Genomic DNA, 68,597 nt, shown 5'->3' with positions numbered 1-68,597 from the left:
CACATCAGAAGAGCAGCTTTAAAGGGAGAGAACCAGGTCAGCAGAGCTGCTCTAGAGCCTAAGAACCAGGTCAGCACAGCTGCTCTAGAGCCAGTGAACCAGGTCAGCAGATCTGCTTTAGAGCCAGAGAACTAGGTCAGAAGAGCTGCTTTAGAGTCAGAGAACCAGGTCAGCAGAGCTCCTCTAGAGCCTGAGAACCAGGTCATTGGAGCTGCTGTAGAGCCAGAGAACCAGGTCAGTAGTGCTGCTCTAGAGCCAGAGAACCAGGTCAGTAGAGCTGCTCTAGAGCCTAAGAACCAGGTCATCAGAGCTGCTCTAGAGCCAGAGAACCAGGTCAGCAGAGCTGCTCTAGAGCCAGAGAACCAGGTCAGCAGAGCTCCTCTAGAGCCTGAGAACCAGGTCATTGGAGCTGCTGTAGAGCCAGAGAACCAGGTCAGTAGTGCTGCTCTAGAGCCAGAGAACCAGGTCAGTAGAGCTGCTCTAGAGCCTAAGAACCAGGTCATCAGAGCTGCTCTAGAGCCAGAGAGCCAGGTCAGCAGAGCTGCTCTAGAGCCAGAGAACCAGGTCAGCAGAGCTGCTGTAGAGCCAGAGAAACCAGGTCAGCATAGCTGCTTCAGAGGGAGAGAACCAGGTCAGCAGAGCTGCTCTAGAGCCTAAGAACCAGGCCAGCACAGCTGCTCTAGAGCCAGAGAACCAGGTCATCAGAGCTGCTGTAGAGCCAGAGAACCAGGTCAGCAGAGCTGCTGTAGAGCCAGAGAAACCACGTCAGATGAGCAGGTTTAGAGGGAGACAACCAGGTCAGCAGAGATGCTTTAGAGGGAGGGAACCAGGTCAGCAGAGCTGCTTTAGAGCCAGAGAACCAGGTCAGCAGAGCTGCTCTAGAGCCAGAGAACCAGGTAAGCAGAGCTGCTGTAGAGCCAGAGAAACCAGGTCAGCAGAGCTGCTGTAGAGCCTAAGATCCAGGTCAGCACAGCTGCTATAGAGCCAGAGAGCCAGGTCAGCAGAGCTGCTTTAGAGCCTAAGAACCAGGTCAGCAGAGCTGCTCTAGAGCTTAAGAACCAGGTCAGCAGATCTGCTCTAGAGCCAGAGAACCAGGTCAGCAGAGAAGCTTTAGAGCCAGAGAACAATGTCAATAGAGCTGTTTTAGAGCCTAAGAACCAAGTCAGCACAGCTGCTCTTGAGCCAGATAACCAGGTCAGCAGAGCTGCTTTTGAGGCAGAGAACCAGGTCATCAGAGCTGCTTTAGAGCCTAAGAACCACGTCAGCAGAGCTGCTTTAGAGCCTAAGAACCAGGTCAGCACAGCTGCTCTAGACCCAGTGAACCAGGTCAGCTGAGCTGCTGTAGAGCCAGAGAAACCAGGTCAGCAGAGCTGCTTTAGAGGGAGAGAACCAGGTCAGCAGAGCTGCTTTAGAGCCAGAGAACCAGGTCAGCAGAGCTGCTCTAGAGCCAGAGAACCAGGTCAGCAGAGCTGCTGTAGAGCCACAGAAACCAGGTCAGCAGAGCTGCTTTAGAGGGAGAGAACCAGGTCAGCAGAGCTGCTTTAGAGCCTAAGAAGCAGGTCAGTAGAGCTGCTCTAGAGCCTAAGAACCAGGTCAGCAGACCAGCTCTAGAGCCAGAGAACCAGGTCAGCAGAGCTGCTTTAGAGCCAGAGAACAATGTCAGAAGATCTGTTTTAGATCCAGAGAACCAGGTCAGCCGAGCTGCTGTAGAGCCAGAGGAACCAGGTCAGCAGAGCTGCTTTAGAGGGAGAGAACCAGGTCAGGAGAGCTACTTCAGTGGGAGAGAACCAGGTCAGCAGAGCTGCTCTAGAGCCTAAGAACCAGGTTAGCACAGCTGCTCTAGAGCCAGAGAACCAGGTCATCAGAGCTGCTGTAGAGCCAGAGAACCAGGTCAGCAGAGCTGCTGTAGAGCCAGAGAAACCACATCAGAAGAGCAGCTTTAGAGGGAGAGAACCAGGTCAGCAGAGCTGCTCTAGAGCCTATGAACCAGGTCAGCACAGCTGCTCTAGAGCCAGTGAACCAGGTCAGCAGATCTGCTTCAGAGCCAGAGAACTAGGTCAGAAGAGCTGCTTTAGAGCCAGAGAACCAGGTCAGCACAGCTCCTCTAGAGCCTGAGAACCAGGTCATTAGAGCTGCTGTAGAGCCAGAGAAAGCAGGTCAGCCAAGCTGCTGTAGAGCCAGAGAAACCAGGTCAGCAGAGCTGCTCTAGAGGGAGAGAACCAGGTCAGCAGAGCTGCTCTAGAGCCTAAGAACCAGGTCAATAGAGCTACTCTAGAGCCAGAGAACCAGGGCAGCAGACCTCCTCTAGAACCAGAGAACCAGGTCAGCAGAGCTGCTGTAGAGCCAGAGAAACCAGGTCAGCAGTGCTGCTGTAGAGGGAGAGAACCAGGTCAGCAGAGCTGCTTTAGAGCCTAAGAACCAGGTCAGCACAGCTGCTCTAGACCCAGTGAACCAGGTCAGCTGAGCTGCTGTAGAGCCAGAGAAACCAGGTCAGCAGAGATGCTTTAGAGGGAGAGAACCAGGTCAGCAGAGCTGCTTTAGAGCCAGAGAACCAGGTCAGCAGAGCTGCTCTAGAGCCAGAGAACAAGGTCAGCAGAGCTGCTGTAGAGCCAGAGAAACCAGGTCAGCAGAGCTGCTTTAGAGGGAGAGAACCAGGTCAGCAGAGCTGCTCTAGAGCCTAAGATCCAGGTCAGCACAGCTGCTATAGAGCCAGAGAGCCAGGTCAGCAGAGCTGCTTTAGAGCCTAAGAACCAGGTCAGAAGAGCTGCTCTAGAGTCTAAGAACCAGGTCGGCAGATCTGCTCTAGAGCCAGAGAACCAGGTCAGCAGAGCTGCTTTAGAGCCAGAGAACAATGTCAATAGAGCTGTTTTAGAGCCTAAGAACCAAGTCAGCACAGCTGCTCTTGAGCCAGATAACCAGGTCAGCAGAGCTGCTTTTGAGGCAGAGAACCAGGTCATCAGAGCTGCTTTAGAGCCTAAGAACCAGGTCAGCAGAGCTGCTCTAGACCCAGTGAACCAGGTGAGCTGAGCTGCTGTAGAGCCAGAGAAACCAGGTCAGCAGAGCTGCTTTAGAGGGAGAGAACCAGGTCAGCAGAGCTGCTTTAGAGCCAGAGAACCAGGTCAGCAGAGCTGCTCTAGAGCTAGAGAACCAGGTCAGCAGAGCTGCTGTAGAGCCAGAGAAACCAGGTCAGCAGAGTTGCTTTAGAGGGAAAGAACCAGGTCAGCAGAGCTGCTCTAGAGCCTAAGAACCAGGTCAGCACAGCTGCTATAGAGCCAGAGAGCCAGGTCAGCAGAGCTGCTTTAGAGCCTAAGAACCAGGTCAGCAGAGCTGCTCTAGAGCCTAAGAACCAGGTCAGCAGATCTGCTCTAGAGCCAGAGAACCAGGTCAGCAGAGCTGCTTTAGAGCCAGAGAACAATGTCAGAAGAGCTGTTTTAGAGCCTAAGAACCAAATCAGCACAGCTGCTCTTGAGCCAGATAACCAGGTCAGCAGAGCTGCTTTTGAGGCAGAGAACCAGGTCATCAGAGCTGCTTTAGAGCCTAAGAACCAGGTCAGCAGAGCTGCTCTAGAGACTAAGAACAAGGTCAGCAGATCTGCTCTAGAGCTAGAGAACCAGGTCAGCAGAGCTGTTGTAGAGCCAGAGAACCAGGCCAGCAGAGCTGATCTAGAACCTGAGAACCAGGTCAGCAGAGCTGCTCTAGAAGCAGAGAACCAGGTCAGCAGAGCTGATTTAGAGCTAGAGAACCAGGGCAGCAGAGCTGCTCTCGAACCAGAGAACCAGGTCAGCAGAGCTGATTTAGAGCCATAGAACCAGGTCAGCAGAGCTGCTTTAGAGCCAGAGAACCAGGTCAGCCGAGCTGCTGTAGAGCCAGAGAAAACAGGTCAGCAGAGCTGCTTTAGAGGGAGAGAACCAGGTCAGGAGAGCTGCTTCAGAGGGAGAGAACCAGGTCAGCAGAGCTGCTCTAGAGCCTAAGAACCAGGTTTGCACAGCTGCTCTAGAGCCAGAGAGCCAGGTCATCAGAGCTGCTGTAGAGCCAGAGAACCAGGTCAGCAGAGCTGCTGTAGAGCCAGAGAAACCACATCAGAAGAGCAGCTTTAGAGGGAGAGAACCAGGTCAGCAGAGCTGCTCTAGAGCCTAAGAACCAGGTCAGCACAGCTGCTCTAGAGCCAGTGAACCAGGTCAGCAGATCTGCTTTGGAGCCAGAGAACTAGGTCAGAAGATCTGCTTTAGAGCCAGAGAACCAGGTCAGCAGAGCTCCTCTAGAGCCAGAGAACCAGGTCATTAGAGCTGCTGTAGAGCCAGAGAACCAGGTCAGCAGAGCTGCCGTAGAGCCAGAGAAAGCAGGTCAGCAGAGCTGCTTTAGAGCCAGAGAACCAGGTCAGTAGAGCTGCTCTAGAGCCTGAGAACCAGGTCATCAGAGCTGCTCTAGAGCCAGAGAACCAGGTCAGCGGAGCTGCTGTAGAGCCAGAGAAACCAGGTCAGCAGAGCTGCTCTAGAGGGAGAGACCCAGGTCAGCAGAGCTGCTCTAGAGCCTAAGAACCAGGTCAGCACAGCTGCTCTAGAGCCAGAGAACGAGGTTAGCAGATCTGCTTTAGAGCCAGAGAACTAGGTCAGCAGAGCTGCTTTTGAGCCAGTGAACCAGGTCAGCACAGCTGCTCTAGAGCCTGACAACCAGGTCATTAGAGCTGCTGTAGAGCCAGAGAACCAGGTCAGCAGAGCTGCTTTAGAGCCAGAGAACCAGGTCAGTAGAGCTGCTCTAGAGCCTAAGAACCAGGTCAGCGAAGCTGCTCTAGAGCCAGAGAACCAGGTCAGCCGAGCTACTGTAGAGCCAGAGAAACCAGGTTAGCAGAGCTGCTCTAGAGCCAGAGAACCAGGTCAGCCGAGCTGCTGTAGAGCCAGAGAAACCACATCAGATGAGCAGCTTTAGTGGGAGACAACCAGGTCAGCAGAGCTGCTCTAGAACCTAAGAACCAGGTCAGCACAGCTGCTCTTGAGCCAGATAACCAGGTCAGCAGAGCTGCTTTTGAGGCAGAGAACCAGGTCATCAGATTTGCTTTAGAGCCTAAGAACTAGGTCAGCAGAGCTGCTCTAGAGACTAAGAACAAGGTCAGCAGATCTGCTCTGGAGCTAGAGAACCAGGTCAGCAGAGCTGTTTTAGAGCCAGAGAACCAGGCAAGCAGAGCTGATCTAGAACCTGAGAACCAGGTCAGCAGAGCTGCTCTAGAGGCAGAGAACCAGGTCAGCAGAGCTGCTTTAGAGCTAGAGAACCAAGGCAGCAGAACTGCTCTCGAACCAGAGAACCAGGTCAGCAGAGCTGATTTAGAGCCATAGAACCAGGTCAGCAGAGCTGCTTTAGAGCCAGAGAACCAGGTCAGCCGAGCTGCTGTAGAGCCAGAGAAACCAGATCAGCAGAGCTGCTTTAGAGGGAGAGACCAGGTCAGCAGAGCTGCTCTAGAGCCTAAGAACCAGGTTAGCACAGCTGCTCTAGAGCCAGAGAACCAGGTCATAAGAGCTGCTGTACAGCCAGAGAACCAGGTCAGCAGAGCTGCTGTAGAGCCAGAGAAACCACATCAGAAGAGCAGCTTTAAAGGGAGAGAACCAGGTCAGCAGAGCTGCTCTAGAGCCTAAGAACCAGGTCAGCACAGCTGCTCTAAAGCCAGTGAACCAGGTCAGCAGATCTGCTTTAGAGCCAGAGAACTAGGTCAGAAGAGCTGCTTTAGAGTCAGAGAACCAGGTCAGCAGAGCTCCTCTAGAGCCTGAGAACCAGGTCATTGGAGCTGCTGTAGAGCCAGAGAACCAGGTCAGTAGTGCTGCTCTAGAGCCAGAGAACCAGGTCAGTAGAGCTGCTCTAGAGCCTAAGAACCAGGTCATCAGAGCTGCTCTAGAGCCAGAGAACCAGGTCAGCAGAGCTGCTCTAGAGCCAGAGAACCAGGTCAGCAGAGCTCCTCTAGAGCCTGAGAACCAGGTCATTGGAGCTGCTGTAGAGCCAGAGAACCAGGTCAGTAGTGCTGCTCTAGAGCCAGAGAACCAGGTCAGTAGAGCTGCTCTAGAGCCTAAGAACCAGGTCATCAGAGCTGCTCTAGAGCCAGAGAGCCAGGTCAGCAGAGCTGCTCTAGAGCCAGAGAACCAGGTCAGCAGAGCTGCTGTAGAGCCAGAGAAACCAGGTCAGCATAGCTGCTTCAGAGGGAGAGAACCAGGTCAGCAGAGCTGCTCTAGAGCCTAAGAACCAGGCCAGCACAGCTGCTCTAGAGCCAGAGAACCAGGTCATCAGAGCTGCTGTAGAGCCAGAGAACCAGGTCAGCAGAGCTGCTGTAGAGCCAGAGAAACCACGTCAGATGAGCAGGTTTAGAGGGAGACAACCAGGTCAGCAGAGCTGCTCTAGAACCTAAGAACCAGGTCAGCACAGCTGCTCTTGAGCCAGATAACCAGGTCATAAGAGCTGCTGTACAGCCAGAGAACCAGGTCATCAGAGCTGCTCTAGAGCCAGAGAACCAGGTCAGCGGAGCTGCTGTAGAGCCAGAGAAACCAGGTCAGCAGAGCTGCTCTAGAGGGAGAGACCCAGGTCAGCAGAGCTGCTCTAGAGCCTAAGAACCAGGCCAGCACAGCTGCTCTAGAGCCAGAGAACGAGGTCAGCAGATCTGCTTTAGAGCCAGAGAACTAGGTCAGCAGAGCTGCTTTTGAGCCAGAGAACCAGGTCAGCACAGCTGCTCTAGAGCCTGAGAACCAGGTCATTAGAGCTGCTGTAGAGCCAGAGAACCAGGTCAGCAGAGCTGCTGTAGAGCCAGAGAAAGCAGGTCAGCAGAGCTGCTTTAGAGCCAGAGAACCAGGTCAGTAGAGCTGCTCTAGAGCCTAAGAACCAGGTCAGCAGAGCTGCTCTAGAGCCAGAGAACCAGGTCAGCCGAGCTACTGTAGAGCCAGGGAAACCAGGTTAGCAGAGCTGCTCTAGAGCCAGAGAACCAGGTCAGCCGAGCTGCTGTAGAGCCAGAGAAACCAGGTCAGCAGAGCTGCTTTAGAGGGAGAGAACCAGGTCAGGAGAGCTGCTTCAGAGGGAGAGAACCAGGTCAGCAGAGCTGCTCTAGAGCCTAAGAACCAGGCCAGCACAGCTGCTCTAGAGCCAGAGAACCAGGTCATCAGAGCTGCTGTAGAGCCAGAGAACCAGGTCAGCAGAGCTGCTGTAGAGCCAGAGAAACCACGTCAGATGAGCAGCTTTAGAGGGAGACAACCAGGTCAGCAGAGCTGCTCTAGAACCTAAGAACCAGGTCAGCACAGCTGCTCTTGAGCCAGATAACCAGGTCAGCAGAGCTGCTTTTGAGGCAGAGAACCAGGTCATCAGATTTGCTTTAGAGCCTAAGAACCAGGTCAGCAGAGCTGCTCTAGAGACTAAGAACAAGGTCAGCAGATCTGCTCTTGAGCTAGAGAACCAGGTCAGCAGAGCTGTTTTAGAGCCAGAGAACCAGGCAAGCAGAGCTGATCTAGAACCTGAGAACCAGGTCAGCAGAGCTGCTCTAGAGGCAGAGAACCAGGTCAGCAGAGCTGCTTTAGAGCTAGAGAAGCAAGGCAGCAGAACTGCTCTCGAACCAGAGAACCAGGTCAGCAGAGCTGATTTAGAGCCATAGAACCAGGTCAGCAGAGCTGCTTTAGAGCCAGAGAACCAGGTCAGCCGAGCTGCTGTAGAGCCAGAGAAACCAGATCAGCAGAGCTGCTTTAGAGGGAGAGAACCAGGTCAGCAGAGCTGCTCTAGAGCCTAAGAACCAGGTTAGCACAGCTGCTCTAGAGCCAGTGAACCAGGTCATAAGAGCTGCTGTACAGCCAGAGAACCAGGTCAGCAGAGCTGCTGTAGAGCCAGAGAAACCACATCAGAAGAGCAGCTTTAAAGGGAGGGAACCAGGTCAGCAGAGCTGCTCTAGAGCCTAAGAACCAGGTCAGCACAGCTGCTCTAGAGCCAGTGAACCAGGTCAGCAGATCTGCTTTAGAGCCAGAGAACTAGGTCAGCAGAGCTCCTCTAGAGCCTGAGAACCAGGTCAATGGAGCTGCTGTAGAGCCAGAGAACCAGGTCAGTAGTGCTGCTCTAGAGCCAGAGAACCAGGTCAGTAAAGCTGCTCTAGAGCCTAAGAACCAGGTCATCAGAGCTGCTCTAGAGCCAGAGAACCAGGTCAGCAGAGCTGCTCTAGAGCCAGAGAACCAGGTCAGTAGAGCTCCTCTAGAGCCTGAGAACCAGGTCATTGGAGCTGCTGTAGAGCCAGAGAACCAGGTCAGTAGTGCTGCTCTAGAGCCAGAGAACCAGGTCAGTAGAGCTGCTCTAGAGCCTAAGAACCAGGTCATCAGAGCTGCTCTAGAGCCAGAGAACCAGGTCAGCAGAGCTGCTCTAGAGCCAGAGAACCAGGTCAGCAGAGCTGCTGTAGAGCCAGAGAAACCAGGTCAGCATAGCTGCTTCAGAGGGAGAGAACCAGGTCAGCAGAGCTGCTCTAGAGCCTAAGAACCAGGCCAGCACAGCTGCTCTAGAGCCAGAGAACCAGGTCATCAGAGCTGCTGTAGAGCCAGAGAACCAGGTCAGCAGAGCTGCTGTAGAGCCAGAGAAACCACGTCAGATGAGCAGCTTTAGAGGGAGACAACCAGGTCAGCAGAGCTGCTCTAGAACCTAAGAACCAGGTCAGCACAGCTGCTCTTGAGCCAGATAACCAGGTCAGCAGAGCTGCTTTTGAGGCAGAGAACCAGGTCATCAGATTTGCTTTAGAGCCTAAGAACCAGGTCAGCAGAGCTGCTCTAGAGACTAAGAACAAGGTCAGCAGATTTGCTCTGGAGCTAGAGAACCAGGTCAGCAGAGCTGTTTTAGAGCCAGAGAACCAGGCAAGCAGAGCTGATCTAGAACCTGAGAACCAGGTCAGCAGAGCTGCTCTAGAGGCAGAGAACCAGGTCAGCAGAGCTGCTTTAGAGCTAGAGAACCAAGGCAGCAGAACTGCTCTCGAACCAGAGAACCAGGTCAGCAGAGCTGATTTAGAGCCATAGAACCAGGTCAGCAGAGCTGCTTTAGAGCCAGAGAACCAGGTCAGCCGAGATGCTGTAGAGCCAGAGAAACCAGATCAGCAGAGCTGCTTTAGAGGGAGAGAACCAGGTCAGCAGAGCTGCTCTAGAGCCTAAGAACCAGGTCAGCGGAGCTGCTGTAGAGCCAGAGAAACCAGGTCAGCAGAGCTGCTCTAGAGGGAGAGACCCAGGTCAGCAGAGCTGCTCTAGAGCCTAAGAACCAGGTCAGCACAGCTGCTCTAGAGCCAGAGAACGAGGTCAGCAGATCTGCTTTAGAGCCAGAGAACTAGGTCAGCAGAGCTGCTTTTGAGCCAGAGAACCAGGTCAGCACAGCTGCTCTAGAGCCTGTGAACCAGGTCATCAGAGCTGCTGTAGAGCCAGAGAACCAGGTCAGCAGAGCTGCTGTAGAGCCAGAGAAAGCAGGTCAGCAGAGCTGCTTTAGAGCCAGAGAACCAGGTCAGTAGAGCTGCTCTAGAGCCTAAGAACCAGGTCAGCCGAGCTACTGTAGAGCCAGAGAAACCAGGTTAGCAGAGCTGCTCTAGAGCCTAAGAACCAGGTCAGCAGAGCTGCTCTAGAGCCTAAGAACCAGGTCAGCAGATCTGCTCTAGAGCCTAAGAACCAGGTCATCAGAGCTGCTCTAGAGCCAGAGAACAATGTCAGAAGAGCTGTTTTAGAGCCTAAGAACCAAGTCAGCACAGCTGCTCTTGAGGCAGATAACCAGGTCAGCAGATCTGCTTTAGAGCCAGAGAACTAGGTCAGAAGAGCTGCTTTAGAGTCAGAGAACCAGGTCAGCAGAGCTCCTCTAGAGCCTGAGAACCAGGTCATTGGAGCTGCTGTAGAGCCAGAGAACCAGGTCAGTAGTGCTGCTCTAGAGCCAGAGAACCAGGTCAGTAGAGCTGCTCTAGAGCCTAAGAACCAGGTCATCAGAGCTGCTCTAGAGCCAGAGAACCAGGTCAGCAGAGCTGCTCTAGAGCCAGAGAACCAGGTCAGCAGAGCTCCTCTAGAGCCTGAGAACCAGGTCATTGGAGCTGCTGTAGAGCCAGAGAACCAGGTCAGTAGTGCTGCTCTAGAGCCAGAGAACCAGGTCAGTAGAGCTGCTCTAGAGCCTAAGAACCAGGTCATCAGAGCTGCTCTAGAGCCAGAGAGCCAGGTCAGCAGAGCTGCTCTAGAGCCAGAGAACCAGGTCAGCAGAGCTGCTGTAGAGCCAGAGAAACCAGGTCAGCATAGCTGCTTCAGAGGGAGAGAACCAGGTCAGCAGAGCTGCTCTAGAGCCTAAGAACCAGGCCAGCACAGCTGCTCTAGAGCCAGAGAACCAGGTCATCAGAGCTGCTGTAGAGCCAGAGAACCAGGTCAGCAGAGCTGCTGTAGAGCCAGAGAAACCACGTCAGATGAGCAGGTTTAGAGGGAGACAACCAGGTCAGCAGAGATGCTTTAGAGGGAGGGAACCAGGTCAGCAGAGCTGCTTTGGAGCCAGAGAACCAGGTCAGCAGAGCTGCTCTAGAGCCAGAGAACCAGGTAAGCAGAGCTGCTGTAGAGCCAGAGAAACCAGGTCAGCAGAGCTGCTGTAGAGCCTAAGATCCAGGTCAGCACAGCTGCTATAGAGCCAGAGAGCCAGGTCAGCAGAGCTGCTTTAGAGCCTAAGAACCAGGTCAGCAGAGCTGCTCTAGAGCTTAAGAACCAGGTCAGCAGATCTGCTCTAGAGCCAGAGAACCAGGTCAGCAGAGAAGCTTTAGAGCCAGAGAACAATGTCAATAGAGCTGTTTTAGAGCCTAAGAACCAAGTCAGCACAGCTGCTCTTGAGCCAGATAACCAGGTCAGCAGAGCTGCTTTTGAGGCAGAGAACCAGGTCATCAGAGCTGCTTTAGAGCCTAAGAACCACGTCAGCAGAGCTGCTTTAGAGCCTAAGAACCAGGTCAGCACAGCTGCTCTAGACCCAGTGAACCAGGTCAGCTGAGCTGCTGTAGAGCCAGAGAAACCAGGTCAGCAGAGCTGCTTTAGAGGGAGAGAACCAGGTCAGCAGAGCTGCTTTAGAGCCAGAGAACCAGGTCAGCAGAGCTGCTCTAGAGCCAGAGAACCAGGTCAGCAGAGCTGCTGTAGAGCCACAGAAACCAGGTCAGCAGAGCTGCTTTAGAGGGAGAGAACCAGGTCAGCAGAGCTGCTTTAGAGCCTAAGAAGCAGGTCAGTAGAGCTGCTCTAGAGCCTAAGAACCAGGTCAGCAGACCAGCTCTAGAGCCAGAGAACCAGGTCAGCAGAGCTGCTTTAGAGCCAGAGAACAATGTCAGAAGATCTGTTTTAGATCCAGAGAACCAGGTCAGCCGAGCTGCTGTAGAGCCAGAGGAACCAGGTCAGCAGAGCTGCTTTAGAGGGAGAGAACCAGGTCAGGAGAGCTACTTCAGTGGGAGAGAACCAGGTCAGCAGAGCTGCTCTAGAGCCTAAGAACCAGGTTAGCACAGCTGCTCTAGAGCCAGAGAACCAGGTCATCAGAGCTGCTGTAGAGCCAGAGAACCAGGTCAGCAGAGCTGCTGTAGAGCCAGAGAAACCACATCAGAAGAGCAGCTTTAGAGGGAGAGAACCAGGTCAGCAGAGCTGCTCTAGAGCCTATGAACCAGGTCAGCACAGCTGCTCTAGAGCCAGTGAACCAGGTCAGCAGATCTGCTTCAGAGCCAGAGAACTAGGTCAGAAGAGCTGCTTTAGAGCCAGAGAACCAGGTCAGCACAGCTCCTCTAGAGCCTGAGAACCAGGTCATTAGAGCTGCTGTAGAGCCAGAGAAAGCAGGTCAGCCAAGCTGCTGTAGAGCCAGAGAAACCAGGTCAGCAGAGCTGCTCTAGAGGGAGAGAACCAGGTCAGCAGAGCTGCTCTAGAGCCTAAGAACCAGGTCAATAGAGCTACTCTAGAGCCAGAGAACCAGGGCAGCAGACCTCCTCTAGAACCAGAGAACCAGGTCAGCAGAGCTGCTGTAGAGCCAGAGAAACCAGGTCAGCAGTGCTGCTGTAGAGGGAGAGAACCAGGTCAGCAGAGCTGCTTTAGAGCCTAAGAACCAGGTCAGCACAGCTGCTCTAGACCCAGTGAACCAGGTCAGCTGAGCTGCTGTAGAGCCAGAGAAACCAGGTCAGCAGAGATGCTTTAGAGGGAGAGAACCAGGTCAGCAGAGCTGCTTTAGAGCCAGAGAACCAGGTCAGCAGAGCTGCTCTAGAGCCAGAGAACAAGGTCAGCAGAGCTGCTGTAGAGCCAGAGAAACCAGGTCAGCAGAGCTGCTTTAGAGGGAGAGAACCAGGTCAGCAGAGCTGCTCTAGAGCCTAAGATCCAGGTCAGCACAGCTGCTATAGAGCCAGAGAGCCAGGTCAGCAGAGCTGCTTTAGAGCCTAAGAACCAGGTCAGAAGAGCTGCTCTAGAGTCTAAGAACCAGGTCGGCAGATCTGCTCTAGAGCCAGAGAACCAGGTCAGCAGAGCTGCTTTAGAGCCAGAGAACAATGTCAATAGAGCTGTTTTAGAGCCTAAGAACCAAGTCAGCACAGCTGCTCTTGAGCCAGATAACCAGGTCAGCAGAGCTGCTTTTGAGGCAGAGAACCAGGTCATCAGAGCTGCTTTAGAGCCTAAGAACCAGGTCAGCAGAGCTGCTCTAGACCCAGTGAACCAGGTGAGCTGAGCTGCTGTAGAGCCAGAGAAACCAGGTCAGCTGAGCTGCTTTAGAGGGAGAGAACCAGGTCAGCAGAGCTGCTTTAGAGCCAGAGAACCAGGTCAGCAGAGCTGCTCTAGAGCTAGAGAACCAGGTCAGCAGAGCTGCTGTAGAGCCAGAGAAACCAGGTCAGCAGAGTTGCTTTAGAGGGAAAGAACCAGGTCAGCAGAGCTGCTCTAGAGCCTAAGAACCAGGTCAGCACAGCTGCTATAGAGCCAGAGAGCCAGGTCAGCAGAGCTGCTTTAGAGCCTAAGAACCAGGTCAGCAGAGCTGCTCTAGAGCCTAAGAACCAGGTCAGCAGATCTGCTCTAGAGCCAGAGAACCAGGTCAGCAGAGCTGCTTTAGAGCCAGAGAACAATGTCAGAAGAGCTGTTTTAGAGCCTAAGAACCAAATCAGCACAGCTGCTCTTGAGCCAGATAACCAGGTCAGCAGAGCTGCTTTTGAGGCAGAGAACCAGGTCATCAGAGCTGCTTTAGAGCCTAAGAACCAGGTCAGCAGAGCTGCTCTAGAGACTAAGAACAAGGTCAGCAGATCTGCTCTGGAGCTAGAGAACCAGGTCAGCAGAGCTGTTGTAGAGCCAGAGAACCAGGCCAGCAGAGCTGATCTAGAACCTGAGAACCAGGTCAGCAGAGCTGCTCTAGAAGCAGAGAACCAGGTCAGCAGAGCTGATTTAGAGCTAGAGAACCAGGGCAGCAGAGCTGCTCTCGAACCAGAGAACCAGGTCAGCAGAGCTGATTTAGAGCCATAGAACCAGGTCAGCAGAGCTGCTTTAGAGCCAGAGAACCAGGTCAGCCGAGCTGCTGTAGAGCCAGAGAAAACAGGTCAGCAGAGCTGCTTTAGAGGGAGAGAACCAGGTCAGGAGAGCTGCTTCAGAGGGAGAGAACCAGGTCAGCAGAGCTGCTCTAGAGCCTAAGAACCAGGTTTGCACAGCTGCTCTAGAGCCAGAGAGCCAGGTCATCAGAGCTGCTGTAGAGCCAGAGAACCAGGTCAGCAGAGCTGCTGTAGAGCCAGAGAAACCACATCAGAAGAGCAGCTTTAGAGGGAGAGAACCAGGTCAGCAGAGCTGCTCTAGAGCCTAAGAACCAGGTCAGCACAGCTGCTCTAGAGCCAGTGAACCAGGTCAGCAGATCTGCTTTGGAGCCAGAGAACTAGGTCAGAAGATCTGCTTTAGAGCCAGAGAACCAGGTCAGCAGAGCTCCTCTAGAGCCAGAGAACCAGGTCATTAGAGCTGCTGTAGAGCCAGAGAACCAGGTCAGCAGAGCTGCCGTAGAGCCAGAGAAAGCAGGTCAGCAGAGCTGCTTTAGAGCCAGAGAACCAGGTCAGTAGAGCTGCTCTAGAGCCTGAGAACCAGGTCATCAGAGCTGCTCTAGAGCCAGAGAACCAGGTCAGCGGAGCTGCTGTAGAGCCAGAGAAACCAGGTCAGCAGAGCTGCTCTAGAGGGAGAGACCCAGGTCAGCAGAGCTGCTCTAGAGCCTAAGAACCAGGTCAGCACAGCTGCTCTAGAGCCAGAGAACGAGGTTAGCAGATCTGCTTTAGAGCCAGAGAACTAGGTCAGCAGAGCTGCTTTTGAGCCAGTGAACCAGGTCAGCACAGCTGCTCTAGAGCCTGACAACCAGGTCATTAGAGCTGCTGTAGAGCCAGAGAACCAGGTCAGCAGAGCTGCTGTAGAACCAGAGAAAGCAGGTCAGCAGAGCTGCTTTAGAGCCAGAGAACCAGGTCAGTAGAGCTGCTCTAGAGCCTAAGAACCAGGTCAGCGAAGCTGCTCTAGAGCCAGAGAACCAGGTCAGCCGAGCTACTGTAGAGCCAGAGAAACCAGGTTAGCAGAGCTGCTCTAGAGCCAGAGAACCAGGTCAGCCGAGCTGCTGTAGAGCCAGAGAAACCACATCAGATGAGCAGCTTTAGTGGGAGACAACCAGGTCAGCAGAGCTGCTCTAGAACCTAAGAACCAGGTCAGCACAGCTGCTCTTGAGCCAGATAACCAGGTCAGCAGAGCTGCTTTTGAGGCAGAGAACCAGGTCATCAGATTTGCTTTAGAGCCTAAGAACTAGGTCAGCAGAGCTGCTCTAGAGACTAAGAACAAGGTCAGCAGATCTGCTCTGGAGCTAGAGAACCAGGTCAGCAGAGCTGTTTTAGAGCCAGAGAACCAGGCAAGCAGAGCTGATCTAGAACCTGAGAACCAGGTCAGCAGAGCTGCTCTAGAGGCAGAGAACCAGGTCAGCAGAGCTGCTTTAGAGCTAGAGAACCAAGGCAGCAGAACTGCTCTCGAACCAGAGAACCAGGTCAGCAGAGCTGATTTAGAGCCATAGAACCAGGTCAGCAGAGCTGCTTTAGAGCCAGAGAACCAGGTCAGCCGAGCTGCTGTAGAGCCAGAGAAACCAGATCAGCAGAGCTGCTTTAGAGGGAGAGACCAGGTCAGCAGAGCTGCTCTAGAGCCTAAGAACCAGGTTAGCACAGCTGCTCTAGAGCCAGAGAACCAGGTCATAAGAGCTGCTGTACAGCCAGAGAACCAGGTCAGCAGAGCTGCTGTAGAGCCAGAGAAACCACATCAGAAGAGCAGCTTTAAAGGGAGAGAACCAGGTCAGCAGAGCTGCTCTAGAGCCTAAGAACCAGGTCAGCACAGCTGCTCTAAAGCCAGTGAACCAGGTCAGCAGATCTGCTTTAGAGCCAGAGAACTAGGTCAGAAGAGCTGCTTTAGAGTCAGAGAACCAGGTCAGCAGAGCTCCTCTAGAGCCTGAGAACCAGGTCATTGGAGCTGCTGTAGAGCCAGAGAACCAGGTCAGTAGTGCTGCTCTAGAGCCAGAGAACCAGGTCAGTAGAGCTGCTCTAGAGCCTAAGAACCAGGTCATCAGAGCTGCTCTAGAGCCAGAGAACCAGGTCAGCAGAGCTGCTCTAGAGCCAGAGAACCAGGTCAGCAGAGCTCCTCTAGAGCCTGAGAACCAGGTCATTGGAGCTGCTGTAGAGCCAGAGAACCAGGTCAGTAGTGCTGCTCTAGAGCCAGAGAACCAGGTCAGTAGAGCTGCTCTAGAGCCTAAGAACCAGGTCATCAGAGCTGCTCTAGAGCCAGAGAGCCAGGTCAGCAGAGCTGCTCTAGAGCCAGAGAACCAGGTCAGCAGAGCTGCTGTAGAGCCAGAGAAACCAGGTCAGCATAGCTGCTTCAGAGGGAGAGAACCAGGTCAGCAGAGCTGCTCTAGAGCCTAAGAACCAGGCCAGCACAGCTGCTCTAGAGCCAGAGAACCAGGTCATCAGAGCTGCTGTAGAGCCAGAGAACCAGGTCAGCAGAGCTGCTGTAGAGCCAGAGAAACCACGTCAGATGAGCAGGTTTAGAGGGAGACAACCAGGTCAGCAGAGCTGCTCTAGAACCTAAGAACCAGGTCAGCACAGCTGCTCTTGAGCCAGATAACCAGGTCATAAGAGCTGCTGTACAGCCAGAGAACCAGGTCATCAGAGCTGCTCTAGAGCCAGAGAACCAGGTCAGCAGAGCTGCTGTAGAGCCAGAGAAACCAGGTCAGCAGAGCTGCTCTAGAGGGAGAGACCCAGGTCAGCAGAGCTGCTCTAGAGCCTAAGAACCAGGCCAGCACAGCTGCTCTAGAGCCAGAGAACGAGGTCAGCAGATCTGCTTTAGAGCCAGAGAACTAGGTCAGCAGAGCTGCTTTTGAGCCAGAGAACCAGGTCAGCACAGCTGCTCTAGAGCCTGAGAACCAGGTCATTAGAGCTGCTGTAGAGCCAGAGAACCAGGTCAGCAGAGCTGCTGTAGAGCCAGAGAAAGCAGGTCAGCAGAGCTGCTTTAGAGCCAGAGAACCAGGTCAGTAGAGCTGCTCTAGAGCCTAAGAACCAGGTCAGCAGAGCTGCTCTAGAGCCAGAGAACCAGGTCAGCCGAGCTACTGTAGAGCCAGGGAAACCAGGTTAGCAGAGCTGCTCTAGAGCCAGAGAACCAGGTCAGCCGAGCTGCTGTAGAGCCAGAGAAACCAGGTCAGCAGAGCTGCTTTAGAGGGAGAGAACCAGGTCAGGAGAGCTGCTTCAGAGGGAGAGAACCAGGTCAGCAGAGCTGCTCTAGAACCTAAGAACCAGGCCAGCACAGCTGCTCTAGAGCCAGAGAACCAGGTCATCAGAGCTGCTGTAGAGCCAGAGAACCAGGTCAGCAGAGCTGCTGTAGAGCCAGAGAAACCACGTCAGATGAGCAGCTTTAGAGGGAGACAACCAGGTCAGCAGAGCTGCTCTAGAACCTAAGAACCAGGTCAGCACAGCTGCTCTTGAGCCAGGTAACCAGGTCAGCAGAGCTGCTTTTGAGGCAGAGAACCAGGTCATCAGATTTGCTTTAGAGCCTAAGAACCAGGTCAGCAGAGCTGCTTTAGAGCTAGAGAAGCAAGGCAGCAGAACTGCTCTCGAACCAGAGAACCAGGTCAGCAGAGCTGATTTAGAGCCATAGAACCAGGTCAGCAGAGCTGCTTTAGAGCCAGAGAACCAGGTCAGCCGAGCTGCTGTAGAGCCAGAGAAACCAGATCAGCAGAGCTGCTTTAGAGGGAGAGAACCAGGTCAGCAGAGCTGCTCTAGAGCCTAAGAACCAGGTTAGCACAGCTGCTCTAGAGCCAGTGAACCAGGTCATAAGAGCTGCTGTACAGCCAGAGAACCAGGTCAGCAGAGCTGCTGTAGAGCCAGAGAAACCACATCAGAAGAGCAGCTTTAAAGGGAGGGAACCAGGTCAGCAGAGCTGCTCTAGAGCCTAAGAACCAGGTCAGCACAGCTGCTCTAGAGCCAGTGAACCAGGTCAGCAGATCTGCTTTAGAGCCAGAGAACTAGGTCAGCAGAGCTCCTCTAGAGCCTGAGAACCAGGTCAATGGAGCTGCTGTAGAGCCAGAGAACCAGGTCAGTAGTGCTGCTCTAGAGCCAGAGAACCAGGTCAGTAAAGCTGCTCTAGAGCCTAAGAACCAGGTCATCAGAGCTGCTCTAGAGCCAGAGAACCAGGTCAGCAGAGCTGCTCTAGAGCCAGAGAACCAGGTCAGTAGAGCTCCTCTAGAGCCTGAGAACCAGGTCATTGGAGCTGCTGTAGAGCCAGAGAACCAGGTCAGTAGTGCTGCTCTAGAGCCAGAGAACCAGGTCAGTAGAGCTGCTCTAGAGCCTAAGAACCAGGTCATCAGAGCTGCTCTAGAGCCAGAGAACCAGGTCAGCAGAGCTGCTCTAGAGCCAGAGAACCAGGTCAGCAGAGCTGCTGTAGAGCCAGAGAAACCAGGTCAGCATAGCTGCTTCAGAGGGAGAGAACCAGGTCAGCAGAGCTGCTCTAGAGCCTAAGAACCAGGCCAGCACAGCTGCTCTAGAGCCAGAGAACCAGGTCATCAGAGCTGCTGTAGAGCCAGAGAACCAGGTCAGCAGAGCTGCTGTAGAGCCAGAGAAACCACGTCAGATGAGCAGCTTTAGAGGGAGACAACCAGGTCAGCAGAGCTGCTCTAGAACCTAAGAACCAGGTCAGCACAGCTGCTCTTGAGCCAGATAACCAGGTCAGCAGAGCTGCTTTTGAGGCAGAGAACCAGGTCATCAGATTTGCTTTAGAGCCTAAGAACCAGGTCAGCAGAGCTGCTCTAGAGACTAAGAACAAGGTCAGCAGATTTGCTCTGGAGCTAGAGAACCAGGTCAGCAGAGCTGTTTTAGAGCCAGAGAACCAGGCAAGCAGAGCTGATCTAGAACCTGAGAACCAGGTCAGCAGAGCTGCTCTAGAGGCAGAGAACCAGGTCAGCAGAGCTGCTTTAGAGCTAGAGAACCAAGGCAGCAGAACTGCTCTCGAACCAGAGAACCAGGTCAGCAGAGCTGATTTAGAGCCATAGAACCAGGTCAGCAGAGCTGCTTTAGAGCCAGAGAACCAGGTCAGCCGAGATGCTGTAGAGCCAGAGAAACCAGATCAGCAGAGCTGCTTTAGAGGGAGAGAACCAGGTCAGCAGAGCTGCTCTAGAGCCTAAGAACCAGGTCAGCGGAGCTGCTGTAGAGCCAGAGAAACCAGGTCAGCAGAGCTGCTCTAGAGGGAGAGACCCAGGTCAGCAGAGCTGCTCTAGAGCCTAAGAACCAGGTCAGCACAGCTGCTCTAGAGCCAGAGAACGAGGTCAGCAGATCTGCTTTAGAGCCAGAGAACTAGGTCAGCAGAGCTGCTTTTGAGCCAGAGAACCAGGTCAGCACAGCTGCTCTAGAGCCTGAGAACCAGGTCATCAGAGCTGCTGTAGAGCCAGAGAACCAGGTCAGCAGAGCTGCTGTAGAGCCAGAGAAAGCAGGTCAGCAGAGCTGCTTTAGAGCCAGAGAACCAGGTCAGTAGAGCTGCTCTAGAGCCTAAGAACCAGGTCAGCCGAGCTACTGTAGAGCCAGAGAAACCAGGTTAGCAGAGCTGCTCTAGAGCCTAAGAACCAGGTCAGCAGAGCTGCTCTAGAGCCTAAGAACCAGGTCAGCAGATCTGCTCTAGAGCCTAAGAACCAGGTCATCAGAGCTGCTCTAGAGCCAGAGAACAATGTCAGAAGAGCTGTTTTAGAGCCTAAGAACCAAGTCAGCACAGCTGCTCTTGAGGCAGATAACCAGGTCAGCAGAGCTGCTTTTGAGGCAGAGAACCAGGCCATCAGAGCTGCTTTAGAGCCTAAGAACAAGGTCAGCAGATCTGCTCTGGAGCTAGAGAACCAGGTCAGCAGAGCTGTTTTAGAGCCAGAGAACCAGGCCAGCAGAGTTGATCTAGAACCTGAGAACCAGGTCAGCAGAGCTGCTCTAGAGGCAGAGAACCAGGTCAGCAGAGCTGCTTTAGAGCTAGAGAACCAGGGCAGCAGAGCTGCTCTCGAACCAGAGAGCCAGGTCAGCAGAGCTGATTTAGAGCCATAGAACCAGGTCAGCAGAGCTGCTTTAGAGCCAGAGAACCAGGTCAGCCGAGCTGCTGTAGAGCCAGAGAAAACTGGTCAGCAGAGCTGCTTTAGAGGGAGAGAACCAGGTCAGGAGAGCTGCTTCAGAGGGAGAGAACCAGGTCAGCAGAGCTGCTTTAGAGCCTAAGAACCAGAATAGCACAGCTGCTCTAGAGCCAGAGAACCAGGTCATCAGAGCTGCTGTCGAGCCAGAGAACCAGGTCAGCAGAGCTGCTCTAGAGCCTAAGAACCAGGTCAGCACAGCTGCTCTAGAGCCAGTGAACCAGGTCAGCAGATCTGCTTTAGAGCCAGAGAACTAGGTCAGAAGAGCTGCTTTAGAGCCAGAGAACCAGGTCAGCAGAGCTCCTCTAGAGCCTGAGAAGCAGGTCATTAGAGCTGATGTAGAGCCAGAGAACCAGGTCAGCAGAGCTGCTGTAGAGCCAGAGAAAGCAGGTCAGCAGAGCTGCTTTAGAGCCAGAGAACCAGGTCAGTAGAGCTGCTCTAGAGCCTAAGAACCAGGTCATCAGAGCTGCTCTAGAGCCAGAGAACCAGGTCAGCAGAGCTGCTGTAGAGCCAGAGAAACAAGGTCAGCAGAGCTGCTCTAGAGGGAGAGACCCAGGTCAGCAGAGCTGCTCTAGAGCCTAAGAACCAGGTCAGCACAGCTGCTCTAGATCCAGAGAACCAGGTCAGCAGATCTGCTTTAGAGCCAGAGAACTAGGTCAGCAGAGCTGCTTTTGAGCCAGAGAACCAGGTCAGCACAGCTGCTCTAGAGCCTGAGAACCAGGTCATTAGAGCTGCTGTAGAGCCAGAGAACCAGGTCAGCAGAGCTGCTGTAGAGCCAGAGAAAGCAGGTCAGGAGAGCTGCTTTAGAGCCAGAGAACCAGATCAGTAGAGCTGCTCTAGATCCTAAGAACCAGGTCAGCAGAGCTGCTCTAGAGCCAGAGAACCAGGTCAGCCGAGCTACTGTAGAGCCAGAGAAACCAGGTTAGCAGAGCTGCTCTAGAGCCAGAGAACCAGGTCAGCCGAGCTGCTGTTGAGCCAGAGAAACCAGGTCAGCAGAGCTGCTTTAGAGGGAGAGAATCAGGTCAGGAGAGCTGCTTCAGAGGGAGAGAACCAGGTCAGCAGAGCTGCTCTAGAGCCTAAGAACCAGGTCAGCACAGCTGCTCTAGAGCCAGAGAACCAGGTCATCAGAGCTGCTGTAGAGCCAGAGAACCAGGTCAGCAGAGCTGCTGTAGAGCCAGAGAAACCACGTCAGAAGAGTAGCTTTAGAGGGAGACAACCAGGTCAGCAGAGATGCTCTAGAGCCTAAGAACCAGGTCAGCACAGCTGCTCTTGAGCCAGATAACCAGGTCATCAGAGCTGCTTTTTAGGCAGAGAACCAGGTCATCAGATTTGCTTTAGAGCCTAAGAACCAGGTCAGCAGAGCTGCTATAGAGACTAAGAACAAGGTCAGCAGATCTGCTCTGGAGCTAGAGAACCAGGTCAGCAGAGCTGTTTTAGAGCCAGAGAACCAGGCCAGCAGAGCTGATCTGGAACCTGAGAACCAGGTCAGCAGAGCTGCTCTAGAGGCAGAGAACCAGGTCAGCAGAGCTGCTTTAGAGCTAGAGAACCAAGGCAGCAGAGCTGCTCTCGAACCAGAGAACCAGGTCAGCAGAGCTGATTTAGAGCCATAGAACCAGGTCAGCAGAGCTGCTTTAGAGCCAGAGAACCAGGTCAGCCGAGCTGCTGTAGAGCCAGAGAAACTAGGTCAGCAGAGCTGCTTTAGAGGGAGAGAACCAGGTCAGGAGAGCTGCTTCAGAGGGAGAGAACCAGGTCAGCAGAGCTGCTCTAGAGCCTAAGAACCAGGTTAGCACAGCTGCTCTAGAGCCAGAGAACCAGGTCATCAGAGCTGCTGTAGAGCCAGAGAACCAGGCCAGCAGAGCTGCTGTAGAGCCAGAGAAACCACATCAGAAGAGCAGTTTTAGAGGGAGAGAACCAGGTCAGCAGAGCTGCTCTAGAGCCTAAGAACCAGGTCAGCACAGCTGCTCTAGAGCCAGATAACCAGGTCAGCACAGCTGCTTTAGAGGCAGAGAACCAGGTCATCAGAGCTGCTTTAGAGCCTAAGAAACAGGTCAGCAGAGTTGCTCTAGAGACTAAGAACAAGGTCAGCAGATCTGCTCTAGAGCTAGAGAACCAGGTCAGCAGATCTGCTCTAGAGCTAGAGAACCAGGTCAGCAGAGCTTTTTTAGAGCCAGAGAACCAGGTCAGCAGAGCTGCTCTAGAGCTTGAGAACCAGGTCAGCATAGCTGCTCTGGACGCAGAGAACCAGGTCAGCAGAGCTGCTCTAGAGCCTAAGAACCAGGTCAGCACAGCTGCTCTACTGCCAGTGAACCAGGTCAGCAGATCTGCTTTAGAGCCAGAGAACTAGGTCAGAAGAGCTGCTTTAGAGCCAGAGAACCAGGTCAGCAGAGCTCCTCTAGAGCCTGAGAACCAGGTCATTAGAGCTGCTGTAGAGCCAGAGAACCAGGTCAGCAGAGCTGCTGTAGAGCCAGAGAGAACAGGTCAGCAGAGCTGCTTTTGAGGCAGAGAACCAGGTCATCAGATTTGCTTTAGAGCCTAAGAACCAGGTCAGCAGAGCTGCTCTAGAGACTAAGAACAAGGTCAGCAGATCTGCTCTGGAGCTAGAGAACCAGGTCAGCAGAGCTGTTTTAGAGCCAGAGAACCAGGCAAGCAGAGCTGATCTAGAACCTGAGAACCAGGTCAACAGAGCTGCTCTAGAGGCAGAGAACCAGGTCAGCAGAGCTGCTTTAGAGCTAGAGAACCAAGGCAGCAGAACTGCTCTCGAACCAGAGAACCAGGTCAGCAGAGCTGATTTAGAGCCATAGAACCAGGTCAGCAGAGCTGCTTTAGAGCCAGAGAACCAGGTCAGCCGAGCTGCTGTAGAGCCAGAGAAACCAGATCAGCAGAGCTGCTTTAGAGGGAGAGAACAAGGTCAGCAGAGCTGCTCTAGAGCCTAAGAACCAGGTTAGCACAGCTGCTCTAGAGCCAGAGAACCAGGTCATAAGAGCTGCTGTACAGCCAGAGAACCAGGTCAGCAGAGCTGCTGTAGAGCCAGAGAAACCACATCAGAAGAGCAGCTTTAAAGGGAGAGAACCAGGTCAGCAGAGCTGCTCTAGAGCCTAAGAACCAGGTCAGCACAGCTGCTCTAGAGCCAGTGAACTAGGTCAGCAGATCTGCTTTAGAGCCAGAGAACTAGGTCAGAAGAGCTGCTTTAGAGTCAGAGAACCAGGTCAGAAGAGCTCCTCTAGAGCCTGAGAACCAGGTCATTGGAGCTGCTGTAGAGCCAGAGAACCAGGTCAGCAGAGCTGCTCTAGAGCCAGAGAACCAGGTCAGCAGAGCTGCTGTAGAGCCAGAGAAACCAGGTCAGCATAGCTGCTTTAGAGGGAGAGAACCAGGTCAGCAAAGCTGCTCTAGAGCCTAAGAACCAGGTCAGCACAGCTGCTATAGAGCCAGAGCGCTAGGTCAACAGAGCTGCTTTAGAGCCTAAGAACCAGGTCAGCAGAGCTGCTCTAGAGCCTAAGAACCAGGTCAGCAGATCTGCTCTAGAGCCTAAGAACCAGGTCAGCAGAGCTGCTCTAGAGCCAGAGAACAATGTCAGAAGAGCTGTTTTAGAGCCTAAGAACCAAGTCAGCACAGCTGCTCTTGAGCCAGATAACTAGGTCAGCAGAGCTGCTTTTGAGGCAGAGAACCAGGCCATCAGAGCTGCTTTAGAGCCTAAGAACCAGGTCAGCAGAGCTGCTCTAGAGACTAAGAACAAGGTCAGCAGATCTGCTCTGGAGCTAGAGAACCAGGTGAGCAGAGCTGTTTTAGAGCCAGAGAACCAGGCCAGCAGAGCTGATCTAGAACCTGAGAACCAGGTCAGCAGAGCTGCTCTAGAGGCAGAGAACCAGGTCAGCAGAGCTGCTTTAGAGCTAGAGAACCAGGGCAGCAGGGCTGCTCTCGAACCAGAGAACCAGGTCAGCAGAGCTGATTTAGAGCCATAGAACCAGGTCAGCAGAGCTGCTTTAGAGCCAGAGAACCAGGTCAGCCAAGCTGCTGTAGAGCCAGAGAAAACTGGTCAGCAGAGCTGCTTTAGAGGGAGAGAACCAGGTCAGGAGAGCTGCTTCAGAGGGAGAGAACCAGGTCAGCAGAGCTGCTCTAGAGCCTAAGAACCAGGATAGCACAGCTGCTCTAGAGCCAGAGAACCAGGTCATCAGAGCTGCTGTCGAGCCAGAGAACCAGGTCAGCAGAGCTGCTCTAGAGCCTAAGAACCAGGTCAGCACAGCTGCTCTAGAGCCAGTGAACCAGGTCAGCAGATCTGCTTTAGAGCCAGAGAACTAGGTCAGAAGAGCTGCTTTAGAGCCAGAGAACCAGGTCAGCAGAGCTCCTCTAGAGCCTGAGAACCAGGTCATTAGAGCTGCTGTAGAGCCAGAGAACCAGGTCAGCAGAGCTGCTGTAGAGCCAGAGAAAGCAGGTCAGCAGAGCTGCTTTAGAGCCAGAGAACCAGGTCAGTAGAGCTGCTCTAGAGCCTAAGAACCAGGTCATCAGAGCTGCTCTAGAGCCAGAGAACCAGGTCAGCAGAGCTGCTGTAGAGCCAGAGAAACCAGGTCAGCAGAGCTGCTCTAGAGGGAGAGACCCAGGTCAGCAGAGCTGCTCTAGAGCCTGAGAACCAGGTCAGCACAGCTGCTCTAGATCCAGAGAACCAGGTCAGCAGATCTGCTTTAGAGCCAGAGAACTAGGTCAGCAGAGCTGCTTTTGAGCCAGAGAACCAGGTCAGCACAGCTGCTCTAGAGCCTGAGAACCAGGTCATTAGAGCTGCTGTAGAGCCAGAGAACCAGGTCAGCAGAGCTGCTGTAGAGCCAGAGAAACCAGGTCAGCAGAGCTGCTCTAGAGGGAGAGACCCAGGTCAGCAGAGCTGCTCCAGAGCCTAAGAACCAGGTCAGCACAGCTGCTCTAGAGCCAGAGAACCAGGTCAGCAGATATGCTTTAGAGCCAGAGAACTAGGTCAGCAGAGCTGCTTTTGAGCCAGAGAACCAGGTCAGCACAGCTGCTCTAGAGCCTGAGAACCAGGTCATTAGAGCTGCTGTAGAGCCAAAGAACCAGGTCAGCAGAGCTGCTGTAGAGCCAGAGAAAGCAGGTCAGGAGAGCTGCTTTAGAGCCAGAGAACCAGGTCAGTAGAGCTGCTCTAGATCCTAAGAACCAGGTCAGCAGAGCTGCTCTAGAGCCAGAGAACCAGGTCAGCCGAGCTACTGTAGAGCCAGAGAAATCAGGTTAGCAGAGCTGCTCTAGAGCCAGAGAACCAGGTCAGCCGAGCTGCTGTAGAGCCAGAGAAACCAGGTCAGCAGAGCTGCTTTAGAGGGAGAGAACCAGGTCAGGAGAGCTGCTTCAGAGGGAGAGAACCAGGTCAGCAGAGCTGCTCTAGAGCCTAAGAACCAGATCAGCACAGCTGCTCTAGAGCCAGAGAACCAGGTCATCAGAGCTGCTGTAGAGCCAGAGAACCAGGTCAGCAGAGCTGCTGTAGAGCCAGAGAAACCACGTCAGAAGAGTAGCTTTAGAGGGAGACAACCAGGTCAGCAGAGCTGCTCTAGAGCCTAAGAACCAGGTCAACACAGCTGCTCTTGAGCCAGATAACCAGGTCAGCAGAGATGCTTTTGAGGCAGAGAACCAGATCATCAGATTTGCTTTAGAGCCTAAGAACCAGGTCAGCAGAGCTGCTATAGAGACTAAGAACAAGGTCAGCAGATCTGCTCTGGAGCTAGAGAACCAGGTCAGCAGAGCTGTTTTAGAGCCAGAGAACCAGGCAAGCAGAGCTGATCTAGAACCTGAGAACCAGGTCAGCAGAGCTGCTCTAGAGGCAGAGAACCAGGTCAGCAGAGCTGCTTTAGAGCTAGAGAACCAAGGCAGCAGAACTGCTCTCGAACCAGAGAACCAGGTCCGCAGAGCTGATTTAGAGCCATAGAACCAGGTCAGCAGAGCTGCTTTAGAGCCAGAGAACCAGGTCATCCGAGCTGCTGTAGAGCCAGAGAAACCAGATCAGCAGAGCTGCTTTAGAGGGAGAGAACCAGGTCAGCAGAGCTGCTCTAGAGCCTAAGAACCAGGTTAGCACAGCTGCTCTAGAGCCAGAGAACCAGGTCATAAGAGCTGCTGTACAGCCAGAGAACCAGGTCAGCAGAGCTGCTGTAGAGCCAGAGAAACCACATCAGAAGAGCAGCTTTAAAGGGAGAGAACCAGGTCAGCAGAGCTGCTCTAGAGCCTAAGAACCAGGTCAGCACAGCTGCTCTAGAGCCAGTGAACCAGGTCAGCAGATCTGCTTTAGAGCCAGAGAACTAGGTCAGAAGAGCTGCTTTAGAGTCAGAGAACCAGGTCAGCAGAGCTCCTCTAGAGCCTGAGAACCAGGTCATTGGAGCTGCTGTAGAGCCAGAGAACCAGGTCAGTAGTGCTGCTCTAGAGCCAGAGAACCAGGTCAGTAGAGCTGCTCTAGAGCCTAAGAACCAGGTCATCAGAGCTGCTCTAGAGCCAGAGAACCAGGTCAGCAGAGCTGCTCTAGAGCCAGAGAACCAGGTCAGCAGAGCTGCTGTAGAGCCAGAGAAACCAGGTCAGCATAGCTGCTTTAGGGGACGCCTTGCTGCTTTTGTTTCTGCCCGTTTGGAGTCGCCTGTTGCCAGCCTACTTCTTGCGGAACCCGCTCCGCGGGTCCCGCTGCGTGAGGAGTGTTGACCGCAGCGCCTTGAAGGGGACACCGAGGGAAGTACTTGCACGGGGCTGCGAGCGAGTGCGTGAGCTCCTTGGGACTGCATTTCCCAGGAGCACCCGCCAGCCCTGATCAGCTACACCTGGGCCGCTCTCCCCGACCCCTCCTACCCTTCCACCGAGCCCTTATCATCTGCTCTCGCTGAGACGGCGAGTGGGACGCCTTGCTGCTTTTGTTTCTGCCCGTTTGGAATCGCCTGTTGCCAGCCTACTTCTTGCGGAACCCGCTCCGCGGGTCCCGCTGCGTGAGGAGTGTTGACCGCAGCGCCTTGAAGGGGACACCGAGGGAAGTACTTGCACGGGGCTGCGAGCGAGTGCGTGAGCTCCTTGGGACTGCATTTCCCAGGAGCACCCGCCAGCCCTGATCAGCTACACCTGGGCCGCTCTCCCCGACCCCTCCTACCCCTTCCACCTATTGTGTTCAGACTCCTTATTAAGCCACGAGTACTCCCGCAGCGCGGGAGAGCGCGCGGGAGATGCCCGGGACAAGGGCGGGACCGTCTGTGGCCGTCCGGGGCCGAAGGAGGCCGGGCTGGGCCACCCCCCTTACCAGTGACATATAGTATCACCTCCAGTAAGTGGCTTAGGAAAGTTGGATTTGTTTAGTGTTTAACATGGCAACGTCTACATCAACAAACTCTGTAAATAGCCATCAAATAACTCCTCTTGTAGAGTCTGGTCCACTGGCAATTGGCCCCCTAGATAAATTTTTCTTTAATCGTTCACTGGTAATAGACAAAGAGTTGACCTTGGCAGAGAAGCGCGCAGAGCGTAGGCTGTCAATCGAAATACTTAAGAATTCAACGGATAAGTTTTCAAATCTAGCTTACCCCACCCTGGTAACTCCTCTGTCATCAGTGAACTTGCCAGTTGTAAACGACCATTTTGAGGTCCAGGCCCAAAAACCAAACAAGGATGTTGTGATAGAACTAAATAATCCTTGTGGCGGCAAAATCCTACCAGCAACGCTCACTGATTCTGGCGCCCAGGTTACATTGGCCCAACCCAAAATCGGGTCCAAACGGAAACGACCAGCATCTGTAAGAAAATGTAAAAGGGTGGTCAAACCCCCTCAAAAACTCAGGAAGTTACATAAACTCGTGAACACAGGAGAGGTAGCTACTAACGAAACTCAAAGCACAGAAAGTGTTACACCTACTAATCTTGTCTCCTTGAACAGCCAGGATGGAGATGACAATCCTTGTACCGACTCCACTGTACCATGTAAAGATAAGGAGCAATCACTTGTAACTGTTCTCCCTGAACTGGAAAAATTGTTTAGATCACTACTTACCCCCATTGAGGATAGAATTGCAAAGCTTGTAGATAGGCTAAACCATTTTGAACAGACTACCTTAGACAATTTTTATTCCACAAAATCACTGATTAAAGCGAATAGGGTGGAAGTAAGCACAAACTCTCAGGTCCTAAACAACCCTGTTATTCAGGATAAGGGAAGAAATCCCCGAAATAGCTCTCCTTTACCTCCCAAACTGAGCAAACCTACAGTTAAAGCCATTACAAAATCCTCAGACAGAACAGAGAGAGCAAACGTTGGCCCTGATTTACCTCAGTCGACCATAATACACCCTACACAGCCCACAATCCCCCCGACACAAAATCCACCAATCGCAACGAGTGCTGAGGCTACAGTGCGTCACCAAGCGGGAATAGTACCAACAAACGCAAACGTAACTAATAGTACGCAGAAAGCTCAGAATATTCCGGTGGGAGGGAATAGGGCTAACACAGGTTTGTTGGTAGGTAAAACTTCAGTACCGTCCCAAATAAATAACAAACAACAGGCGCTGAAGCCTGTCCCCCAAGTTCCCAAATCTATCCCACCGCCCGTGGCAAAACAACCCTACAGAAAACCACCAATTAATCTCACCCCAGACTCCTTTCCCTATGTAGCAGTTCTTATAAACGTCCCACCATTACCCCCAGGACAGAGAGAAACTTTCCAGATGCTCAAAAATAAGATCATGCACTGGCTAAAGGAAAACGTCCTCTGCCTGGTGACATCGACGGGCTAATCATAGGGGTAAGGAGAATAGATTGGATGGGATATACATCGAAAACCTTGGGTGGGGATTGCATAGTGGTCAATTTCCAAGACCCAAGGGTGGCGGGATGGATAACAAGGCAGGGATGGGGAACAAATAAGGGAGGTATCGGAATTGTAGACCTTACCTTTTTTTACCCCCGACCGACTAGTGTAACGACTAGTTTACTCAATGAACCCCTTATTCCCCCTACTGTATCATGGCCAGTCAATCCCTTACCACCTCCTCCTGTAGGTCATAATCATACCACTTACACATATTACAACCCTCATGTAGGATGGCAGGAGCCGGGATGGGGATATTGACAAACCAGTACTGACAGTTTAGGAGGGAACACTAACGAGCCAGAAGGGCAATGTGATGTTCATGGTAATACAACTGTTACAAACTTATTGGTCAATTACATCGAGACGGGGGGTTTGGTCGAAGAAGGTGGTTTTAGACTGGGAACCCTAAATACAAATGCCAAGATAACATACCCAGCCAATACGATAGTGGATCCGACAGATGACCAAGAAAGGCAGACTAATTCTACTGAAAGCCCTATGTTAGCCCAAGTATTTCCATTGACTAACACCCGAGATGGGCTAGATGCTAGCATTGGTACGCTTTTATCTTGGAATGTCGCTGGGCTGGCAAGTAAATTGGATTCCCAATCCTGGGTGGATTTTATAAGTGGGTATGACATCTGTTGCTTCCAAGAAACCTGGGCTTGTGATCCCCTTTTCTGTCTTGGCTATTTGAACTATTGTATACCAGCGTCAAAAGGGGGAAGAGGGCGGCCCAAGGGAGGCTTAACTGTTTGGGTTAGACAGGACCTGCAGGTCAACATCAAAATGTTGGACCTGGGAAATTGTGATTTGCAATTATTAAGAATCTCCGTAGCAAAGGGTCAACTAATAGATTTGTACAATGTCTACGTGAGAGGTAGCAACGTAACCAATTTACCCACCATTGAGCTGTTGTCTACTGCCATTGAGACCAAGTCCCAGGAAAATGTAACGATAATTGTAGGGGACCTCAACAGGACTTTTGAACCTCTGGACTGTACAAATGACCTCTTGGAGAGCGAAGAGGACAATCTCTGGGGAGTACCACCTCTATGCCTAAAACCTGTAAGGAGATGGACAAAAGAGATCTTATCACTGAATGGAATTTGTATGGAACATGGCTTAAGAGCACTGAACGGGAGGACACCTGGGGACAAGGAGGGCAGCTACACTTTTGACAATGGCATCAACAGGAGCCGAATCGATTACATTTTGTGCAGTCTCCAACTGTGGAAAGGGGTTGTTGACATGACAGTTAGGCCCCGGGTTGAAAGTGACCACAACCCCCTCTGTGTGACTCATAGGTGGTGGAATACTGGTGCGGGCAACCCTCTAGTGATATACGATGAAACCCCTGTTATGAGTAATGATGAACGCAGGTTAAAATGGCCCAAGGTACTGGCAAACGAGGCCACTATGACTTACATCAATAATGCTGTTGATTGTGCAATTTCCGCGATGGAAACAGCAGTTCCAGTGGTTCCAGGGGATAGTGGAATCACCGAAATCCACAATAAGTTATTCTCCCTCCTGAGACCATGCTTCTTCATTAAAAAAAGGAAAGGGAAGAAATCTAAAGAAGTGGGAAGGTGGTTTGATAGTCATTGTAGATCAGCACGATTAGCCCTGGGACAAGCCATAAGGAATAGGGACCGCGCCGCTGTGACAAAGAATAGGGAACTGTACAAGATGGCCATCTATCGTGCAAAAAAGAATTGGGATGAAGGCCACTGGGCCGAACTAAAAGAGGCCTCTGATAGTAAAGACTCCAGGGCATTCTGGAAAATCATCAAGTGGGGTAGCGGAGCCGGTCCTGCGAAGCCAGACAACAATGTAGCAGAGGAAGCTTGGGTTGATTACTTCAGACCTCAGTACGCGGAAGTTAACCATCCTGTGGCAGCTGATAGTATAACACCGGTTTATGCAACCGACGATTTGTTCTCCCTTAGAGAAGTGGAAATTGCCATTGGTTCCGCGAAATGTGGGAGGGCGCCAGGTCCAGATGGCATTCCACCTGATATTTTTAAACACGATATGACCAGATGGGCGAGATATACCCTCCTTGTAGCGAACGCCCTAGCCAAGGGGGAAGTGGTCCCAGACCTCTGGAAAGGCGCAACCATTATCCCCATCCACAAGAAGGGAGATCGTTCACTGCCTGCAAACTATAGGCCCATAAGCTTAATAGCCACCTTACAGAAAGTAGTTGGGAGAATGGTAACAAACCAGCTTATGGACTGGGTTGAAGACAACAACGCCCTTTCTCCATACCAAGCGGGATTCAGGCGAGCAACCAGTACCATCGATCAGGTCTTCCGCTTTACCATATTAAGGTGGAAGACCGTTGTACTGGGAAGGGGCTGCCTGTACGTCGCGTTCGTCGACCTGCGGACGGCGTTCGACCTAGTCCCCCGGTTTAAGTTATGGTTGGTTTTGCAAAAGTTGGGGATCCCTGCTGATCTGCTAACATTAATTATGCGACTGCACGAATTCAACTTCGCTAGAGTCCAGTGGGGTGGAAGTGGAGAGACAACAGAGGATTTCCCAGTGGAAAGGGGTGTTCGACAGGGCTGTTCCATGGCCCCTTTACTTTTCTCGTTATTTATTAACGGAATCGTTGAGAGGATGCTGGAGGCTAGTGTTGATGCCCCATCGTTAGCGGACACCAGGGTTCCGATCCTGATGTTCGCTGACGACACTCTTATCTTGTCTAAGACCCCCATGGGGCTGCAACGTGCATTAAACATTTTTGATGCTTTTTGCACTGAGCATGGGCTAGAGGTAAATGTGGGAAAAACAAAACTAATGGCTTTTTCCCCCGGATGCAGGAACTACCCCAAGGTAACCCTAAACAGCAGTAGGTTAGACATTGTCAAAGAATTTACGTACCTGGGTATACAGATCGCAGAGGGCATTGGCTGGACGCATCATGTAGATAAAGTGGTCTTAAAGCACCAGCAGCTTTCTGGTGCTTTAAGGGGGGAACACCGCAAATCCAAAACAAAACCCATAAAACCCGCATTAATAGTGTATGACGCGAAGGTTTTGGGTGCCACATTATATGGCGCGGAGCTATGGGCCTGGGATGGTTTAGCGGCTCTTCAGACTTCAGAGAACAAGTTTATGCGAGGGATTACAAGACTCTCACAGAGTACCCCCTTAACCCCACTGTTTTTGGAGTTAGGTAGACGCACCATTGTAGATAGAGCCCGATTGCGCCCAGTCCTTTACTGGAGACGTCTCTGGACGACTCCAGAAATAAGACAATATGCGGAGGGTTTTCAATGGATTATCAAGGAAGATACCTTCCATAAGATAAAATGGCTAAAACATCTGAAGTCCATGTTAGTAAACTTAGGGTTTTCAAATCTTTGGAATAACCCTGAGGGAGAGATCTTCCCTAGCAAAGAAGCCCTTAAAGAACAATACTGGGATTGGGTTGGCGGTAAGATGCTGAATGACACCAGGGCCGACTCTATGACTGGTCGCTTCCTGGAGATAAAAATGTTTCCTGCCCTGGAAAATTACTGGGACAACATCACGGTACCAATGGACAGGAAACTTGTATTTCAGCTAAGATCAGGATCTATCCCCCTCAAGAAACTGACATCTGGCTGGCACAGACCCACCAATAACTTATGTCCAGCATGCGAAAATGCCGAGGAGAGCATAGGCCATTTTCTTTTCGTATGCCACGCTTATGTGAATCCGAGGAGAAAATGGCTCTCGCCGGTATGCAAAAACTTGGGGACACGAGACAGCACAGTGGCTCTAAGAATCCTACGTACAACAACTCAGGATTCGATAGTCATAGGGGTAGCTAAATACCTGGGTTGGGCATGGGCAATTAGAAGACGGTCCCTGGGGGGAAGCAGGTAACAAGGTATTCCTCTCAACAATGATTAATGTAATACTATTTGTAAATATGGTTTTTATATGCAAATGTTGTATGAGCTGTACTCTATGTTTAATGAATTTTTAATCCGTAATAATGTATTATTGTATAATTGTGTTGATTTTATGTGCTTTTATGAGAATTGTCTCGAATAAAGCTTATACAAAGCAAAGCTTTAGAGGGAGATAACCAGGTCAGCAAAGCTGCTCTAGAGCCTAAGAACCAGGTCAGCACAGCTGCTATAGAGCCAGAGCGCTAGGTCAACAGAGCTGCTTTAGAGCCTAAGAACCAGGTCAGCAGAGCTGCTCTAGAGCCTAAGAACCAGGTCAGCAGATCTGCTCTAGAGCCTAAGTACCAGGTCAGCAGAGCTGCTCTAGAGCCAGAGAACAATGTCAGAAGAGCTGTTTTAGAGCCTAAGAACCAAGTCAGCACAGCTGCTCTTGAGCCAGATAACCAGGTCAGCAGAGCTGCTTTTGAAGCAGAGAACCAGGTCATCAGAGCTGCTTTAGAGCCTAAGAACCAGGTCAGCAGAGCTGCTCTAGAGACTAAGAACAAGGTCAGCAGATCTGCTCTGGAGCTAGAGAACCAGGTCAGCAGAGCTGTTTTAGAGCCAGAGAACCAGGCCAGCAGAGCTGATCTAGAACCTGAGAACCAGGTCAGCAGAGCTGCTCTAGAGGCAGAGAACCAGGTCAGCAGAGCTGCTTTAGAGCTAGAGAACCAGGGCAACAGAGCTGCTCTCGAACCAGAGAACCAGGTCAGTAGAGCTGATTTAGAGCCATAGAACCAGGTCAGCAGAGCTGCTTTAGAGCCAGAGAACCAGGTCAGCCGAGCTGCTGTAGAGCCAGAGAAAACTGGTCAGCAGAGCTGCTTTAGAGGGAGAGAACCAGGTCAGGAGAGCTGCTTCAGAGGGAGAGAACCAGGTCAGCAGAGCTGCTCTAGAGCCTAAGAAGCAGGATAGCACAGCTGCTCTAGAGCCAGAGAACCAGGTCATCAGAGCTGCTGTCGAGCCAGAGAACCAGGTCAGCAGAGCTGCTCTAGAGCCTAAGAACCAGGTCAGCACAGCTGCTCTAGAGCCAGTGAACCAGGTCAGCAGATCTGCTTTAGAGCCAGAGAACTAGGTCAGAAGAGCTGCTTTAGAGCCAGAGAACCAGGTCAGCAGAGCTCCTCTAGAGCCTGAGAACCAGGTCATTAGAGCTGCTGTAGAGCCAGAGAACCAGGTCAGCAGAGCTGCTGTAGAGCCAGAGAAAGCAGGTCAGCAGAGCTGCTTTAGAGCCAGAGAACCAGGTCAGTAGAGCTGCTCTAGAGCCTAAGAACCAGGTCATCAGAGCTGCTCTAGAGCCAGAGAACCAGGTCAGCAGAGCTGCTGTAGAGCCAGAGAAACCAGGTCAGCAGAGCTGCTCTAGAGGGAGAGACCCAGGTCAGCAGAGCTGCTCTAGAGCCTAAGAACCAGGTCAGCACAGCTGCTCTAGAGCCAGAGAACCAGGTCAGCAGATCTGCTTTGGAGCCAGAGAACTAGGTCAGCAGAGCTGCTTTTGAGCCAGAGAACCAGGTCAGCACAGCTGCTCTAGAGCCTGAGAACCAGGTCATTAGAGCTGCCGTAGAGCCAGAGAACCAGTTCAGCAGAGCTGCTGTAGAGCCAGAGAAAGCAGGTCAGGAGAGCTGCTTTAGAGCCAGAGAACCAGATCAGTAGAGCTGCTCTAGATCCTAAGAACCAGGTCAGCAGAGCTGCTCTAGAGCCAGAGAACCAGGTCAGCCGAGCTACTGTAGAGCCAGAGAAACCAGGTTAGCAGAGCTGCTCTAGAGCCAGAGAACCAGGTCAGCCGAGCTGCTGTAGAGCCAGAGAAACCAGGTCAGCAGAGCTGCTTTAGAGGGAGAGAACCAGGTCAGGAGAGCTGCTTCAGAGGGAGAGAACCAGGTCAGCAGAGCTGCTCTAGAGCCTAAGAACCAGGTCAGCACAGCTGCTCTAGAGCCAGAGAACCAGGTCATCAGAGCTGCTGTAGAGCCAGAGAACCAGGTCAGCAGAGCTGCTGTAGAGCCAGAGAAACCACGTCAGAAGAGTAGCTTTAGAGGGAGAGAACCAGGTCAGGAGAGCTGCTTCAGAGGGAGAGAACCAGGTCAGCAGAGCTGCTCTAGAGCCTAAGAACCAGGTCAGCACAGCTGCTCTAGAGCCAGAGAACCAGGTCATCAGAGCTGCTGTAGAGCCAGAGAACCAGGTCAGCAGAGCTGCTGTAGAGCCAGAGAAACCACGTCAGAAGAGTAGCTTTAGAGGGAGACAACCAGGTCAGCAGAGATGCTCTAGAGCCTAAGAACCAGGTCAGCACAGCTGCTCTTGAGCCAGATAACCAGGTTATCAGAGCTGCTTTTTAGGCAGAGAACCAGGTCATCAGATTTGCTTTAGAGCCTAAGAACCAGGTCAGCAGAGCTGCTATAGAGACTAAGAACAAGGTCAGCAGATCTGCTCTGGAGCTAGAGAACCAGGTCAGCAGAGCTGTTTTAGAGCCAGAGAACCAGGCCAGCAGAGCTGATCTAGAACCTGAGAACCAGGTCAGCAGAGCTGCTTTAGAGCTAGAGAACCAAGGCAGCAGAGCTGCTCTCGAACCAGAGAACCAGGTCAGCAGAGCTGATTTAGAGCCATAGAACCAGGTCAGCAGAGCTGCTTTAGAGCCAGAGAACCAGGTCAGCAGAGCTGCTGTAGAGCCAGAGAAACTAGGTCAGCAGAGCTGCTTTAGAGGGAGAGAACCAGGTCAGGAGAGCTGCTTCAGAGGGAGAGAACCAGGTCAGCAGAGCTGCTCTAGAGCCTAAGAACCAGGTTAGCACAGCTGCTCTAGAGCCAGAGAACCAGGTCATCAGAGCTGCTGTAGAGCCAGAGAACCAGGTCAGCAGAGCTGCTGTAGAGCCAGAGAAACCACATCAGAAGAGCAGCTTTAGAGGGAGAGAACCAGGTCAGCAGAGCTGCTCTAGAGCCTAAGAACCAGGTCAGCACAGCTGCTCTAGAGCCAGATAACCAGGTCAGCAGAGCTGCTTTAGAGGCAGAGAACCAGGTCATCAGAGCTGCTTTAGAGCCTAAGAAACAGGTCAGCAGAGTTGCTCTAGAGACTAAGAACAAGGTCAGCAGATCTGCTCTAGAGCTAAAGAACCAGGTCAGCAGAGCTGTTTAGAGCCAGAGAACCAGGTCAGCAGAGCTGCTCTAGAGCTTGAGAACCAGGTCAGCATAGCTGCTCTGGACGCAGAGAACCAGGTCAGCAGAGCTGCTCTAGAGCCTAAGAACCAGGTCAGCACAGCTGCTCTAGAGCCAGTGAACCAGGTCAGCAGATCTGCTTTAGAGCCAGAGAACTAGGTCAGAAGAGCTGCTTTAGAGCCAGAGAACCAGGTCAGCAGAGCTCCTCTAGAGCCTGAGAACCAGGTCATTAGAGCTGCTGTAGAGCCAGAGAACCAGGTCAGCAGAGCTGCTGTAGAGCCAGAGAGAACAGGTCAGCAGAGCTGCTTTAGAGCCAGAGAACCAGGTCAGTAGAGCTGCTCTAGAGCCTAAGAACCAGGTCATCAGAGCTGCTCTAGAGCCAGAGAACCAGGTCAGCAGAGCTGCTGTAGAGCCAGAGAAACCAGGTCAGCAGAGCTGCTCTAGAGGGAGAGACCCAGGTCAGCAGAGCTGCTCCAGAGCCTAAGAACCAGGTCAGCACAGCTGCTCTAGAGCCAGAGAACCAGGTCAGCAGATCTGCTTTAGAGCCAGAGAACTAGGTCAGCAGAGCTGCTTTTGAGCCAGAGAACCAGGTCAGCACAGCTGCTCTAGAGCCTGAGAACCAGGTCATTAGAGCTGCTGTAGAGCCAGAGAACCAGGTCAGCAGAGCTGCTGTAGAGCCAGAGAAAGCAGGTCAGGAGAGCTGCTTTAGAGCCAGAGAACCAGGTCAGTAGAGCTGCTCTAGATCCTAAGAACCAGGTCAGCAGAGCTGCTCTAGAGCCAGAGAACCAGGTCAGCCGAGCTACTGTAGAGCCAGAGAAACCAGGTTAGCAGAGCTGCTCTAGAGCCAGAGAACCAGGTCAGCCGAGCTGCTGTAGAGCCAGAGAAACCAGGTCAGCAGAGCTGCTTTAGAGGGAGAGAACCAGGTCAGGAGAGCTGCTTCAGAGGGAGAGAACCAGGTCAGCAGAGCTGCTCTAGAGCCTAAGAACCAGGTCAGCACAGCTGCTCTAGAGCCAGAGAACCAGGTCATCAGAGCTGCTGTAGAGCCAGAGAAGCAGGTCAGCAGAGCTGCTGTAGAGCCAGAGAAACCACGTCAGAAGAGTAGCTTTAGAGGGAGACAACCAGGTCAGCAGAGCTGCTCTAGAACCTAAGAACCAGGTCAACACAGCTGCTCTTGAGCCAGATAACCAGGTCAGCAGAGCTGCTTTTGAGGCAGAGAACCAGGTCATCAGATTTGCTTTAGAGCCTAAGAACCAGGTCAGCAGAGCTGCTATAGAGACTAAGAACAAGGTCAGCAGATCTGCTCTGGAGCTAGAGAACCAGGTCAGCAGAGCTGTTTTAGAGCCAGAGAACCAGGCCAGCAGAGCTGATCTAGAACCTGAGAACCAGGTCAGCAGAGCTGCTCTAGGGGCAGAGAACCAGGTCAGCAGAGCTGGTTTAGAGCTAGAGAACCAAGGCAGCAGAGCTGCTCTCGAACCAGAGAACCAGGTCAACAGAGCTGATTTAGAGCCATAGAACCAGGTCAGCAGAGCTGCTTTAGAGCCAGAGAACCAGGTCAGCCGAGCTGCTGTAGAGCCAGAGAAACCAGGTCAGCAGAGCTGCTTTAGAGGGAGAGAACCAGGTCAGGAGAGCTGCTTCAGAGGGAGAGAACCAGGTCAGCAGAGGTGCTCTAGAGCCTAAGAACCAGGTTAGCACAGCTGCTCTAGAGCCAGAGAACCAGGTCATCAGAGCTGCTGTAGAGCCAGAGAACCAGGTCAGCAGAGCTGCTGTAGAGCCAGAGAAACCACATCAGAAGAGCAGCTTTAGAGGGAGAGAACCAGGTCAGCAGAGCTGCTCTAGAGCCTAAGAACCAGGTCAGCACAGCTGCTCTAGAGCCAGTGAACCAGGTCAGCAGATCTGCTTTAGAGCCAGAGAACTAGGTCAGAAGAGCTGCTTTAGAGCCAGAGAACCAGGTCAGCAGAGCTCCTCTAGAGCCTGAGAACCAGGTCATTAGAGCTGCTGTAGAGCCAGAGAACCAGGTCAGCAGAGCAGCTGTAGAGCCAGAGAAAGCAGGTCAGCAGAGCTGCTTTAGAGCCAGAGAACCAGGTCAGTAGAGCTGCTCTAGAGCCTAAGAACCAGGTCATCAGAGCTGCTCTAGAGCCAGAGAACCAGGTCAGCAGAGCTGCTCTAGAGCCAGAGAACCAGGTCAGCAGAGCTGCTGTAGAGCCAGAGAAACCAGGTCAGCAGAGCTGCTTTAGAGGGAGAGAACCAGGTCAGCAGAGCTGCTCTAGAGCCTAAGAACCAGGTCAGCACAGCTGCTATAGAGCCAGAGAGCCAGGTCAGCAGAGCTGCTTTAGAGCCTAAGAACCAGGTCAGCAGAGCTGCTCTAGAGCCTAAGAACCAGGTCAGCAGATCTGCTCTAGAGCCAGAGAACCAGGTCAGCAGAGCTGCTTTAGAGCCAGAGAACAATGTCAGAAGAGCTGTTTTAAGCCTAAGAACCAAGTCAGCACAGCTGCTCTTGAGCCAGATAACCAGGTCAGCAGAGCTGCTTTTGAGGCAGAGAACCAGGTCATCAGAGCTGCTTTAGAGCCTAAGAACCAGGTCAGCAGAGCTGCTCTAGAGACTAAGAACAAGGTCAGCAGATCTGCTCTGGAGCTAGAGAACCAGGTCAGCAGAGCTGTTTTAGAGCCAGAGAACCAGGCCAGCAGAGCTGATCTAGAACCTGAGAGCCAGGTCAGCAGTGCTGCTCTAGAGGCAGAGAACCAGGTCAGCAGAGCTGCTTTAGAGCTAGAGAACCAGGGCAGCAGAGCTGCTCTCGAATCAGAGAACCAGGTCAGCAGAGCTGATTTAGAGCCATAGAACCAGGTCAGCAGAGCTGCTTTAGAGCCAGAGAACCAGGTCAGCTGAGCTGCTGTAGAGCCAGAGAAAACAGGTCAGCAGAGCTGCTTTAGAGGGAGAGAACCAGGTCAGGAGAGCTGCTTCAGAGGGAGAGAAGCAGGTCAGCAGAGCTGCTCTAGAGCCTAAGAACCAGGTTAGCACAGCTGCTCTAGAGCCAGAGAACCAGGTCATCAGAGCTGCTGTAGAGCCAGAGAACCAGGTCAGCAGAGCTGCTCTAGAGCCTAAGAACCAGGTTAGCACAGCTGCTCTAGAGCCAGAGAACCAGGTCAGCAGATCTGCTTTAGAGCCAGAGAACTAGGTCAGAAGAGCTGCTTTAGAGCCAGAGAACCAGGTCAGCAGAGCTCCTCTAGAGCCTGAGAACCAGGTCATTAGAGCTGCTGTAGAGCCAGAGAACCAGGTCAGCAGAGCTGCTGTAGAGCCAGAGAAAGCAGGTCAGCAGAGCTGTTTTAGAGCCAGAGAACCAGGCCAGCAGAGCTGCTCTAGAGCCTGAGAACCAGGTCATTAGAGCTGCTGTAGAGCCAGAGAACCAGGTCAGCAGAGCTGCTGTAGAGCCAGAGAAAGCAGGTCAGGAGAGCTGCTTTAGAGCCAGAGAACCAGGTCAGTAGAGCTGCTCTAGATCCTAAGAACCAGGTCAGCAGAGCTGCTCTAGAGCCAGAGAACCAGGTCAGCCGAGCTACTGTAGAGCCAGAGAAACCAGGTTAGCAGAGCTGCTCTAGAGCCAGAGAACCAGGTCAGCCGAGCTGCTGTAGAGCCAGAGAAACCAGGTCAGCAGAGCTGCTTTAGAGGGAGAGAACCAGGTCAGGAGAGCTGCTTCAGAGGGAGAGAACCAGGTCAGCAGAGCTGCTCTAGAGCCTAAGAACCAGGTCAGCACAGCTGCTCTAGAGCCAGAGAACCAGGTCATCAGAGCTGCTGTAGAGCCAGAGAAGCAGGTCAGCAGAGCTGCTGTAGAGCCAGAGAAACCACGTCAGAAGAGTAGCTTTAGAGGGAGACAACCAGGTCAGCAGAGCTGCTCTAGAACCTAAGAACCAGGTCAACACAGCTGCTCTTGAGCCAGATAACCAGGTCAGCAGAGCTGCTTTTGAGGCAGAGAACCAGGTCATCAGATTTGCTTTAGAGCCTAAGAACCAGGTCAGCAGAGCTGCTATAGAGACTAAGAACAAGGTCAGCAGATCTGCTCTGGAGCTAGAGAACCAGGTCAGCAGAGCTGTTTTAGAGCCAGAGAACCAGGCCAGCAGAGCTGATCTAGAACCTGAGAACCAGGTCAGCAGAGCTGCTCTAGGGGCAGAGAACCAGGTCAGCAGAGCTGGTTTAGAGCTAGAGAACCAAGGCAGCAGAGCTGCTCTCGAACCAGAGAACCAGGTCAACAGAGCTGATTTAGAGCCATAGAACCAGGTCAGCAGAGCTGCTTTAGAGCCAGAGAACCAGGTCAGCCGAGCTGCTGTAGAGCCAGAGAAACCAGGTCAGCAGAGCTGCTTTAGAGGGAGAGAACCAGGTCAGGAGAGCTGCTTCAGAGGGAGAGAACCAGGTCAGCAGAGGTGCTCTAGAGCCTAAGAACCAGGTTAGCACAGCTGCTCTAGAGCCAGAGAACCAGGTCATCAGAGCTGCTGTAGAGCCAGAGAACCAGGTCAGCAGAGCTGCTGTAGAGCCAGAGAAACCACATCAGAAGAGCAGCTTTAGAGGGAGAGAACCAGGTCAGCAGAGCTGCTCTAGAGCCTAAGAACCAGGTCAGCACAGCTGCTCTAGAGCCAGTGAACCAGGTCAGCAGATCTGCTTTAGAGCCAGAGAACTAGGTCAGAAGAGCTGCTTTAGAGCCAGAGAACCAGGTCAGCAGAGCTCCTCTAGAGCCTGAGAACCAGGTCATTAGAGCTGCTGTAGAGCCAGAGAACCAGGTCAGCAGAGCAGCTGTAGAGCCAGAGAAAGCAGGTCAGCAGAGCTGCTTTAGAGCCAGAGAACCAGGTCAGTAGAGCTGCTCTAGAGCCTAAGAACCAGGTCATCAGAGCTGCTCTAGAGCCAGAGAACCAGGTCAGCAGAGCTGCTCTAGAGCCAGAGAACCAGGTCAGCAGAGCTGCTGTAGAGCCAGAGAAACCAGGTCAGCAGAGCTGCTTTAGAGGGAGAGAACCAGGTCAGCAGAGCTGCTCTAGAGCCTAAGAACCAGGTCAGCACAGCTGCTATAGAGCCAGAGAGCCAGGTCAGCAGAGCTGCTTTAGAGCCTAAGAACCAGGTCAGCAGAGCTGCTCTAGAGCCTAAGAACCAGGTCAGCAGATCTGCTCTAGAGCCAGAGAACCAGGTCAGCAGAGCTGCTTTAGAGCCAGAGAACAATGTCAGAAGAGCTGTTTTAAGCCTAAGAACCAAGTCAGCACAGCTGCTCTTGAGCCAGATAACCAGGTCAGCAGAGCTGCTTTTGAGGCAGAGAACCAGGTCATCAGAGCTGCTTTAGAGCCTAAGAACCAGGTCAGCAGAGCTGCTCTAGAGACTAAGAACAAGGTCAGCAGATCTGCTCTGGAGCTAGAGAACCAGGTCAGCAGAGCTGTTTTAGAGCCAGAGAACCAGGCCAGCAGAGCTGATCTAGAACCTGAGAGCCAGGTCAGCAGTGCTGCTCTAGAGGCAGAGAACCAGGTCAGCAGAGCTGCTTTAGAGCTAGAGAACCAGGGCAGCAGAGCTGCTCTCGAATCAGAGAACCAGGTCAGCAGAGCTGATTTAGAGCCATAGAACCAGGTCAGCAGAGCTGCTTTAGAGCCAGAGAACCAGGTCAGCTGAGCTGCTGTAGAGCCAGAGAAAACAGGTCAGCAGAGCTGCTTTAGAGGGAGAGAACCAGGTCAGGAGAGCTGCTTCAGAGGGAGAGAAGCAGGTCAGCAGAGCTGCTCTAGAGCCTAAGAACCAGGTTAGCACAGCTGCTCTAGAGCCAGAGAACCAGGTCATCAGAGCTGCTGTAGAGCCAGAGAACCAGGTCAGCAGAGCTGCTCTAGAGCCTAAGAACCAGGTTAGCACAGCTGCTCTAGAGCCAGAGAACCAGGTCAGCAGATCTGCTTTAGAGCCAGAGAACTAGGTCAGAAGAGCTGCTTTAGAGCCAGAGAACCAGGTCAGCAGAGCTCCTCTAGAGCCTGAGAACCAGGTCATTAGAGCTGCTGTAGAGCCAGAGAACCAGGTCAGCAGAGCTGCTGTAGAGCCAGAGAAAGCAGGTCAGCAGAGCTGCTTTAGAGCCAGAGAACCAGGTCATCAGAATTGCTTTAGAGCCTAAGAACCAGGTCAGCAGAGCTGCTCTAGAGACTAAGAACAAGGTCAGCAGATCTGCTCTGGAGCTAGAGAACCAGGTCAGCAGAGCTGTTTTAGAGCCAGAGAACCAGGCCAGCAGAGCTGATCTAGAACCTGAGAACCAGGTCAGCAGAGCTGCTCTAGAGGCAGAGAACCAGGTCAGCAGAGCTGCTTTAGAGCTAGAGAACCAAGGCAGCAGAGCTGCTCTCGAACCAGAGAACCAGGTCAGCAGAGCTGATTTAGAGCCATAGAACCAGGTCAGCAGAGCTGCTTTAGAGCCAGAGAACCAGGTCAGCAGAGCTGCTGTAGAGTGAATATGCTACTTACCAGTATGCATCTGTTCTTGGCATGTAGGGCTGCTGACATTCATATCTGTGCATAGATCGCCGCCTAGTGTTGGGTCCGGATGATTGCACATTGTTGTCCTGGAAGAGTCTTCGAAGTATCACGAGATAGGTGGCTCCTCCCCTGGACTACAGTGCGCATGGGCATCCTCTCCATCCTTAGATTGTTTTTCGCCATTGTGGCAGTGATGGAGTAGATACAGTAAGTGATGACCATGCTATACAGTAATTCTGAGAGCTGCAGCTGCTACAGGCGCCGGGGAGGAGGGTGGGCGATATGAATGTCAGCAGCCCTACATGCCAAGAACAGATGCATACTGGTAAGTAGCATATTCAGTTCGAGGCATGTGGGCTGCTGAATTCATATCTGTGCATAGAATACATAGCAGTACCTCCTATTAGCGGCGGGTACCCGTGCCAGCTGCAGCAGTCTGAAAAAGAGTTTTGAGAACAGCCTGTCCTACAGCTGCTTGCTGTCTTGAGTGTACATCTACGCAGTAGTGTTTGGTAAATGTATGTATAGTGGACCATGTGGCTGCCCTACAAATTTCGTGTAAAGGGATGTTTCCTAGGAAAGCCATGGATGCCCCTAACTTTCGTGTTGAGTGGGCTCGTGTGAGAACCGTTAATGTGCGTTTAGCTTTGTGATAGCAAATCTGAATGCATTTAACGATCCATCTGGCTATTCCTGCTTTGGAAATGGCGTTGCCTTTGTGTTGTGGAGAGAAGGCAACGAACAGTTGTTTAGTTTTTCTAAAATCCTTTGTCCTGTCAATATAGTACATGAGAGCCCGCTTTACATCTAGTGTATGGAGCATTCTTTCTGCGACATTTTGCGGATTTTGGAAGAAAACGGGCAGTTCGATAGTTTGATTAATGTGGAACTGTGATATGACTTTGGGCATGAACTTGGGGTTGGTGCGTAGGACAACCCTGTTTGCGTGGACCTGAATGAATGGCTCCTGAATGGTTAGTGCCTGGAGTTCACTAACTCTCCTTAAGGAAGTGATGGCAACCAGGAAAGCCACTTTCCAGGTGAGGAATTGAATCTCACATGAATGGAGAGGTTCAAAGGGCGGACCCATCAGTCTGGTGAGGACCAAGTTGAGGTTCCACACCGGTGCTGGTGGGTGTCTTGGGGGAATTACTCGTTTAAGTTCTTCCAAGAAGGCTTTGATGGCAGGCACTCTGAATAAAGAGAGGTGCTGCCTGTTTTGGAGATAGGCTGCTATTGCTGTTAAATGGATACGTATTGAGGTGTATGCCAGATTGCATCGGTATAAGTGTAAGAGGTAGCAGATTATGTTCTGAATGGATGCGTCTAGCGGGTTAATGTCATTGTTGTTGCAGTAAATGACAAACCTCTTCCATTTAGCTGCATAGCAAGCTCTGGTAGTGGGTCTCCTGGCCTCCTTGATGATCTCCACACAGTCAGGTGGCAGGTTTAGGTAGCCAAACTCTAAGACTTCAGGAGCCAGATTGCCAGGTTCAGCTGTTGCGGATCTGGGTGCTGAATTTCGCCATGGTTCTGCGTTAAAAGTGCGGGTTTGATCCGCAGCCTTTGATGCGGCACCACGGAAAGCTCCAGAAAGGTGGTGTATCATGGCTGGCGCACCCACGTTAGAGCAACTAGGATGAGTGTCAGTGAGTGCTGTCGCAGTTTGCGTGCCACCAGCGGTATTAATGGCGCTGGGGGAAAAGCGTACGCAAATCTGCCGGACCAGTTCATCCATATCGCATTGCCCTGCGACTGTGGATGTGGGAACCTGGCGGCAAAGCTTTGGCATTTTGCGTTTTCGTTTGTGGCGAATAGGTCTATCTCTGGATGACCCCACTGCTGGAAGTACGGTTGGAGTACTGATGGGTGTAGCTCCCACTCGTGCATCTGGTGGCTGTGTCTGGTGAGCAGATCCGCCATCTGGTTGTCCTTGCCGGGGAGGTGTTCCGCCATGAGGAATATGTTCCTTTGAAAGGCCCACTTCCACATGCTCTGAGCCAGATGAGACAACTGTGGAGAGTGTGTTCCTCCCTGCTTCTGTATGTAGTACATGGCAGTCATGTTGTCCGTCCGGATCAACACGACTTTGTTGCACAGGTGTACTTTGAATGCCTTCATGGCTAGGAAGATTGCCATCAGTTCCAGAAGGTTGATGTGCATCTTCTTTTGCTGTGTCGTCCATAGTCCCTGCACTGTGTAATTGAGTACATGAGCTCCCCATCCCTGGAGAGAGGCGTCCGCTGTCAGTACTATTTGTGGAACAGGCTCTTGGAACGGTCGGCCCTTGCAAAGGTTTTGTGGATTCCACCAATGCAGAGAGTTGTATGCCCGACCGCTCACCAACACTAGGTCTTTTAATTGCCCGTGAGCCTGATTCCATTGACGTGCCAAGCACTCCTGAAGCGGGCGCATATGTAGTCTTGCGTGTGGGACTATGAAAATGCAGGAGGCCATCATGCCTATCAACTGCATGAATACTCGCGCAGGAAGGGAGTGCTGAGGTCGGAATTTGGAGATCAGCTGTTGCATGCTGTTGATTCTCACTAAAGTTGGCTGAGCTGTGGCAGCCAGAGTGTCGATCGTTGCGCCTAAGTACTGTTGTACGTGCGCAGGTTGGAGACTTGATTTTGGGTAATTTAGTGAGAATCCCAGACCGTGGAGAAGGTGAATGGTGTGGGACATGTGGGTAGCACATTGTTGTGCTGATTTGGCCTGAACTAGCCAGTCGTCCAGATAAGGGAAGACGTGAATGTTTTGTCTCCGCAGATGCGCGGCTACTGTTGCCAGGCACTTGGTAAAGACCCTGGGTGCTGTTGTTACTCCGAAGGGGAGAACTTTGAACTGATAGTGATTCCCTTGAATAGTGAATCTGAGGTATTTCCTGTGTGAAGGGTGTATTGGTATGTGGAAGTATGCATCCTTCAGGTCTAGCGTAGCTAGGAAATCCCCTTGACTGAGTAGTGGGAGAACCTGCTGGAGGGTGAGCATATGGAAATGCTCCGATAGTATATATAGGTTTAGGGGTCGCAGGTCTAGGATAGGTCAGAGCGAGCCGTCCTTTTTTGGGATTAAGAAGTACAGAGAGTACACCCCTGTGCCCTGCTGGTCGATGGGCACTACTTCTATTGCCCCTTTTGTGAGCATAGCAAGCACTTCTTGCTGGAGTAAATCTAAGTGTTCGGCTGACATAGGACGGTGCTTTGGTGGTATGTTGGGTGGAGTGGAAGTTAGTTCTAGACAGTACCCATGTTGGATGATGTCCCTGACCCACCTGTCCGTGGTGATGTTCTTCCATGCGGACAGGAACTGCTGGAGTCGTCCTCCGACAGGTGTTATGTGGTCGGGGGGTAAGGAGAGGGCGTCACTGTTTGTTTTTCGGAGAGGACCTGGTGTTGCCATAGCCACGTCCCCTGCCTTTGGTGCTGGATCCACGATATCCACCCCTGTTGTTTTTGTCATAGGTGCTTTGTGCGCGACTTTTATTATACTGCTGTTGTGACCCCTGACCCCTTGTTGTGCCTCTATTTCCAGTGCGACGAAAGGAGCCACTACGAAATTGCTGCGTTTACAGAGCCCCCATTGATTTCGCAGTGTCAGTGTCTTTCTTTATCTTTTCTAGGGTAGTGTCAACGTCTGGGCCGAATAAGAATTCTGTGTTAACTGGTAAGTTCAGAATATTGTTTTGGATCTCGGGTTTGAAGCCGGAGATTCTTAACCAGGCATGACGTCTTAGCATGACGCTTGTGTTTATTGCTCTAGCCGCTGTGTCAGCTGCGTCAAGGGCGCATTTTATGGATGCATTAGTGAGGAGTTGTCCTTCTCTAATGAGTAGCTCCGCTGACTCCTTATACTCATCTGGTAGATGTTGGAGCAGTGACTCCAGCGTGTCGTAATGTGACCTGTCACAACGTGCCAGGAGTGCCTGTGTATTAGCAATGCGCAGGATGTTCGCTGCTTGCGCTGCAATGCGTTTGCCCGATGTTTCTAGTACTTTTGACTCCTTGTCTGGGGGAGGAGCATCACCAATCGTTTGTGAGTGGGCTCTCTTGCGAGCATTGGCAACCACCATGGAGTCTAACGGTAATTGACCCCTAATGTATTTAGGGTCACCGGGTGCAGGCTTGTATTTTTTTTCAATCCTAGGATTTAGCACCCGGGCTCTTGTGGTGTCCTTGAAAATGTCTTTAGCAGGTTTGAGAACCCCTTTTAACATGGGCAGGGTTTTGACAGTTCTTTCTGAAGATGCGAAAGTGTCAAGCAGGAAGTCTTCTTCAATGGCGTCAGAATGGAGCTCCACCCCATGATGAGCAGCAGCCCGTTCGATGAGGGCATTAAATGCAGCCGTGTCCTCTGTAGGAGACGTTTTTACGTTATAGAGTTGCGCATCTTGAGTATGTGGCGCGACACTTTGGTCTGTGGGATCATCCCACGCCTGATCCGGGTCTTGTAGTTGTTCATCAGGATCTACGTCCCCAGGGTAGATGGTATCCTCCCCGCCATAGTCCTGTATTGCGTCCGATTCGGAAGGGGTAGGAGAAAAGGACTGCGGATCTGAATGGAAGGGTTGGAAGTGTTCTTGTAGCACTGGTTCCTGCTCAGCTGGCAGCTTGCGTTTAAGAGGAATTTTGTATGGCTCCTCTTCCCCGAACTGTTGGGAACTTAAGGATTTATTTTCCGACGCACCCATGGCCACATTACTAGTTTGGAGATACGGGAATCATTACCTGGGACTGTAAATAATTATATAGAAGGTAAGATCAGCCTTTACGCCGAGACGCGCTATTAAGCCTCGTTACTTGCTTTGCATCAATTGTTTAGCCTTGAATAGTCAATTATTTATTTTCCTCCACTGTAGCGGCCAGTACAAGATTGATGCTAATCCCTCCCATCTGACTCGTTATCTGCTGAGTCCTTAGCTCCTCCTACCTAGGCAGACCAGTGTGACCCCTACGGGTACTTAAGGTATTTTTATGTTGAATTTTATTTTCTTTTGGATAGAGATAACACCTTTATGAGGTTGTTTTGAGTAGGTGCACGACATATTCCGTCCCTTTTAATTCCGCACTAATCAGTAGGAAGACCTTACTTCTTTTCTTGTGGGGCCAGATGAAAGGTTGGCCGAAGATATCAACACCAAGATTAATTTGGGCATGAGAGACAAGTTTATAGATTGAGCGACTTGGGAGTTCGTACATGTCTGGTTATATTGAGATTATTTTCATGTTTTTAGAAATGCGTATCACTTCTTTGGTGGTTCTTTGTGGTGGTGGATCTATCCATATGCCTCACAGGGAAAGAGACCTGTATATAAATCGGCAAGGATAATTGTTTATTTTTGTTTGTATATGTTATTGGAGCTTATGTTTGTTTTTTGTAGAATGCTGCTGTTGCTTTTTGTCCTGAAGAAGCCGTAAGAAATAGTCCGGCTGAAACGCGACCGCGTCGACAGTTGTTCTATAGAAGGAGTAAAATTTGAATCAATTATTTGTGGATGTTACAATCTCACATTGCTTCCCATGAATAATTTGGAAAAAGTTGATCCTAATGCAATGTTTGAACCTTCTAGGTAGTCCATACTATTTAAAGGTGGCTCCACAATAAGAAAAAATTCCCTGGTGGACAGTAGCTTTAGTTTGTTGTGTGTATATATATTTTTTCAGTTGCAGAGGTGTTAAGTGTAAATATATGTTTTTTGTATATGCTCAATGATAAAATGTTGAAATAACTAAAATGCGAATATATACGCAGATGACAGGATAATTAAAGGTATCCGTGTCCAAAAATATTTGTGTATCTTTTCCTCCTTACCAATTGCTTATATATTGTGTTTCAGATACCCAGGTAAAAGGGGAGGGTGATCGTTGGGTATACCCCTAACCATTAGAATTCCTCTTCCCCGACTGGCGTTATTTTGCGCTTGTGGAGCATTAACCTGCCAGTGTCGGCGTCGATAAATCGTGGCCCCGAAGAGTCTTGTTCTGTAAGGCCAGAGGTGGTGGACTGTGTGTGGAGGACACGTGTCCGAATTTGAAATAGTTTCGGTGCCGATGGCGGTGGCAGCCCAAACGTGATGTTGGTGGGCTCCGAGTGCACTCTACAAGGGGAGGTTGTGTCGGGACCCGAGATAGAGTGGAGGGTTGCCCGGTCACGGATGCGTTGTAAAGATGCAGAGACCTGCTGCACAGCGAACGCAGATGGTGGTTTGATGGGCACCTTGGTAGTAGATGTCGAGGCCAGCCCCGACTTCTTTGTCAGAAGGGGGTCACTGGTATGAAGGGATGTATCGACAGTCGACGTAGTCGAGGACTTAGTCGGCATCGGTGCTCTAGGCGTCGACGTAGCCGGGGCGGCCATTTTGACTGCGGAGGTTACGGCCTTCGATGTCGGCACCCAAGGTCTCGGTGCCTTGTGGTGCCCGAGGGCATGCTTTTTCCGTGTATCGACCGCATCCGCTGCGGTGAGCTCGGCGCCGAAGTCTCTTTGTACGCGGTCGGAGCCGACGACTTTTTTCGGCGTCGGGGCAGTGGATGGTTTCGACGCCTTCGATCCGACCACCACCAGTTTCACTTTCGTTTTTGAAGGGACTGGAGCGATGGATGGTTTTGGGTCTAATAACCCGGTCGTCTTCGGTAATAGTGGCTCTTGCAGAGTGTTTGAGGCCGGACCGGAAGGTGGGGCCGAGGAACCATGTATTTGATCTTGGGTAAGGCCCGAAGGCGATCCCTCGACCGGAGCCTGATGACGACGTACAGTTTCGGCCTCCGTTTCGACGGGTTGGCCTAGCTCTTCGGGAGAGCTGTCTTCTTCGGCCCCGTAGGCTTCGTCGACGGTTTCTTCACGTCGAAAGATCACCTCATCGTCGTCGTCCGATCGGGAATCATGTTCTGAAGCGGGCTAGAGACTACTTCTTCCACGCTCTCGGCGTCCTCGTCCTCGGTGCTGAATATGTTGGTGGGAGCAGGCGCTGCTTGCTGTGCTTCGAGCCTCTCTGTCCGTCGATTCCGCAGAGTCTTCTTAGATCGGAACCGTACACAGGCCATGCATTTCGATTCGTCGTGATCCGGCGAGAGACATTTATTACAGACTGGGTGGACGTCGATATGAGGGTACTTCGCGTGGCATAACGGACACCTCTTGAATGGAGTCCTCGATTCCATCGTCGATCGAGCTTCGAAGTTTGGACCAAACCGGTCTGAGAGTTGGAGCACTAAAGCTAGTAGTCGACACCGAACGGTAACTGTACCGACGAAAACTAAAGGCCTTTTGGCCTAAAAATAAGTATTCCTAAGTTGAGCTAAGATAGTTACATCCGAACCCAATGGCGAAAAAAAAAAATCTAAGGATGGAGAGGATGCCCATGCGCACTGTAGTCCAGGGGAGGAGCCACCTATCTCGTGATACTTCGAAGACTCTTCCAGGACAACAATGTGCAATCATCCGGACCCAACACTAGGCGGCGATCTATGCACAGATACGAATTCAGCAGCCCACATGCCTCGAACCCAGAGAAACCAGGTCAGCAGAGCTGCTTTAGAGGGAGAGAACCAGGTCAGGAGAGCTGCTTCAGAGGGAGAGAACCAGGTCAGCAGAGCTGCTCTAGAGCCTAAGAACCAGGTTAGCACAGCTGCTCTAGAGCCAGAGAACCAGGTCATCAGAGCTGCTGTAGAGCCAGAGAACCAGGTCAGCAGAGCTACTGTAGAGCCAGAGAAACCACATCAGAAGAGCAGCTTTAGAGGGAGAGAACCAGGTCAGCAGAGCTGCTCTAGAGCCTAAGAACCAGGTCAGCACAGCTGCTCTAGAGCCAGTGAACCAGGTCAGCAGATCTGCTTTAGAGCCAGAGAACTAGGTCAGAAGAGCTGCTTTAGAGCCAGAGAACCAGGTCAGCAGAGCTCCTCTAGAGCCTGAGAACCAGGTCATTAGAGCTGCTGTAGAGCCAGAGAACCAGGTCAGCAGAGCTGCTGTAGAGCCAGAGAAAGCAGGTCAGCAGAGCTGCTTTAGAGCCAGAGAACCAGGTCAGTAGAGCTGCTCTAGAGCCTAAGAACCAGGTCATCAGAGCTGCTCTAGAGCCAGAGAACCAGGTCAGCAGAGCTGCTCTAGAGCCAGAGAACCAGGTCAGCAGAGCTGCTGTAGAGCCAGAGAAACCAGGTCAGCAGAGCTGCTTTAGAGGGAGAGAACCAGGTCAGCAGAGCTGCTCTAGAGCCTAAGAACCAGGTCAGCACAGCTGCTATAGAGCCAGAGAGCCAGGTCAGCAGAGCTGCTTTAGAGCCTAAGAACCAGGTCAGCAGAGCTGCTCTAGAGCCTAAAAACCAGGTCAGCAGATCTGCTCTAGAGCCAGAGAACCAGGTCAGCAGAGCTGCTTTAGAGCCAGAGAACAATGTCAGAAGAGCTGTTTTAGAGCCTAAGTACCAAGTCAGCACAGCTGCTCTTGAGCCAGATAACCAGGTCAGCAGAGCTGCTTTTGAGGCAGAGAACCAGGTCATCAGAGCTGCTTTAGAGCCTAAGAACCAGGTCAGCAGAGCTGCTCTAGAGACTAAGAACAAGGTCAGCAGATCTGCTCTGGAGCTAGAGAACCAGGTCAGCAGAGCTGTTTTAGAGCCAGAGAACCAGGCCAGCAGAGCTGATCTAGAACCTGAGAGCCAGGTCAGCAGTACTGCTCTAGAGGCAGAGAACCAGGTCAGCAGAGCTGCTGTAGAGCTAGAGAACCAGGGCAGCAGAGCTGCTCTCGAACCAGAGAAGCAGGTCAGCAGAGCTGATTTAGAGCCATAGAACCAGGTCAGCAGAGCTGCTTTAGAGCCAGAGAACCAGGTCAGCCGAGCTGCTGTAGAGCCAGAGAAAACAGGTCAGCAGAGCTGCTTTAGAGGGAGAGAACCAGGTCAGGAGAGCTGCTTCAGAGGGAGAGAACCAGGTCAGCAGAGCTGCTCTAGAGCCTAAGAACCAGGTTAGCACAGCTGCTCTACAGCCAGAGAACCAGGTCATCAGAGCTGCTGTAGAACCAGAGAACCAGGTCAGCAACGCTGCTCTAGAGCCTAAGAACCAGGTTAGCACAGCTGCTCTAGAGCCAGAGAACCAGGTCAGCAGATCTGCTTTAGAGCCAGAGAACTAGGTCAGAAGAGCTGCTTTAGAGCCAGAGAACCAGGTCAGCAGAGCTCCTCTAGAGCCTGAGAACCAGGTCATTAGAGCTGCTATAGAGCCAGAGAACCAGGTCAGAAGAGCTGCTGTAGAGCTAGAGAAAGCAGGTCAGCAGAGCTGCTTTAGAGCCAGAGAACCAGGTCATCAGATTTGCTTTAGAGCCTAAGAACCAGGTCAGCAGAGCTGCTCTAGAGACTAAGAACAAGGTCAGCAGATCTGCTCTGGAGCTAGAGAACCAGGTCAGCAGAGCTGTTTTAGAGCCAGAGAACCAGGCCAGCAGAGCTGATCTAGAACCTGAGAACCAGGTCAGCAGAGCTGCTCTAGAGGCAGAGAACCAGGTCAGCAGAGCTGCTTTAGAGCTAGAGAACCAAGGCAGCAGAGCTGCTCTCGAACCAGAGAACCAGGTCAGCAGAGCTGATTTAGAGCCATAGAACCAAGTCAGCAGAGCTGCTTTAGAGCCAGAGAACCAGGTCAGCCGAGCTGCTGTAGAGCCAGAGAAACCAGGTCAGCAGAGCTGGTTTAGAGGGAGAGAACCAGGTCAGGAGAGCTGCTTCAGAGGGAGAGAACCAGGTCAGCAGAGCTGCTCTAGAGCCTAAGAACCAGGTTAGCACAGCTGCTCTAGAGCCAGAGAACCAGGTCATCAGAGCTGCTCTAGAGCCAGAGAACCAGGTCAGCAGAGCTGCTTTAGAGCCAGAGAAACCACATCAGAAGAGCAGCTTTAGAGGGAGAGAACCAGGTCAGCAGAGCTGCTCTAGAGCCTAAGAACCAGGTCAGCACAGCTGCTCTAGAACCAGTGTACCAGGTCAGCAGATCTGCTTTAGAGCCAGAGAACTAGGTCAGAAGAGCTGCTTTAGAGCCAGAGAACCAGGTCAGCAGAGCTCCTCTAGAGCCTGAGAACCAGGTCATTAGAGCTGCTGTAGAGCCAGAGAACCAGGTCAGCAGAGCTGCTGTAGAGCCAGAGAAAGCAGGTCAGCAGAGCTGCTTTAGAGCCAGAGAACCAGGTCAGTAGAGCTGCTCTAGAGCCTAAGAACCAGGTCATCAGAGCTGCTCTAGAGCCAGAGAACCAGGTCAGCAGAGCTGCTCTAGAGCCAGAGAACCAGGTCAGCAGAGCTGCTGTAGAGCCAGAGAAACCAGGTCAGCAGAGCTGCTTTAAAAGGAGAGAACCAGGTCAGCAGAGCTGCTCTAGAGCCTAAGAACCAGGTCAGCACAGCTGCTATAGAGCCAGAGAGCCAGGTCAGCAGAGCTGCTTTAGAGCCTAAGAACCAGGTCAGCAGAGCTGCTCTAGAGCCTAAGAACCAGGTCAGCAGATCTGCTCTAGAGCCAGAGAACCAGGTCAGCAGAGCTGCTTTAGAGCCAGAGAACAATGTCAGAAGAGCTGTTTTAGAGCCTAAGAACCAAGTCAGCACAGCTGCTCTTGAGCCAGATAACCAGGTCAGCAGAGCTGCTTTTGAGGCAGAGAACCAGGTCATCAGAGCTGCTTTAGAGCCTAAGAACCAGGTCAGCAGAGCTGCTCTAGAGACTAAGAACAAGGTCAGCAGATCTGCTCTGGAGCTAGAGAACCAGGTCAGCAGAGCTGTTTTAGAGCCAGAGAACCAGGCCAGCAGAGCTGATCTAGAACCTGAGAGCCAGGTCAGCAGTACTGCTCTAGAGGCAGAGAACCAGGTCAGCAGAGCTGCTGTAGAGCTAGAGAACCAGGGCAGCAGAGCTGCTCTCGAACCAGAGAAGCAGGTCAGCAGAGCTGATTTAGAGCCATAGAACCAGGTCAGCAGAGCTGCTTTAGAGCCAGAGAACCAGGTCAGCCGAGCTGCTGTAGAGCCAGAGAAAACAGGTCAGCAGAGCTGCTTTAGAGGGAGAGAACCAGGTCAGGAGAGCTGCTTCAGAGGGAGAGAACCAGGTCAGCAGAGCTGCTCTAGAGCCTAAGAACCAGGTTAGCACAGCTGCTCTAGAGCCAGAGAACCAGGTCATCAGAGCTGCTGTAGAGCCAGAGAACCAGGTCAGCAGAGCTGCTCTAGAGCCTAAGAACCAGGTTAGCACAGCTGCTCTAGAGCCAGAGAACCAGGTCAGCAGATCTGCTTTAGAGCCAGAGAACTAGGTCAGCAGAGCTGCTGTAGAGCCAGAGAAACCACATCAGAAGAGCAGCTTTAGAGGGAGAGAACCAGGTCAGCAGAGCTGCTCTAGAGCCTAAGAACCAGGTTAGCACAGCTGCTCTAGAGCCAGAGAACCAGGTCATCAGAGCTGCTGTAGATCCAGAGAACCAGGTCAGCAGAGCTGCTGTAGAGCCAGAGAAACCACATCAGAAGAGCAGCTTTAGAGGGAGAGAACCAGGTCAGCAGAGCTGCTCTAGAGCCTAAGAACCAGGTCAGCACAGCTGCTCTAGAACCAGTGAACCAGGTCAGCAGATCTGCTTTAGAGCCAGAGAACTCGGTCAGAAGAGCTGCTTTAGAGCCAGAGAACCAGGTCAGCAGAGCTCCTCTAGAGCCTGAGAACCAGGTCATTAGAGCTGCTGTAGAGCCAGAGAAAGCAGGTCAGCAGAGCTGCTTTAGAGCCAGAGAACCAGGTCATCAGATTTGCTTTAGAGCCTAAGAACCAGGTCAGCAGAGCTGCTCTAGAGACTAAGAACAAGGTCAGCAGATCTGCTCTGGAGCTAGAGAACCAGGTCAGCAGAGCTGTTTTAGAGCCAGAGAACCAGGCCAGCAGAGCTGATCTAGAACCTGAGAACCAGGTCAGCAGAGCTGCTCTAGAGGCAGAGAACCAGGTCAGCAGAGCTGCTTTAGAGCTAGAGAACCAAGGCAGCAGAGCTGCTCTCGAACCAGAGAACCAGGTCAGCAGAGCTGATTTAGAGCCATAGAACCAAGTCAGCAGAGCTGCTTTAGAGCCAGAGAACCAGGTCAGCCGAGCTGCTGTAGAGCCAGAGAAACCAGGTCAGCAGAGCTGGTTTAGAGGGAGAGAACCAGGTCAGGAGAGCTGCTTCAGAGGGAGAGAACCAGGTCAGCAGAGCTGCTCTAGAGCCTAAGAACCAGGTTAGCACAGCTGCTCTAGAGCCAGAGAACCAGGTCATCAGAGCTGCTCTAGAGCCAGAGAACCAGGTCAGCAGAGCTGCTTTAGAGCCAGAGAAACCACATCAGAAGAGCAGCTTTAGAGGGAGAGAACCAGGTCAGCAGAGCTGCTCTAGAGCCTAAGAACCAGGTCAGCACAGCTGCTCTAGAACCAGTGTACCAGGTCAGCAGATCTGCTTTAGAGCCAGAGAACTAGGTCAGAAGAGCTGCTTTAGAGCCAGAGAACCAGGTCAGCAGAGCTCCTCTAGAGCCTGAGAACCAGGTCATTAGAGCTGCTGTAGAGCCAGAGAACCAGGTCAGCAGAGCTGCTGTAGAGCCAGAGAAAGCAGGTCAGCAGAGCTGCTTTAGAGCCAGAGAACCAGGTCAGTAGAGCTGCTCTAGAGCCTAAGAACCAGGTCATCAGAGCTGCTCTAGAGCCAGAGAACCAGGTCAGCAGAGCTGCTCTAGAGCCAGAGAACCAGGTCAGCAGAGCTGCTGTAGAGCCAGAGAAACCAGGTCAGCAGAGCTGCTTTAAAAGGAGAGAACCAGGTCAGCAGAGCTGCTCTAGAGCCTAAGAACCAGGTCAGCACAGCTGCTATAGAGCCAGAGAGCCAGGTCAGCAGAGCTGCTTTAGAGCCTAAGAACCAGGTCAGCAGAGCTGCTCTAGAGCCTAAGAACCAGGTCAGCAGATCTGCTCTAGAGCCAGAGAACCAGGTCAGCAGAGCTGCTTTAGAGCCAGAGAACAATGTCAGAAGAGCTGTTTTAGAGCCTAAGAACCAAGTCAGCACAGCTGCTCTTGAGCCAGATAACCAGGTCAGCAGAGCTGCTTTTGAGGCAGAGAACCAGGTCATCAGAGCTGCTTTAGAGCCTAAGAACCAGGTCAGCAGAGCTGCTCTAGAGACTAAGAACAAGGTCAGCAGATCTGCTCTGGAGCTAGAGAACCAGGTCAGCAGAGCTGTTTTAGAGCCAGAGAACCAGGCCAGCAGAGCTGATCTAGAACCTGAGAGCCAGGTCAGCAGTACTGCTCTAGAGGCAGAGAACCAGGTCAGCAGAGCTGCTGTAGAGCTAGAGAACCAGGGCAGCAGAGCTGCTCTCGAACCAGAGAAGCAGGTCAGCAGAGCTGATTTAGAGCCATAGAACCAGGTCAGCAGAGCTGCTTTAGAGCCAGAGAACCAGGTCAGCCGAGCTGCTGTAGAGCCAGAGAAAACAGGTCAGCAGAGCTGCTTTAGAGGGAGAGAACCAGGTCAGGAGAGCTGCTTCAGAGGGAGAGAACCAGGTCAGCAGAGCTGCTCTAGAGCCTAAGAACCAGGTTAGCACAGCTGCTCTAGAGCCAGAGAACCAGGTCATCAGAGCTGCTGTAGAGCCAGAGAACCAGGTCAGCAGAGCTGCTCTAGAGCCTAAGAACCAGGTTAGCACAGCTGCTCTAGAGCCAGAGAACCAGGTCAGCAGATCTGCTTTAGAGCCAGAGAACTAGGTCAGCAGAGCTGCTGTAGAGCCAGAGAAACCACATCAGAAGAGCAGCTTTAGAGGGAGAGAACCAGGTCAGCAGAGCTGCTCTAGAGCCTAAGAACCAGGTTAGCACAGCTGCTCTAGAGCCAGAGAACCAGGTCATCAGAGCTGCTGTAGAGCCAGAGAACCAGGTCAGCAGAGCTGCTGTAGAGCCAGAGAAACCACATCAGAAGAGCAGCTTTAGAGGGAGAGAACCAGGTCAGCAGAGCTGCTCTAGAGCCTAAGAACCAGGTCAGCACAGCTGCTCTAGAACCAGTGAACCAGGTCAGCAGATCTGCTTTAGAGCCAGAGAACTCGGTCAGAAGAGCTGCTTTAGAGCCAGAGAACCAGGTCAGCAGAGCTCCTCTAGAGCCTGAGAACCAGGTCATTAGAGCTGCTGTAGAGCCAGAGAACCAGGTCAGCAGAGCTGCTGTAGAGCCAGAGAAAGCAGGTCAGCAGAGCTGCTTTAGAGCCAGAGAACCAGGTCAGTACAGCTGCTCTAGAGCCTAAGAACCAGGTCATCAGAGCTGCTCTAGAGCCAGAGAACCAGGTCAGCAGAGCTGCTCTAGAGCCAGAGAACCAGGTCAGCAGAGCTGCTGTAGAGCCAGAGAAACCAGGTCAGCAGAGCTGCTTTAAAAGGAGAGAACCAGGTCAGCAGAGCTGCTCTAGAGCCTAAGAACCAGGTCAGCACAGCTGCTATAGAGCCAGAGAGCTAGGTCAGCAGAGCTGCTTTAGAGCCTAAGCACCAGGTCAGCAGAGCTGCTCTAGAGCCTAAGAACCAGGTCAGCAGATCTGCTCTAGAGCCAGAGAACCAGGTCAGCAGAGCTGCTTTAGAGCCAGAGAACAATGTCAGAAGAGCTGTTTTAGAGCCTAAGAACCAAGTCAGCACAGCTGCTCTTGAGCCAGATAACCAGGTCAGCAGAGCTGCTTTTGAGGCAGAGAACCAGGTCATCAGAGCTGCTTTAGAGCCTAAGAACCAGGTCAGCAGAGCTGCTCTAAAGACTAAGAACAAGGTCAGTAGATCTGCTCTGGAGCTAGAGAACCAGGTCAGCAGAGCTGTTTTAGAGCCAGAGAACCAGGCCAGCAGAGCTGATCTAGAACCTGAGAGCCAGGTCAGCAGTACTGCTCTAGAGGCAGAGAACCAGGTCAGCAGAGCTGCTGTAGAGCTAGAGAACCAGGGCAGCAGAGCTGCTCTCGAACCAGAGAAGCAGGTCAGCAGAGCTGATTTAGAGCCATAGAACCAGGTCAGCAGAGCTGCTTTAGAGCCAGAGAACCAGGTCAGCCGAGCTGCTGTAGAGCCAGAGAAAACAGGTCAGCAGAGCTGCTTTAGAGGGAGAGAACCAGGTCAGGAGAGCTGCTTCAGAGGGAGAGAACCAGATCAGCAGAGCTGCTCTAGAGCCTAAGAACCAGGTTAGCACAGCTGCTCTAGAGCCAGAGAACCAGGTCATCAGAGCTGCTGTAGAGCCAGAGAACCGGGTCAGCAGAGCTGCTCTAGAGCCTAAGAACCAGGTTAGCACAGCTGCTCTAGAACCAGTGAACCAGGTCAGCAGATCTGCTTTAGAGCCAGAGAACTAGGTCAGAAGAGCTGCTTTAGAGCCAGAGAACCAGGTCAGCAGAGCTCCTCTAGAGCCTGAGAACCAGGTCATTAGAGCTGCTGTAGAGCCAGAGAACCAGGTCAGCAGAGCTGCTGTAGAGCCAGAGAAAGCAGGTCAGCAGAGCTGCTTTAGAGCCAGAGAACCAGGTCAGTAGAGCTGCTCTAGAGCCTAAGAACCAGGTCATCAGAGCTGCTCTAGAGCCAGAGAACCAGGTCAGCAGAGCTGCTCTAGAGCCAGAGAACCAGGTCAGCAGAGCTGCTGTAGAGCCAGAGAAACCAGGTCAGCAGAGCTGCTTTAAAAGGAGAGAACCAGGTCAGCAGAGCTGCTCTAGAGCCTAAGAACCAGGTCAGCACAGCTGCTATAGAGCCAGAGAGCCAGGTCAGCAGAGCTGCTTTAGAGCCTAAGAACCAGGTCAGCAGAGCTGCTCTAGAGCCTAAGAACCAGGTCAGCAGATCTGCTCTAGAGCCAGAGAACCAGGTCAGCAGAGCTGCTTTAGAGCCAGAGAACAATGTCAGAAGAGCTGTTTTAGAGCCTAAGAACCAAGTCAGCACAGCTGCTCTTGAGCCAGATAACCAGGTCAGCAGAGCTGCTTTTGAGGCAGAGAACCAGGTCATCAGAGCTGCTTTAGAGCCTAGGAACCAGGTCAGCAGAGCTGCTCTAGAGACTAAGAACAAGGTAAGCAGATCTGATCTGGAGCTAGAGAACCAGGTCAGCAGAGCTGTTTTAGAGCCAGAGAACCAGGCCAGCAGAGCTGATCTAGAACCTGAGAGCCAGGTCAGCAGTACTGCTCTAGAGGCAGAGAACCAGGTCAGCAGAGCTGCTGTAGAGCTAGAGAACCAGGGCAGCAGAGCTGCTCTCGAACCAGAGAAGCAGGTCAGCAGAGCTGATTTAGAGCCATAGAACCAGGTCAGCAGAGCTGCTTTAGAGCCAGAGAACCAGGTCAGCCGAGCTGCTGTAGAGCCAGAGAAAACAGGTCAGCAGAGCTTCTTTAGAGGGAGAGAACCAGGTCAGGAGAGCTGCTTCAGAGGGAGAGAACCAGGTCAGCAGAGCTGCTCTAGAGCCTAAGAACCAGGTTAGCACAGCTGCTCTAGAGCCAGAGAACCAGGTCATCAGAGCTGCTGTAGAGCCAGAGAACCAGGTCAGCAGAGCTGCTGTAGAGCCAGAGAAACCACATCAGAAGAGCAGCTTTAGAGGGAGAGAACCAGGTCAGCAACGCTGCTCTAGAGCCTAAGAACCAGGTTAGCACAGCTGCTCTAGAGCCAGAGAACCAGGTCAGCAGATCTGCTTTAGAGCCAGAGAACTAGGTCAGAAGAGCTGCTTTAGAGCCAGAGAACCAGGTCAGCAGAGCTCTTCTAGAGCCTGAGAACCAGGTCATTAGAGCTGCTATAGAGCCAGAGAACCAGGTCAAAAGAGCTGCTGTAGAGCTAGAGAAAGCAGGTCAGCAGAGCTGCTTTAGAGCCAGAGAACCAGGTCATCAGATTTGCTTTAGAGCCTAAGAACCAGGTCAGCAGAGCTGCTCTAGAGACTAAGAACAAGGTCAGCAGACCTGCTCTGGAGCTAGAGAACCAGGTCAGCAGAGCTGTTTTAGAGCCAGAGAACCAGGCCAGCAGAGCTGATCTAGAACCTGAGAACCAGGTCAGCAGAGCTGCTCTAGAGGTAGAGAACCCGGTCAGCAGAGCTGCTTTAGAGCTAGAGAACCAAGGCAGCAGAGCTGCTCTCGAACCAGAGAACCAGGTCAGCAGAGCTGATTTAGAGCCATAGAACCAGGTCAGCAGAGCTGCTTTAGAGCCAGAGAACCAGGTCAGCCGAGCTGCTGTAGAGCCAGAGAAACCAGGTCAGCAGAGCTGCTTTAGAGGGAGAGAACCAGGTCAGGAGAGCTGCTTCAGAGGGAGAGAACCAGGTCAGCAGAGCTGCTCTAGAGCCTAGGAACCAGGTTAGCACAGCTGCTCTAGAGCCAGAGAACCAGGTCATCAGAGCTGCTGTAGAGCCAGAGAACCAGGTCAGCAGAGCTGCTGTAGAGCCAGAGAAACCACATCAGAAGAGCAGCTTTAGAGGGAGAGAACCAGGTCAGCAGAGCTGCTCTAGAGCCTAAGAACCAGGTCAGCACAGCTGCTCTAGAACCAGTGAACCAGGTCAGCAGATCTGCTTTAGAGCCAGAGAACTAGGTCAGAAGAGCTGCTTTAGAGCCAGAGAACCAGGTCAGCAGAGCTCCTCTAGAGCCTGAGAACCAGGTCAGCAGAGCTGCTGTAGAGCCAGAGAAAGCAGGTCAGCAGAGCTGCTTTAGAGCCAGAGAACCAGGTCAGTAGAGCTGCTCTAGAGCCTAAGAACCAGGTCATCAGAGCTGCTCTAGAGCCAGAGAACCAGGTCAGCAGAGCTGCTCTAGAGCCAGAGAACCAGGTCAGCAGAGCTGCTGTAGAGCCAGAGAAACCAGGTCAGCAGAGCTGCTTTAAAAGGAGAGAACCAGGTCAGCAGAGCTGCTCTAGAGCCTAAGAACCAGGTCAGCACAGCTGCTATAGAGCCAGAGAGCCAGGTCAGCAGAGCTGCTTTAGAGCCTAAAAACCAGGTCAGCAGAGCTGCTCTAGAGCCTAAGAACCAGGTCAGCAGATCTGCTCTAGAGCCAGAGAACCAGGTCAGCAGAGCTGCTTTAGAGCCAGAGAACAATGTCAGAAGAGCTGTTTTAGAGCCTAAGAACCAAGTCAGCACAGCTGCTCTTGAGCCAGATAACCAGGTCAGCAGAGCTGCTTTTGAGGCAGAGAACCAGGTCATCAGAGCTGCTTTAGAGCCTAAGAACCAGGTCAGCAGAGCTGCTCTAGAGACTAAGAACAAGGTCAGCAGATCTGCTCTGGAGCTAGAGAACCAGGTCAGCAGAGCTGTTTTAGAGCCAGAGAACCAGGCCAGCAGAGCTGATCTAGAACCTGAGAGCCAGGTCAGCAGTACTGCTCTAGAGGCAGAGAACCAGGTCAGCAGAGCTGCTGTAGAGCTAGAGAACCAGGGCAGCAGAGCTGCTCTCGAACCAGAGAAGCAGGTCAGCAGAGCTGATTTAGAGCCATAGAACCAGGTCAGCAGAGCTGCTTTAGAGCCAGAGAACCAGGTCAGCCGAGCTGCTGTAGAGCCAGAGAAAACAGGTCAGCAGAGCTGCTTTAGAGGGAGAGAACCAGGTCAGGAGAGCTGCTTCAGAGGGAGAGAACCAGGTCAGCAGAGCTGCTCTAGAGCCTAAGAACCAGGTTAGCACAGCTGCTCTAGAGCCAGAGAACCAGGTCATCAGAGCTGCTGTAGAGCCAGAGAACCAGGTCAGCAGAGCTGCTCTAGAGCCTAAGAACCAGGTTAGCACAGCTGCTCTAGAGCCAGAGAACCAGGTCAGCAGATCTGCTTTAGAGCCAGAGAACTAGGTCAGCAGAGCTGCTGTAGAGCCAGAGAAACCACATCAGAAGAGCAGCTTTAGAGGGAGAGAACCAGGTCAGCAGAGCTGCTCTAGAGACTAAGAACCAGGTTAGCACAGCTGCTCTAGAGCCAGAGAACCAGATCATCAGAGCTGCTGTAGAGCCAGAGAACCAGGTCAGCAGAGCTGCTGTAGAGCCAGAGAAACCACATCAGAAGAGCAGCTTTAGAGGGAGAGAACCAGGTCAGCAGAGCTGCTCTAGAGCCTAAGAACCAGGTCAGCACAGCTGCTCTAGAACCAGTGAACCAGGTCAGCAGATCTGCTTTAGAGCCAGAGAACTAGGTCAGAAGAGCTGCTTTAGAGCCAGAGAACCAGGTCAGCAGAGCTCCTCTAGAGCCTGAGAACCAGGTCATTAGAGCTGCTGTAGAGCCAGAGAACCAGGTCAGCAGAGCTGCTGTAGAGCCAGAGAAAGCAGGTCAGCAGAGCTGCTTTAGAGCCAGAGAACCAGGTCAGTAGAGCTGCTCTAGAGCCTAAGAGCCAGGTCATCAGAGCTGCTCTAGAGCCAGAGAACCAGGTCAGCAGAGCTGCTCTAGAGACTAAGAACAAGGTCAGCAGACCTGCTCTGGAGCTATAGAACCAGGTCAGCAGAGCTGTTTTAGAGCCAGAGAACCAGGCCAGCAGAGCTGATCTAGAACCTGAGAACCAGGTCAGCAGAGCTGCTCTAGAGGTAGAGAACCAGGTCAGCAGAGCTGCTTTAGAGCTAGAGAACCAAGGCAGCAGAGCTGCTCTCGAACCAGAGAACCAGGTCAGCAGAGCTGATTTAGAGCCATAGAACCAGGTCAGCAGAGCTGCTTTAGAGCCAGAGAACCAGGTCAGCCGAGCTGCTGTAGAGCCAGAGAAACCAGGTCAGCAGAGCTGCTTTAGAGGGAGAGAACCAGGTCAGGAGAGCTGCTTCAGAGGGAGAGAACCAGGTCAGCAGAGCTGCTCTAGAGCCTAAGAACCAGGTTAGCACAGCTGCTCTAGAGCCAGAGAACCAGGTCATCAGAGCTGCTGTAGAGCCAGAGAACCAGGTCAGCAAAGCTGCTGTAGAGCCAGAGAAACCACATCAGAAGAGCAGCTTTAGAGGGAGAGAACCAGGTCAGCAGAGCTGCTCTAGAGCCTAAGAACCAGGTCAGCACAGCTGCTCTAGAACCAGTGAACCAGGTCAGCAGATCTGCTTTAGAGCCAGAGAACTAGGTCAGAAGAGCTGCTTTAGAGCCAGAGAACCAGGTCAGCAGAGCTCCTCTAGAGCCTGAGAACCAGGTCAGCAGAGCTGCTGTAGAGCCAGAGAAAGCAGGTCAGCAGAGCTGCTTTAGAGCCAGAGAACCAGGTCAGTAGAGCTGCTCTAGAGCCTAAGAACCAGGTCATCAGAGCTGCTCTAGAGCCAGAGAACCAGGTCAGCAGAGCTGCTCTAGAGCCAGAGAACCAGGTCAGCAGAGCTGCTGTAGAGCCAGAGAAACCAGGTCAGCAGAGCTGCTTTAAAAGGAGAGAACCAGGTCAGCAGAGCTGCTCTAGAGCCTAAGAACCAGGTCAGCACAGCTGCTATAGAGCCAGAGAGCCAGGTCAGCAGAGCTGCTTTAGAGCCTAAGAACCAGGTCAGCAGAGCTGCTCTAGAGCCTAAGAACCAGGTCAGCAGATCTGCTCTAGAGCCAGAGAACCAGGTCAGCAGAGCTGCTTTAGAGCCAGAGAACAATGTCAGAAGAGCTGTTTTAGAGCCTAAGAACCAAGTCAGCACAGCTGCTCTTGAGCCAGATAACCAGGTCAGCAGAGCTGCTTTTGAGGCAGAGAACCAGGTCATCAGAGCTGCTTTAGAGCCTAAGAACCAGGTCAGCAGAGCTGCTCTAGAGACTAAGAACAAGGTCAGCAGATCTGCTCTGGAGCTAGAGAACCAGGTCAGCAGAGCTGTTTTAGAGCCAGAGAACCAGGCCAGCAGAGCTGATCTAGAACCTGAGAGCCAGGTCAGCAGTACTGCTCTAGAGGCAGAGAACCAGGTCAGCAGAGCTGCTGTAGAGCTAGAGAACCAGGGCAGCAGAGCTGCTCTCGAACCAGAGAAGCAGGTCAGCAGAGCTGATTTAGAGCCATAGAACCAGGTCAGCAGAGCTGCTTTAGAGCCAGAGAACCAGGTCAGCCGAGCTGCTGTAGAGCCAGAGAAAACAGGTCAGCAGAGCTGCTTTAGAGGGAGAGAACCAGGTCAGGAGAGCTGCTTCAGAGGGAGAGAACTAGGTCAGCAGAGCTGCTCTAGAGCCTAAGAACCAGGTTAGCACAGCTGCTCTAGAGCCAGAGAACAAGGTCATCAGAGCTGCTGTAGAGCCAGAGAACCAGGTCAGCAGAGCTGCTCTAGAGCCTAAGAACCAGGTTAGCACAGCTGCTCTAGAGCCAGAGAACCAGGTCAGCAGATCTGCTTTAGAGCCAGAGAACTAGGTCAGCAGAGCTGCTGTAGAGCCAGAGAAACCACATCAGAAGAGCAGCTTTAGAGGGAGAGAACCAGGTCAGCAGAGCTGCTCTAGAGCCTAAGAACCAGGTTAGCACAGCTGCTCTAGAGCCAGAGAACTAGGTCATCAGAGCTGCTGTAGAGCCAGAGAACCAGGTCAGCAGAGCTGCTGTAGAGCCAGAGAAACCACATCAGAAGAGCAGCTTTAGAGGGAGAGAACCAGGTCAGCAGAGCTGCTCTAGAGCCTAAGAACCAGGTCAGCACAGCTGCTCTAGAACCAGTGAACCAGGTCAGCAGATCTGCTTTAGAGCCAGAGAACTAGGTCAGAAGAGCTGCTTTAGAGCCAGAGAACCAGGTCAGCAGAGCTCCTCTAGAGCCTGAGAACCAGGTCATTAGAGCTGCTGTAGAGCCAGAGAACCAGGTCAGCAGAGCTGCTGTAGAGCCAGAGAAAGCAGGTCAGCAGAGCTGCTTTAGAGCCAGAGAACCAGGTCAGTAGAGCTGCTCTAGAGCCTAAGAACCAGGTCATCAGAGCTGCTCTAGAGCCAGAGAACCAGGTCAGCAGAGCTGCTCTAGAGCCAGAGAACCAGGTCAGCAGAGCTGCTGTAGAGCCAGAGAAACCAGGTCAGCAGAGCTGCTTTAAAAGGAGAGAACCAGGTCAGCAGAGCTGCTCTAGAGCCTAAGAACCAGGTCAGCACAGCTGCTATAGAGCCAGAGAGCCAGGTCAGCAGAGCTGCTTTAGAGCCTAAGCACCAGGTCAGTAGAGCTGCTCTAGAGCCTAAGAACCAGGTCAGCAGATCTGCTCTAGAGCCAGAGAACCAGGTCAGCAGAGCTGCTTTAGAGCCAGAGAACAATGTCAGAAGAGCTGTTTTAGAGCCTAAGAACCAAGTCAGCACAGCTGCTCTTGAGCCAGATAACCAGGTCAGCAGAGCTGCTTTTGAGGCAGAGAACCAGGTCATCAGAGCTGCTTTAGAGCCTAAGAACCAGGTCAGCAGAGCTGCTCTAGAGACTAAGAACAAGGTCAGCAGATCTGCTCTGGAGCTAGAGAACCAGGTCAGCAGAGCTGTTTTAGAGCCAGAGAACCAGGCCAGCAGAGCTGATCTAGAACCTGAGAGCCAGGTCAGCAGTACTGCTCTAGAGGCAGAGAACCAGGTCAGCAGAGCTGCTGTAGAGCTAGAGAACCAGGGCAGCAGAGCTTCTCTCGAACCAGAGAAGCAGGTCAGCAGAGCTGATTTAGAGCCATAGAACCAGGTCAGCAGAGCTGCTTTAGAGCCAGAGAACCAGGTCAGCCGAGCTGCTGTAGAGCCAGAGAAAACAGGTCAGCAGAGCTGCTTTAGAGGGAGAGAACCAGGTCAGGAGAGCTGCTTCAGAGGGAGAGAACCAGATCAGCAGAGCTGCTCTAGAGCCTAAGAACCAGGTTAGCACAGCTGCTCTAGAGCCAGAGAACCAGGTCATCAGAGCTGCTGTAGAGCCAGAGAACCGGGTCAGCAGAGCTGCTCTAGAGCCTAAGAACCAGGTTAGCACAGCTGCTCTAGAGCCAGAGAACCAGGTCATCAGAGCTGCTGTAGAGCCAGAGAACCAGGTCAGCAGAGCTGCTGTAGAGCCAGAGAAACCACATCAGAAGAGCAGCTTTAGAGGGAGAGAACCAGGTCAGCAGAGCTGCTCTAGAGCCTAAGAACCAGGTCAGCACAGCTGCTCTAGAACCAGTGAACCAGGTCAGCAGATCTGCTTTAGAGCCAGAGAACTAGGTCAGAAGAGCTGCTTTAGAGCCAGAGAACCAGGTCAGCAGAGCTCCTCTAGAGCCTGAGAACCAGGTCAGCAGAGCTGCTGTAGAGCCAGAGAAAGCAGGTCAGCAGAGCTGCTTTAGAGCCAGAGAACCAGGTCAGTAGAGCTGCTCTAGAGCCTAAGAACCAGGTCATCAGAGCTGCTCTAGAGCCAGAGAACCAGGTCAGCAGAGCTGCTCTAGAGCCAGAGAACCAGGTCAGCAGAGCTGCTATAGAGCCAGAGAAACCAGGTCAGCAGAGCTGCTTTAAAAGAGAGAACCAGGTCAGCAGAGCTGCTCTAGAGCCTAAGAACCAGGTCAGCACAGCTGCTATAGAGCCAGAGAACCAGGCCAATAGAGCTGCTTTAGAGCCTAAGAACCAGGTCAGCAGAGCTGCTCTAGAGCCTAAGAACCAGGTCAGCAGATCTGCTCTAGAGCCAGAGAACCAGGTCAGCAGAGCTGCTTTAGAGCCAGAGAACAATGTCAGAAGAGCTGTTTTAGAGCCTAAGAACCAAGTCAGCACAGCTGCTCTTGAGCCAGATAACCAGGTCAGCAGAGCTGCTTTTGAGGCAGAGAACCAGGTCATCAGAGCTGCTTTAGAGCCTAAGAACCAGGTCAGCAGAGCTGCTCTAGAGACTAAGAACAAGGTCAGCAGATCTGCTCTGGAGCTAGAGAACCAGGTCAGCAGAGCTGTTTTAGAGCCAGAGAACCAGGCCAGCAGAGCTGATCTAGAACCTGAGAGCCAGGTCAGCAGTACTGCTCTAGAGGCAGAGAACCAGGTCAGCAGAGCTGCTGTAGAGCTAGAGAACCAGGGCAGCAGAGCTGCTCTCGAACCAGAGAAGCAGGTCAGCAGAGCTGATTTAGAGCCATAGAACCAGGTCAGCAGAGCTGCTTTAGAGCCAGAGAACCAGGTCAGCCGAGCTGCTGTAGAGCCAGAGAAAACAGGTCAGCAGAGCTGCTTTAGAGGGAGAGAACCAGGTCAGGAGAGCTGCTTCAGAGGGAGAGAACCAGGTCAGTAGAGCTGCTCTAGAGCCTAAGAACCAGGTTAGCACAGCTGCTCTAGAGCCAGAGAACCAGGCCATCAGAGCTGCTGTAGAGCCAGAGAACCAGGTCAGCAGAGCTGCTCTAGAGCCTAAGAACCAGGTTAGCACAGCTGCTCTAGAGCCAGAGAACCAGGTCATCAGAGCTGCTGTAGAGCCAGAGAACCAGGTCAGCAGATCTGCTTTAGAGCCAGAGAACCAGGTCAGCAGAGCTGCTCTAGAGCCTAAGAACCAGGTTAGCACAGATGCTCTAGAGCCAGAGAACCAGGTCATCAGAGCTGCTCTAGAGCCTAAGAACCAGGTCAGCAGATCTGCTTTAGAGCCAGAGAACTAGGTCAGCAGAGCTGCTGTAGAGCCAGAGAAACCACATCAGAAGAGCAGCTTTAGAGGGAGAGAACCAGGTCAGCAGAGCTGCTCTAGAGCCTAAGAACCAGGTTAGCACAGCTGCTCTAGAGCCAGAGAACCAGGTCATCAGAGCTGCTGTAGAGCCAGACAACCAGGTCAGCAGAGCTGCTGTAGAGCCAGAGAAACCACATCAGAAGAGCAGCTTTAGAGGGAGAGAACCAGGTCAGCAGAGCTGCTCTAGAGCCTAAGAACCAGGTCAGCACAGCTGCTCTAGAACCAGTGAACCAGGTCAGCAGATCTGCTTTAGAGCCAGAGAACTAGGTCAGAAGAGCTGCTTTAGAGCCAGAGAACCAGGTCAGCAGAGCTCCTCTAGAGCCTGAGAACCAGGTCATTAGAGCTGTTGTAGAGCCAGAGAACCAGGTCAGCAGAGCTGCTGTAGAGCCAGAGAAAGCAGGTCAGCAGAGCTGCTTTAGAGCCAGAGAACCAGGTCAGTAGAGCTGCTCTAGAGCCTAAGAACCAGGTCATCAGAGCTGCTCTAGAGCCAGAGAACCAGGTCAGCAGAGCTGCTCTAGAGCCAGAGAACCAGGTCAGCAGAGCTGCTGTAGAGCCAGAGAAACCAGGTCAGCAGAGCTGCTTTAAAAGGAGAGAACCAGGTCAGCAGAGCTGCTCTAGAGCCTAAGAACCAGGTCAGCACAGCTGCTATAGAGCCAGAGAGCCAGGTCAGCAGAGCTGCTTTAGAGCCTAAGCACCAGGTCAGCAGAGCTGCTCTAGAGCCTAAGAACCAGGTCAGCAGATCTGCTCTAGAGCCAGAGAACCAGGTCAGCAGAGCTGCTTTAGAGCCAGAGAACAATGTCAGAAGAGCTGTTTTAGAGCCTAAGAACCAAGTCAGCACAGCTGCTCTTGAGCCAGATAACCAGGTCAGCAGAGCTGCTTTTGAGGCAGAGAACCAGGTCATCAGAGCTGCTTTAGAGCCTAAGAACCAGGTCAGCAGAGCTGCTCTAGAGACTAAGAACAAGGTCAGCAGATCTGCTCTGGAGCTAGAGAACCAGGTCAGCAGAGCTGTTTTAGAGCCAGAGAACCAGGCCAGCAGAGCTGATCTAGAACCTGAGAGCCAGGTCAGCAGTACTGCTCTAGAGGCAGAGAACCAGGTCAGCAGAGCTGCTGTAGAGCTAGAGAACCAGGGCAGCAGAGCTTCTCTCGAACCAGAGAAGCAGGTCAGCAGAGCTGATTTAGAGCCATAGAACCAGGTCAGCAGAGCTGCTTTAGAGCCAGAGAACCAGGTCAGCCGAGCTGCTGTAGAGCCAGAGAAAACAGGTCAGCAGAGCTGCTTTAGAGGGAGAGAACCAGGTCAGGAGAGCTGCTTCAGAGGGAGAGAACCAGATCAGCAGAGCTGCTCTAGAGCCTGAGAACCAGGTTAGCACAGCTGCTCTAGAGCCAGAGAACCAGGTCATCAGAGCTGCTGTAGAGCCAGAGAACCGGGTCAGCAGAGCTGCTCTAGAGCCTAAGAACCAGGTTAGCACAGCTGCTCTAGAACCAGTGAACCAGGTCAGCAGATCTGCTTTAGAGTCAGAGAACTAGGTCAGAAGAGCTGCTTTAGAGCCAGAGAACCAGGTCAGCAGAACTCCTCTAGAGCCTGAGAACCAGGTCATTACAGCTGCTGTAGAGCCAGAGAACCAGGTCAGCAGAGCTGCTGTAGAGCCAGAGAAAGCACGTCAGCAGAGCTGCTTTAGAGCCAAAGAACCAGGTCAGTAGAGCTGCTCTAGAGCCTAAGAACCAGGTCATCAGAGCTGCTCTAGAGCCAGAGAACCAGGCCAGCAGAGCTGCTCTAGAGCCAGAGAACAAGGTCAGCAGAGCTGCTGTAGAGCCAGAGAAACCAGGTCAGCAGAGCTGCTTTAAAAGGAGAGAACCAGGTCAGCAGAACTGCTCTAGAGCCTAAGAACCAGGTCAGCACAGCTGCTATAGAGCCAGAGAGCCAGGTCAGCAGAGCTGCTTTAGAGCCTAAGAACCAGGTCAGCAGAGCTGCTCTAGAGCCTAAGAACCAGGTCAGCAGATCTGCTCTAGAGCCAGAGAACCAGGTCAGCAGAGCTGCTTTAGAGCCAGAGAACAATGTCAGAAGAGCTGTTTTAGAGCCTAGGAACCAAGTCAGCACAGCTGCTCTTGAGCCAGATAACCAGGTCAGCAGAGCTGCTTTTGAGGCAGAGAACCAGGTCATCAGAGCTGCTTTAGAGCCTAAGAACCAGGTCCGCAGAGCTGCTCTAGAGACTAAGAACAAGGTCAGCAGATCTGCTCTGGAGCTAGAGAACCAGGTCAGCAGAGCTATTTTAGAGCCAGAGAACCAGGCCAGCAGAGCTGATCTAGAACCTGAGAGCCAGGTC

This window comes from Triturus cristatus, chromosome 1_1, assembly GCF_964204655.1.
Source record: "Triturus cristatus chromosome 1_1, aTriCri1.1, whole genome shotgun sequence".
Taxonomy (NCBI): Eukaryota; Metazoa; Chordata; class Amphibia; order Caudata; family Salamandridae; genus Triturus; species Triturus cristatus.
This window is presented reverse-complemented; position numbering follows the sequence as displayed.